Source organism: Thunnus maccoyii, chromosome 18, assembly GCF_910596095.1.
Source record: "Thunnus maccoyii chromosome 18, fThuMac1.1, whole genome shotgun sequence".
NCBI classification, from domain to species: domain Eukaryota; kingdom Metazoa; phylum Chordata; class Actinopteri; order Scombriformes; family Scombridae; genus Thunnus; species Thunnus maccoyii.
In genome coordinates, this window is record NC_056550.1 from 25,736,278 (window position 1) to 25,808,366 (window position 72,089).

The following is a 72,089-nucleotide window of genomic DNA, read 5'->3' on the forward strand; positions in this document are numbered from 1 at the left end:
TATATAATATTTTTAAAAATTCTCAATCTCTGTTTCTAATCTTATATTGTTCAAAATGTGAGTTTTATTTATTTGTAATTTATTTTGCAGGTTTATTGTGTCCTTTTTGGTCCTCCATACTTTCTAACCTGACTGCGAGAAAAACAAAAATCTAGCTGTTTTCAAGATCCATACATCGATAAGAGTAATTTGAATATTTCCGTTCTGATTTTAATTTGGAGTGGGTCACAGAAGATTTTGCTATCTACATTTAAATATATTTAAATATCCCACTGACTTGTTGCTAAAATACAACAAGAGGGGTTTTTGTACAGAAACAGAAGCAGTTTCCCTTTAAAATTCTGGATTAGACATCATCTATCACCACGATGTTGCCAAAATAAAAATAGAAATGTACAGAAGCCTTGTCACAGGCTGTACTGTGTCTACTGGATGGATGTTCTGATGGTGGTGGTGGGAAAAAAGTAGAAAGTAGAATGTGGTTATTTTGACCAAGTTTTAGACACAACATGCTAACGTGTAGCATAAAACAGTCACATTTTGAACTGACAGGCTTATTGCATTCAAAACTTTAAAGGAGACACATGTTATCATCAATCAATAAGTTTAAAAAGAGCTACAGCACAAACTAAAAATCACTGGCTTCACATTTTACCCAGTTTGGGTTAATATAGCAACAACAACACAACACTGGGTTAACTTTAGCTTTAGCTAAAAGCTGTCACACATTTATTGTTTCTTGTAACAAAACATATGACATTCAAAAGATACACAAGATATTAACAATCAATAACAAACTTTGACATGTAAGTTTATAAAGAGTAGAGTAGTTTATAACAAGCTTTAGTTTGGGTAAATAACCCAACAGTAAAATAAAAAATAACACTAAAACTGGGTCAAAGCAAACCTCTCGTCTTGAGTGGCTTTCTGGGTAACATTAGCAGTATTGTGTTGGTGCTATATTGATCCAAACTGGGTAAAATTTTGACCCAATGCCATATTTTAGTTTGATTAAATAACCAAACAATAAACGCTGGCAGGCTTTGGTTGTTTTAACATTAGCAGTATTATGTTGGTGCTACATTGACCCCGGTTGGGTAGATTCTGACCTGGTGATTTTTAGAGTGTAACCATGTTTCTCTACACATTTATTCATGTTTATCCTTTAATTTATCCCTTGTCTTTATAAAAAAAATCTATATAATATGATAGATTAGAATGTCTGTATGGTGTTTATGAGAAATGAGGTCCACTTAACCCACCAGATCTGTTGTTTGAGAGGCAAAAAAAATTCAGTCATCATGAACAAAACATACAAAATCCACTGAGCATTTCTCCAGGGCCAGATCCAACTCAGTCATGTACATAATAGGTGCTTTTATTGAATATTTGTTTCCTTTATAATGCACACACTTAAATTAATGATGCCAACATTGCATTTACTGTAAGATTAGCGACCCGCCTCTGCTGCGGCGGTTGCTAACGGAGAGCCAAACAAACAACAAGTAACACAGCTGGCATTCAAGTTGTTTTCCCTCCGCTCTCAGCATTAATTTCCAAAAAGGTAAATTTTAGCCAAAGTCCCATTTCCACAAAGTACTTCCTGAAATTGAATTTCAAAAACACAGCGTGTGACTCGCTCTCGCCAGACTTGTCAAATCATTCATTCGAGTGTCCCTCTGCTCCAACAAAAATTACAACATTCTCACAAACAGAATAATCACTTTAATGGAAGAGAATTCTGCTCGTATCGTTTTGTCCATACTTGGTTCGGACAATCTGTGCTTGTTTTTAGCAGCAGAGTGCTCTTGAAGTGGACGGACCTCAAGAGAAAAAGTGCTGGAAACAAAATATTCCTTCAATATCCAACCTTCTTTAATCTTATGAGACTATATTTGACCTTTTGATTAATTCATCTTTCTGCAGTCCCAACATTAAAGAGCATCCATGCATCCCCTCCTCCCTCCCTCTATAAATGGATTTGCAGCACATTACAGTCTCCAGAAATATACACTATCTGTCAGCTACTTGTTTCACCTGCAGCCCTCTCTATGTGTGTGTGTGTGTGTGTGTGTGTGTGTGTGTGTGTGTGTGTGTGTGTGGGCATCTGAGTGTATGTGGCAGGGAAGCGGGAGGGATGTGTGAGTGTTTAATGCAGTGTGTGGGATGTAGAGATGAACAACCCCTACACCTCAACATCTCTGACCTGACTGCCGGCAAGTGGAGATGATGATGATGATGATGAGCAGGTAGGTGGAGAGTCAGCAGGAAATTTAGAGTCATGACTGTTGATTCTGTTTCTGCAGAAAGCGCCGAAGCAGAGCAGAGCAGGAAAATACAAGATTGTTTCCCTTTCTCATTCAGAGAAAGCAGAATCGATGTAATTATCTGTCTGTATCGTAAAACACGTATTACTTTGTAGTTTGGTGGAATATTTTTGTCTTTCACGATGGTCACCAGGTCAGATAAGGGTAGATTAGATTACTAGATCATCCTGTGGAGGAGGTAGAGGTGAGCTGCTGCTCTCTCCGCTATCATAGACGGTAAATGCAGCTCAGCTCGGCCGAACATCCGCCAGATGTTGACATACGTGCGCCAGAGAGCGCTCTGTCGTCCTATTGGTCGACGTCAAGGAACATGTCGTAGGAGATGGCAAATTAGGCGGGAAAATACAAAAAAATTCGGACATGCTAGACTTTTTGTCACATCGCTAATCTTCGATTACATCACGCTACACACCTGTTTGTAATAATCGGGTCTGGCGCTGGATATTTGTCGGCGATGACGACATCGAGCCTCTCTCCTCCTCCTCCTCCTCCTCTCCATCTGTATTCATGTGACATCAATGCATGTCACTAACTTTGCTTCTTCCCGGAAGTTTTTTTTGTGCTTTCTCATCTCACAGGAAACCCTGGGTTGCAGGCCGAGCCTTCGCATTCCTTCGCAGTCCTGTTGGCGTCCTTCCCTGGCTGTTGCTACTTATTGTTATGATTGTTGTTATTCTGCCCCCCCATCCCTCCTCCCCCTTTCCCTCTTTCTTTCTCTCTCTCAACCCAACTGGTCAAGGCAGATGGCCGCCCACCAAGAGCCGAGTTCTTCTTGAGGTTTCTACCCGTTAAAGGGGAGTTTTTCCTTACCGCTGTCGCCAAGTGCTGCTCATGGGGGGAATTGTTGGGTCTCTGTAAATTAAAGAGTACGGTCTAGACCTGCTCTATGTGCCCTCAGATGACTTTTGTTGTGATTTGGCGCCATATAAATAAAAATTGATTGATTGAATTGATTGATTGAATTTGTGTAGTCTGATTCCGGCTAAAGTTACACGTTTGTAGTCCTACTTTAGAGCAACTTTATTCATTAATTGACACATCAAGTAGATGGTAAAGGTTTTGTTGACTTCCCAATGAAATCAGATCTTGTCATGGCCCAATTCTGTCTCCTATGAAGTGTTGTTACCACACGCAGGCAACCAACAATGCAACAGTGTGAAGTTCACCGACTGTAGAAAGTATTTTCAAATCAATACAAACTGTAAAAGTTGAAAAATGGGGGGGGAATTTTTAACCAGGAAGCGATGCAGTGAAACTGATAAAGATATTTGGTGGTGTACCAGGAAGTTATGTGAAAATGTCGATGGAGGAGAAAATAACTAGCTGTCGTTTTGAGATTTCCACTTTTAATGATAATTACATTTTAATGACCCTTCCCAACCAGATTATAAGGACGAGGACAAAAGAAAATGTGTCTTGGAACAGAGTAGTCATGAGCCGTGAGTTGTGCTAAAACACAACTCAAATATTGCCTAGAAACACAAAGTGGCCCTTTCCTTGTTGACATTGTGACCTAAATTGTCCGTGTCCTTGTCAGCCGGTGTCGACACGCCCGTAGTGCTGAGCGAGTGGCGGAGGAGGCGGCGACGTTGCACGATTTGTTTGCTTTCAGTGGGGAATTCACTGTTAAGACTGTAGGCGAACATTAGCGGCTCCGGCAACCTCAGCCAAACCCATTATCTGAGATTTGCCAGACACTTTGGTTTGGTCGTCATTCTTAAAAAGCCTTTCCTCTTGTTAAAAGTGGAACATGCTATTTGAATATTTTTGAACAATAAAGCCTAAATCTAACCTGCCTCGCCTTGCTTGTTCAATTGTGTGAGCTAAGCATACTTTTTTTTCTTGGATAACGCCTTGGACCTTTAGCTTTAGCCTCAGTCTTTAAGCACAATATCAAGTATGTCGCCTTCAAATATATATAAGACCCTATTACAGGGGTTATCCTTTTAAAAGCAAGAGCATCTAATTCCCAAACCATGTGCATTAATCTACTGCTTGTGAGGAGACTTTCTACAATATTTTGGCACCTGGCTGCAGGGATTTGCTCCCATTCAGTCGGCCACTGATGGTTGGGTGATAAGGTCTGGCTCTGAGTCATTATTCCAGTTAATCCCAGAGATGCTTGGATGAGGTTGAGGTCATGGTTCTTGCCAATCGAGTTCTTCCGCACCGACTTGGATAAAAAACCGTTTCTTGATGGAACTGATTAAGATGTCATTGTGGTCTACTTTTAAACATTTCTCATGGTATAAATATCTGAGTTTACTTGTTATCCGTCACATGATAACATTGTTTTTAATGTATCCTGTCATTTCTAACCTCTACAAAGAATACATTGTTGTGAATGTGGTAAGAAAATAGGCCGAATTCCCTCTCTTCTGTCTGGCTTTAGGCCTGATTCTTGCACAGGGTACAACTTGTGCAGCACTCAAGACATATATGGTGTTTATATGGAATTGCTATGAGTGTTCTTCTAAGGAAAACAACCTCTGATCGAGGCGTCATTAAGGCCAAAGTGAAGGTTTCCTCCTGTCCTGAGTGAATAGCGTCCACTGGGATGGTTGTGTTGTTTCAGACTCGGGACACGGGGCTGTTATGAGTGAGGGATAACCGCCTGAGTCCGTGTAATTGCTTCGCTAAGTGTTATGTAACAGGAATCGTTTTGTTGCAGATTCAGGATCATTTTAGTAGCAGCAGCAGCAGCAGCAGCAGGCTTAAAGCCTCAGTGCTGCTGGATTATTCCAGTATATTTCATCAGGCTTATTCATTTCCCCCTCCTTTTTTCTCTTATCCTTTTTCTGAGAAAGCAGAAAACTTAGTGCCTGACCTCACTTGACCCATTTATGGCATCGGGTCAGGTTCACTTTGGGTGTTATATTTTCCTACACACAGTTGTTGTTGGTTTCTCTAATTTTCATATGATCGAGACCGTCTCGTAAATGCACCGAGCATGTTCTTTCTTCTGTTAGATTTGCTTTTTTTTTTTTGTCCAAATATGTGTGCTATGATAATTGGTGTGACACACCTGTCCACATATTTTAGCGTACTCTGGTTTGGGACTGTTTTTCCTGGTTTGCTCCAAGCCCCCTTTTGGTTCCAGTGAAGGGAAATCTTCTTAAAACAGCACAGAGGAATATTTCAGACAATAGTGACGTTTGCTGCAACAGTTTGGGGGAAGGCCCATTGCTGTTTCAGCATGACGGTGTCCTCATGCACAAAAAAACACGGACAAAACCAGCAATATACAATCATTCAACTAACAACCAATACCAGATTATAGTCATACAGGCATTTTAGCATCATCATATTACATAAAGCCCTGCGATGAATGAATGAAAGCGTAGCTACGTGTGCTAGTTCTCTATATATTGTGACCCAGAGCGGGATAAGTGGTTTAAAAATGGGTCGAAAAGGTTGATAGAAATGTACTATCCAGCCAAAGGAAATAAGAAGAGGAGCGTATTTGTCATCTGAAAACAGTGTGATGTCATGTAATATTGGCTGTTTGGTTAGATGGAGACATGCTGGGAACTCACCTGCTGCTGTTTGACAGCAAACATGATCACACACTGCGGGGACTCTTATCTCCAATGTGAGGGACAAACATTTGGTTTCAGAAAAAAAAACCACACACACATGACTGCTCAGACACAAAGCTGATGGCCACAATTTAAACCTATATGACTGTAACGTTATGCAGGAGAGTAATATTGAGTGTGTCGACATCAATTTAGAAGAATCTGGCCATGTAAAAAAAAAGGTTTCGGCAAACATCATAATAAAAAATTGTATCTTTAGGAAATATGAATGTCTAACCCTGACACAGAGGAGACTGCGTAATCCGCTTCTGCCTCCACACACAGGTCTTTGTAGTCCGCTGTCACACTTTAAAATCACATTTTCAAAGGGCGGAAGGTCTTTGAATCTGTCTTTTTTTATGTGTCCTTGACTAACTCTGCCACACTGATTCTGGGGGGCATGTTCCTGCCTTCAGCTGACACGTTTTGTTCCGTTTTGCTCCGTTTTTTTTTACGGTCAACAGCACATATTTTTACGCTTACTAGATGAAACACCTCCAATGAATGAACAGAGTACAAGAGGAGCGCTCTGACATTTTTAGCTATTTACCTGCAGCAGCTGACTGGACTCATGTGACTCATCACGATAAAGAAACTCCTGACCTTTGACCTTTGCCCTCGCAGCGACTCTCAGTCACTCATCTGTCTTTTAGAAAAGGTATTTAAGTTCCTGTTGTTGTAATATCTGGTTTGCCTCAAGTGAACTGCTCAGTCTGTCGACCTATTTATTATCTTTTAAGGACTGTGAAGACAATAAATGTTGTTAATGATGTTTGCAGATGAGGTTATATTGATTCTGCAGGTGATCGAGATAGAAAAAAACTTAAAATCTATTAAGTAAGTAAGTAAGTAAAGTTTATTTGTACAGCACCTTTCACAAACACCAGTCACAAAGTGCTTCACAGTCAAAGTAAAATCAAATGCATCAAAATAAATAAAACAAAGACACCAGATAGAAATATACAAGGAGAGAGCAGATAAAATAGACAAATTAAGAGATAGAATAGCACAAACTTATCCAAATGCCTGTCTGAACAGATGCTGCTTTTTTAAAAGAGTCAACAGTTTCCAAGGCTCTTAAGCTAGTTGGAAGACTGCCGACTGGAAGGCATCATCACCCCAGGTCTTAAAATGTGTACGAGGCACTTAGAAAGCCCCGAGTGGAGGATCTAAGAGCTCGGCTGGTGGTGTAGGGGTGGAGTTTGGCCATGTAGGGCACCAAAATTTTAAAATGAATTCTAAAATTTACTGGAAGCCAGTGCAGTGAAGTTAAAATAGGTGTAATATCTGTTGGATCGTGTTAAAAGCTGAGCAGCAGCAGCGTTTTGGACACTTTGTAAGCGGTGCATGGAAGATTTATTAAGACAGGTAAAAAGAGAGTTACAATAGTCTGATCGTGATGAAATAAAGGCATGTATTAACATCTCCATTTCATTCCTTGATACCACAGACCGGAGTTTCTCAGGCTTACATAGGAGCCTGCTCTACTAAAAGACAGGACCAACACCTGCACATTTACTCCAAAACTGCAAATTTAATTCAAATGGACACGTTTTAGATTGACTTGGATTGTGGTTTATGGTTTTAAAGCGAATCATCTGACATGCATTATTTGGCCAAAGCTCAGGGTTTTAGAAATCTTTATACACGTAAATCAGTGCATAAAAGTGCTACTAGATGTTTTTGGGTGTGCACAATTACGCACCAAAGTTGGCTGTAGTGCAGGACACAGAATGGGAACCATGTGAGGTGTGAAGCACAGTTATGGAGTCAGTTACTTTATTCTGGATAAACAAACCAGACGGAGGTATCTTTTTAATAATGAAAAGATCAACATTCAATAGTCCTTCCAATGACATATCGACAAACCCAAAACTGCACATAATGAGGATAATTAAATATGAATGAGGTACTGAGAGTTATGTTGTATAATCGATCCAAAAAGCAAAGATCTGTTGCTGTTTGCAGACGTCTGAATCGCTCCACAAACACCTCAGATTTGCTCCGATTCACATTTGTTTGTTCCATTTTGTTTCCTCTTGTTGTTTTGAACTGGGAACCACAAAATGTAATCTCATAGGATAATATTTTGAACATGTTTTATCGTCTCATATCGTCATGAAAACTGGGTTCTGGATCCTTAAAGTAGTTAACGATGAAAAAGAAAGACGAGGGCAGAACTCCAAATCGACTTTTTTTAATTGCCACACGGACGTTCAGCTGTGTGTGTGTGTGCTGGCAATTTCACAGTCAATAGACACAGGTGGGGTTAATTACAGATTTGCACAACTATGATTAATCTATAATTAACCCCACCTGTGTCTATTGATTGTGAAATTGCCAGTACACACGCTAAAGGAGGGCGTCTCGCTCATAATGTCCGTGTGGCGATTTAAAAAAGTCGATTTGGAGTTCTGGCCTCGTCTTTCTTCATCATCTCACTCTTAACATTTTATGTTTTTAAGTAACTTTATTTTATTCCCTGGTGTTTTATGATCTTTGTTTGTTTTTATTTGCTATTATTTGTTAATTCTTTCCTCTTTTTCTGTAAGGCACTTTGTTAAGAAAAGTGCAACATAAATAAAGTTTCTTACTATATTATTTCATAAAGTTTGTTCAAATATGAAACATTTAAATTAGACAGTTAATTGGAGAAAGCATGTGATAGAAAATATGCCTGATGCTATTTTCTTATGCTATTTGGAGCATAATTTGTTTGAAATTTATAGAGTTATTGATATAATGTTATGAGTGATCTTTCTTTTTTAGTTTTATATATATGTTTTGCTGTATTTTAGATGTTTTTATATACAGAGATGTGCTGTAACACCATCTGGGGCCAAATGTGAGTCTGACTAACTAACTGACTGACTGACTCAAAGCAGAGACACTTAAAATGATAAATATGAAACGTCCTTGGTCAATAAGACATCTTCTGACAGCACGAAGCCCCTGAAGAGTCTCATCGAGACACACGCACACAATTCAAACTGCAAATTGAAAATCCAGCAGCAGAATCTGACCTGGTCGAGTTTCAGGGACATTTTTATTCAATGTTTTTTAAACTTCTTGTGAAGTAATAAGAGAAAAAAAAAAAAAAAATTCTTTTGATGGCATGAAAAATAAGATCTGTGGTTTGATACGGTGTGACATTTTCATAGGCATGAAGACAGTTACAGATAAAAGGATTTTCTCCAGTCTGGTGCTAATCCATCGTCTACACAATCAGCTCTATTCATAAGACCTTTGTCATATATCTCTTCATACAATTAGTTTTTCTACAGCTTGTCATTCTATGTCAGGTCTGTTTTAGGGGATTTTTTTTTTTTCCTTTTGGGGTGGAAAACAAGTGGTGCTGATGATACAGACTCTAACAAACCATTAAAAAAAACCCAACAAATGAGCAGAGAGGAGGGAGGATTTTAAAGTATGACTCAGCTGCTACTACAGTAGAAGGCATGAGTTTCCATGTGCCACGACCTGTGCGGATAGAATTGCAGTCTGACAACACCCATTGGCTGAAAGTAGGTCAAGTTTAGCTTCACGTCATTCTTTACTGTAATTGTGGATCTACAGTTGAATACAGGAGCTCCGAGAGGATTATTTTATCATGTTGTAACAGAGACCTAAGAGGCATGAAAAGTACAATTCACATACTTTGACATTTGTGAAGAGCTTATGCACATTTATAAACATATAAATGTGTGAGTGAAAAAAAAAAAACTGTCAAGTGATCTAATCTGTGTCACTGGCACAAAATGCAGCTGCCTTTTTCACATGGAGCAGGATGCTAGTCTGACTTTAAGAGCATATTCTACATCCATATGAGTTTTATTAAAAAGCAAAAATGTACTTTTACGCCTAGAAAATGTAAGAAACATCCGGTAGAATCTGTGGATTTATATTTGTTGGAGATGTTTAGCTCCTGTTACTACATGTACATATTCAGACAGGTTTTGACCTGACGGTGGGATTAAAACTTGATGGAAAATACACATTTAATTTGGAAACAATGACAATGACCCGAGGCACAAGCTGAGAAAGTTACCCTTCACTCAGTTTTCACTGGTAGTATCAAGACAAATGAGTCTTTCCAGAGCGAATCACCCACAGTCATAATTTTGGAGAAATATTTTTTGACTGTGTTTGACAATTCTCTTAACAACATAAAAAAAACTCACTTTCACACTTTATCCATAAATGCAACAAAACTGAGGAGTCGTAGTCCGTTAATGGGCCTGTTCATCACAGATTTTTTGACATACCTTGAGGCGATGCAGTCGCAACAAAAATACATGGGAGCAATTTAAAACATTAAAAGAGTTTGGGAAATATGCTACAACTGTAGTTCACGACTGGCAATACATACACACACACACATATATATATATATATATATATATATATATATATATATATATATATATATATATATATATATATATATATATATACGATTGATGTGTATTGAGGAGAAGCAAGCGTAAAGTCTTCTGTAAATGTTTCTATATGCAACATTTTGACTCTAATTTGCTTTATATTTGTCTTTTCATACGGAAGTAAGCAGAAGTAATCATTTATTCTTTCCCTTTTTCTTTATTTATCTATTTTAATAATTTATTTTTATTTTTTGTTACAACTTATTTCACATGTGGTCAGTGGATTAATGTTATTGATGGTTGTTATCAATTCCATATTTATGCATAGCCCACCCAAATACAATTCCTGTCCTGATCTAAACATCAATAACTCAAACATGTGACAGTCCTAAGTTTTGTTGAACAGCATTTTGGGTTTGGGCTTCTTTAAAGTGGGGGGATAATAAGAGTGAATAAAGGATTTTTTTCTTTATGGAACTTATTTTTGTATTGAACTCTATTCAATAAAAAAATAAAATAAAATAAAATAAATTATATGCAAAATTCCAAATGTCCGACAGTCCTTGAAGGCAGCACGTTCCAAACGTCTCCGTGCTGTGAGATTCTTTTTTTCCCACATCGCCTGAACGCAGCGCGATAAAGAGTCCCCGCCTCCCCGGTGCTTTGACGTCACCTGCGTCCGTCTCCGCACATGGACGGAGAAGTGTAGCAGCTCCGCTCCCTCTCCGCCCTCCTCCTCCTCCTCCTCCTCCTCCCTCCCTCCTCCAAGCTATTAGCCAGCCAGCCTCGACGACAGACAGCCAGCCGCTCACCGTCCTGCTGCTGCGCGGAGTTCCCGTCTTCTCCCTCCGAGCCCCCGGCGTCGTTTTTCCCCGTTTTGCGAGGATAATATCCACGGGCCGGCTTGCGAGTTCGGTCGCGTCTTTTTCGGGGGGAAATATTCTGTCTTTTGCGAGCTTTGTTCTCCAATTGCCCTTGAAGACATATGGAGAAAATGGCCAGACCTCTTCCTATTAACCCAACTTTCCTGCCGCCGACTCACGGCGTACTGAAATCCCTGCTGGAAAATCCTCTGAAGCTGCCTTTCCATCACGATGAAGGTACGTTTTTAAAACTTTTTTTCATGCACGTAGACCAGAAGCGGGTTTCGCCTCCTCTCGGTGGTGTTTCTCTCTCTCTCTCTCTCTGCTGGTTGTTATTATCATTCTGAAGACATCTATGGTTTGACAGCTGAAACGCAGCAGAGGACGCGGTTTACTAAACCCACCGAGAGTGACGCCTCTTAATATTTCAAGATCTTTATCGAAAAATAAACAATGTAACGTTACTAGTTAAGGAGCTGCAGAGATAAATAAAACAGAATGATGTTTGTCTCGGCTTCATATTAGCTGACTGACAGTCTGCGTTAACTTCAGATAAAGCTAGCAGGCTGTTTTATTTTATATTTATTATGTAAATTAGCAAAATGCAAACCTATTCGCATGTGTTGTTATTGTGACTGCGCTGTTTTTAGCCTGGAGGTCCGCTTATAACCTTTAAAGCCTTTTGCTCTTCAATGGGATTTATATTAGTGATTCATCAGGTTGTCCGTAGAGGGCGCCTTTTCTGTTCTGAAGCTGTTGTTGATGCTGTTTTATTGAATGTATTGACTGTCTGTTTTATCATCTGAGCATGAATAAAGTCCTAGTTTCTATATCTTAAAGGGATAATTCACTCAAATGACAAAAAAAACCAACATATTTTTTCAATTAGCCAGCTGGAATGAGGTAGGAGTTTTTGTTTTTACTCACAGCAAACATGCATTGAGAAACAATGGCCCTGCTGTGGACAGATCAGTGTTTTTTCACCTTTGGTAGATAATAGTTTCCTGTGAAAAGTGAAAAAATCCCAATTGTTTTTTCTCCCTTGTTAATTTGTTTGAACTGACCCTTTAAGATGAAACCCCAGGCATACTTTCTATTTATACTCATGCAATGACCCGTGATCCTCCTCCACTGTTAGACAATGAAATGACTGTGTGCACACATTTGCAGGATTTGGGAAAGACAAGGAGAAAGAGAAGAAGCTGGACGATGAGAGCGGCGTGGCCAACCACCCACAGTCGGCCTTCCTCGGCCCGACCCTGTGGGACAAGACCCTGCCCTACGATGGGTTAGGACAGGTCCTGGACAACTTTCAGCTGGAGTACATGGACCTGGAGGAGTTCCTATCAGAGAACGGCATCCCCGCCAACACAGCGCAGGCTGCCGAGCAGGCCCCTCAGGCAGCGCAGCCGCCGCAGACCCCTCTGCAGCAGGCGCCGCCCCCAGCCCCGCCCACGCCCTCTGTGGTGGACCTCAGCAGCCGCGCCACCACCTCGGTTCACACGGCCATGGCGCCTCAGACCTGCCTCCGCAGCCCCAGCACAGCAGGTAGGAAGCGCATGCAGCGGAGCCTCATGTATCACCTGAAAGCACACCTGCACACACGCTTGTTCACGCCTCGTCAGTGCCGCTGTTTGCTCACCTGCTACACACACACACACCCCCTCTCCACCCATCCCAGTGTCAACCCTGACATGCTTAAGGAGAACAAGTTCTTGCTATTTGTGTCTTTCCCGTAGTTTGTGTGCCTGAGGGCATCACCTCAGAGCTCAGAGCTTTTGACCACAAGTTAGACACACACTCTGACACACTTCAGCTGGCTCTGATTTACAGCCCTGAACTGGACTTTGGACTCACAGAGTACAGGTTAAACTGGCTCCCAAGTCCAAGGATGCAGCACGGTCTCATTCATGAAGCTCTGATTGGCAGAAAAAGTCTTCTTGCGTTCACTTTATCTGAGTCATGAGTTAGTTTTAGTGGGTTTTTTGTGTGTGATGGTTATAAAGGTGTGTTGCAGGTTTTTCAGTAATCCCTGCAGGCTTTGGAGATGCATTAGTCAGAAATATTCTTCTTTGTCTTGCAGTCTAGACTAAATGAACTGTTGCTCTCTTACTAATCAGTGACTTGATGAATATTAAGACGTTTTTTTTTTTCAGATGGAATTAAATTACATTGTGATTTTGCTCTCGAGATCTGTTTAAACATTTCCAGAAAAGGCTGAGTTATGTATCTAAATATTTACACACATTCATTTATTTCAAGCTTTTTATTCTTGGATTCGGTTTGTGGAGAATATTTGAGTTTGACTGCAGTGATCAGATGGAAAATCTTATTATTGTAACGAGCTGACGTTAAGTAGGCAGTTTGTATTTAGACTGAAGCATTAAACTGTGTAACTGAGTTTGTTAAGTTGCTGCCAGACAGTATTTAGGTTTTCAATTCACCAGACACCAGAAGGGGGTTTTTAATCATTTAAAGGGCCGACTTTCACTGTAAACACAAACAGAGTCCGTTCTCCTCGTGGTTAAAACCACGAACCGCTGCGCCGAGGACGGTTTGTGTTTCAATTCCAAACTCAACATAACGAGAAAAAACAAACAGCTCCTGGCAGAAGATCAGAAGATATGTGACAGATAAACAGATCGAGTGTTTGCAGGGTGTTAGTGTGTGTGTGTGTGTGTGTGTGTGTGTGTGTGTGTGTGTGTGTGTGTGTGTGTGTGTGTGTGTGTGTTTCACCTGTAAACGCTGAAGAAGAGGGTCCTGATGAAGAGCCAAGTGGATCTTTTCCCACTGACGCGTCAACGAGAGCCCAACAGTGTGTTTTTTGGGGTTTTTTTTAGGCCAATAAGTCGAATATTCATCAATCAGTTAGATGCAGTTTAACCTCTGTGCAGCTGTGAATTGATCCTGCTGATGATTAAAGACTCGACAGTTTGGATGATAACGGAGGAAGAGTGATGATTGATCACCGTCCTGTCAGCTGTTGATTGACTGATTGGAGTAACTCAGCTGCTCATTTGTTCCGTTACGTTACCGGTTCAGTTTGTCTTGTTTGTTTTCTTTTTACTGTCATGAATGACAAAGAAAAGGATGAAATTAATCACATGTTTGCTTCATAAATGACTGATAAACGATATTTAGGGCTGCAGCTAACGATTATTTTCATTATCCATCAATCTGATGATTATTTTTGTGAACTTCTTAGAACTTAATGCTCAAAAATCCAAAATATATTCAGTTTACTGTCGTCTGAGACAGATCAAATTTGAACATTTGAGAAGCTGAAACCAGCAAATGTGCTTTATTTTAATTGTTAAATTATGGAAACGGTTTCCACACACATCCCATAATAACTGTAATGTTGGGACAGATGTTTGTACATCACTTCCTCTCAGATTAGGGAGGAAACCTCGATGAGTTATTGTAAACATGCTGTTACAGCTGCTGTAACATATAAATTATGATATTTAAGTTTTTTACAGACTGTAAGATTGATCTCTGATCAACCTGAATGTCTTCATATCAACGTCTTGTAGAGCTGCAACAGAAAATAATCAGCAGCTATTTTGATAATTGATAATTGATTAAAGAGAAAATATTAAAATGATCTGCTTCCATCTTCTTTAATATGAATATTTTCTGTTTTTTTAGTCCTCTATGATTGTAAACTGAATATCTTTTGGTTTGTGAACCTTTTTCAACATTTTAAAGAGCAAATGTCTAATTGGCTGATTAATCGATAATATAAATAATCGTTAGCGCAGCCGTAAAATAAATGATCTGAATCCCAACTGATTGATCTGAGAAACAACAACCAATGAAATCTAACTGACGTTTCAACCGACCAATCAGGCTTCAGTCCAAGAAACCAGAATATTTAACTGTTCATACTGTAATTAATCATAATTAGTACATTTATTCATTAAAAACATTTAAGAACAACACATGGAGGCTTTAACATTAATGTTTATGTTATTAGAATGAAATATAATAAATAACTGTTTGTTTATTTATAATGTACAGAAAACAGAATTAAAGGATAAACAAATCAGAAGTGAGTCAACATGTGAACATTAGTGATGAATGTAGATTGTTGTGATAATAATTTGAGGTTCATGTCCTTCAGGTTTAGTTTATAACGAGGAAAACAACCACGAAAGGCTGTTAAATTTTCTGAAAATGAATAATTAATTCATATCTGTATCATCTCATAAATATTCAGACGGGGAAAAACGTGAAAACTTACATCCTTGTTTTACTTCCTCCTCGCCAGCTCTGTGCAACCTGGAGCATCTAACGACTTGTATTATTTCAGTTAATTGAATAATTGTGAAGTTAATAAAAATGTCAGAAAATAGCAAAACAAACAAATATGCCCATAACAAGTTTTATCTCCAACCTCCAAAATATTAAATTTGAAATAATATAAACCAGAGAAATCAGCAAATTTCTCACATTTAAGATGAAAGTTTTGCATTTTTTTGCTCGATAAAAGACTCAAAAGATGAATCAGTTGTAATATTAGTTAAACTAATTAATCAACACGTCTTTTGAGCACCAAGCAGTTTATCAAATATTGGAGGGAATCTCTTTCCGATTCTTGGTGTCTCGATTCAAAACGATCAATCAATTAATCGATTAGTCAAGTGAAAGAACAATAATCTGCAACAATTTTAATAATCAGTTTATTGTGTCAGTGATTTTTCAAGAAAAAAACAACAAAAATTCAAATTTCAAATTTTCAGCTTTTCTGTTTTAAATGTTTATAAACTGAATATCTTTCAGACTGTTGGTTTCTGGGAAATTAACGGACAGTTTTTCATCACTTTTTATAGACTAAACTAATTGAAAAAAAAAAAAAATCAGTAGGTTAATTGATTAATGAGTCTTAATTGAGTCCAACTGCTATATGAAATAATATATACTGGCAGTTAAACCGTCAAAATAAAAGCAGAGAAAAGTCTGTTTCTAATTTTAAAAAATAAAATTAACTTTATTAATTTGGAAGCGCGTTTTGTCTTCCGTAGTTTTGAGGGTATTTACTGCCCAACATCACTGGTTAAATGTTCTCTGTAAAAACAGAAGTTGGGGTGTGTGTGTGTGTGTGTGTGTGTGTGTGTGTGTGTGTGTGTGTGTGTGTGTGTGTGTGTGTGTGTGTGTGTGTGTGTTCTGGAGTAAAAGGGGGTAAAGAGACAAAAAAAAAAAAATCAATTTGCATGTTTGCTTGTACTTCAGTTCAGTTCTGCTGACATTAGTCTCTGAGGTAATGAAGTGATAACAAAATACTTTCAAAGCTAATTATGAAGTTAAAAATGCAGCCAAATGTTCATAGAAGAGAAGAATCACATCTGTTATTTGAAAATCAACTTTTTTATTTAATCAAGACATAAGTAGATGTGATGTAGCTTCATTTTTCTGACAGTGAATCATTAATTTGTGTCAGACGGAGCTGCAGAGTTTCAGTCACAGATAAATGATGCTCCAGCGAAGGTGCATCTGTACAGTACAGTTTATTCCAGCCTGTGACTGCGTGCACATGTGCGTACATGCTGTGTGTGTGTGTGTGTGTGTGTGTGTGTGTGTGTGTGTGTATGAGTGTGTGTGTTCTGTTTTGGTCTGTCTCTGTCTGTGTCTTCACATTTACCTCTCACGTGAACGCGGCTGGGGTTTCCTGCAGCGTGCCGGGCCATGTGACGGACACATGCAGGCGCCGTGTGCAGCGCTGAGCTGCAAACAGGAGCTTGTCACGGCATGAAGCTTGCCTTCCTCACCCACCCTCCCCCTCCCCCTAACTCACTCACTCTCCCTTTCACCCTCCCCTCTCTCTCTCTCTCTCTCCCTTTAACACTCTCCACTTCCCATCCAGTCTTCCTCTCCCTCCCTCTCGCCGGGGCTCGGCTCCGACACAGAGCCGGGACTCAGAGCCAAGGCACAGGCTGTACCCTGCAGAGATCACATGGACTCGGGTGTGCTCTCGTCACGTGCACGCAATATTGTTCCAGCTCACTTAGTCTCGTCTCGCCTAACCAGCCAGCAGCCACCAGCAGCAGCCGCCAGCAGCAGAAGCCGCCGCCGCCACCGACACCACCGCCCACAATAACAACCACAACGCCTCTGTGCTTGCAAGCAGTGCAGCAGGTGGCTGATAACATTGTTATCGCAAACCAAACCAATGAAGTAAAAAAAGGGGGGCGTTTCACTGTTTTTTCTCAGTCTGCAGACTCTGAGGGTCTCAGGGTCGGTCCCGGGGTGTGCTGTTGGCAAGGGGTCAAAGGTCGTGGTGCATTCCAGCGTGTTAGTCAAGGGAAGGTGGCTCAGTGAGAAACATAAATCAACACATTTCAAGAGCCAAACAAGGAGTTTTTACATTTATTAACATGTAAAAAAAACAATCGGAGAAGGCTGTAATCAGTCAATACCTGAAGTTAAATCCCTTTAATTTGATCTTTCCCAGCGTTGCAGTCTCTCTCTCTCTCTGGACTCCAAGCTCCCTCGAACGTCTCGTCATGTGGCCTGTTGGCAGGATCAGGATGTCCTGCATGAGGGACTCGGAGGAATGAAGTCCTTTTTGACTCGTATATCATGGAAACAAATGATTTCTGCAGGATTTGGTTGATAAATATACTTTCATACTTTTTTTCCTTTAATGTCAACAGATCAGTTTAAAGGACATAAAACCAACAACGTGACGAGTCCGTCGATACTGAAGACGTAAATCTTGAACCTCGCGAGTTGACATTAAAAACAGATCAGTAGTTTGGTAGTAGTAGTTTTTATTAAACGTCACTCAAACAGGAGAAAATAGTGTTTTGTTTGTTCGGGAACTATTTTCAGTGGCGGATTAACACACAACCTTAAGTCTAGAGGGTATTTACGGCAGCAGGACAAAATAAACAGTCGATCAGTCGCCAACTATTGACTTAATTGCCAATTTTGAGTCCAGAATCTCTTATTTCACCTTCTCAAATGTGAATATTTTCTGTTTTTTTAAAGTCTTTTATGGCAGAAAACGGAATAATTTTGGGTTGAAGCCATTTGAGGACATTATCTCAGGCTTTTTGGGAACAGTGATCGACATTTTTCAACCATCTCCCCCTAACCAAATAATTGAGAAAACATTCAACATATTGATCGATAATGAAAGTAGTGATTAGTTGCAGCCCTGCCTGAGTTCACTGATGTGTTTTTAATAGTTTTTCGGGACAACAACGGAGCTCTCTGGCACAGAGGAATAAGATACAGACAGTCCTCGTTGGATCAATTTATTGTTGGTCTTTCATTTGTTGACAAGAAGAAAATGTCAAATATTGAATTTTTTCAGTCATGGGAACCAGTCTCGTTAAAATTCTGAAGCTATTTTAAAACCAATTAGAAAAAAAGAAAAGTTTCTGCCCGTTAAGTCCCTGAATGCAGCCCTCCTCCCTCTCTTTCTTTCTTTCTTTCTTTCTTTCATTGAGAGGAGGAACTGGCTGTCGTCGTGCCCGAGTTACACCCAGGTCAAAGTTCACACGGATCAGCTCAGCATATCAATAAGTGTAGTATTATCACCAGCACAGCTCAGCGATAACACACACACACACAGTAACACAGTAACGGTGATGCGATCACCTGCGTGTAAATAGATAAATAACTCTCATGTCAAATAAAACCAGTAGAACAGGTTTTACTGGTATTAAGTAATCCTGTTTATTTCAGCCTTCACGCAGCTCTTTGTAGGTCAGATCTGGACTACCTTTCCTGGCTCGTTAATTTTAGATTTCCTGTTTCGGGAGGCGGGGTGGCGGAGGAGGAGGTGGAGGTACTATTTTGTGAATCCACATTCAACTACTTCCTCCCCGCCCCCCCCCGCCCCTCCCGCTGGAATGTTTCATACATTAGTCGAGGACATTACAGGTCAACGAAAGGGCCTCTACTGTACTTATAGGCCGTGACAATACGCTACTGTGTTTCAACCCTTAACGCTAATTAGCAGATCAGAACGGACTCGTAAAAAGGTGATTAGGGCGAGGTCGGCTATTTTCAGGTCCGTGTAGCGGGCTGATTCAGGGCCTGACAGATTGTCTAAGACCTGTGTGTGTAGTTTTAGTTAGTAAGAAGCTTTCTGTCTGGTGGCGCCTGGTTTGTGAATGGTGGGGAGGTTAAGTTGGGCTATATGTGTCTCAGCTTATGGATGGATTACTCTCATAATGGAAAAAAATGTGCATACAAGAGGAGTCATGTGATTCGTTAAAATAGCGTTGTGTGTGTTCGGCTGCGTATCAAAACTCATTACGGTCTCGGTTCAGATTCATAAACAGCTGATTGATCAGTTGATTACAATTAATGTGCAACTATTTAAGTCGTTTAAGTACTTTTGTTAGAAAAATTACCCCAAATTCTCTGTTTCCAGCCTCTCAAAAGTGATTATTTGCAGGTTTTCTTTGCTTTCTGTGATATGAATTAAATGTATGTTTTAGTTATTGACAGCTGATCTTAAAGACGTCACCTGAGACGCTGGAAAAGTTTATTTCTGACATTTAAAAGACAGAACAAATCATTAGCGATTAAGCGAGAAAATAACCGGCAGATGAGTCGATAATAAAGATAAAACAGTTGCACACAGACGGTAACATTAACACGTCGTCTTGTTACTTCAGCGCTGAAACAATTAATCGATTTAGTCCGTCAACAGAAAATCAATCAAGAACAATCGTGAAAACTTTTTGATATCTTTGGGTTTTTGGTGGGAAAAACGAGCAATTTAAAGACGTCACACTGGGTTTAATGGGTTTAACACAGTTTTCTGGCGTGTTGTAGGTAAAACTATTAATCAATGAATTGAAGGTATAATTATAAAAATATTCAACACTTAAAATAATTAATAGCTGAAGCCTGTTCTGACTTATTTATGCAACAGATGCAAAACTTTTAGACAATCACGTCTTTTATTGATGTTTTTCATTTGTGCTGACTTTTTTTTTTTTTTCTTGAATTGAAAAAGTGTTTTTTTAATAAAAACAAGTTGTAAGTAAATAGTTCCAAAAAAAATAATAGTTTCTACTCATATCCAGCGTTTTTATATCTGAAACATGTGTCCGTGAAAAGAAGTAGTTGTTGTGTCTTCGCCGGGGTATTTTTTCCATATTTCAGTTTGTTTTTACGAGGTGATAATTAGCAGCTTTAATAGTTGTGCATAGTTGGCAGAGAAGAGGAACTCTTTGTCTTCCTCGTGTTTGAGCATTATCTGAGGAGTTGTGGTATTCTTTTGAGGTTTTTTTTTTTTTTTTTTTTTTAAGAGATGAAGACGCTCATCACTTCCTCTGGGTAGGACAGTGTCTCCTGATGTTAAGACAGCACACACACTTCCTGTTTGTGTCTGATTTTTTTGTACACAGAAGAGCAGTCAAGGCTGAAACTGACTTCTTTTAAATCTACACAAGCAGGACGCAGTTTGACCCTCGTATGACAACGCCGAGGACGCGAGGTGTTGGTTTGTATCACCAAACAAAATCAGCGCGAATGTCATGAATCATGCGGTGATTGCTCCGTTTAGGAACTGAACCACCCTCCGCCGGTGCACAACAGACAGATAGATGTGAAGGCATGCAGAGACGCTCGACCGTGTTTGTAAGACAAAATCTGGTGGTTTGAGATCAGCTGACAGGAGCTGCTGATAACTGCACAGCTCAGAGATAAAACAGTTGAAATGATGTGTGTGTGTGTGTCTACCTGTGTTCATAAAGCTTGTAGACAGCACCACCTGCTGGTCAGATGAAGCTAATACTTCTCCATCCTAAAAGTATGTAACCCAACAGCGAGGCTTCTACCTTTTAAGCCTGACATTTCTTTAAGGATCAGCTGTCAGACACATAAACATGTGAGCTCAGAGAGGAAGAAAGGCAGCATTCAGCCCCCCCCAACACCACCCCCAACCCCCCACCACGCTCGCTACGAGAGGCCCTGTTCCTCTTGTATCTTCTGTCCAGCTTTAAGAGCCGTAGAGAAAAGATCTGCTGACGGGGGGGCTCAGTCATGACGTCACACAAGCAATTATCCCAAATGGAAGCATCACCTTGACCTTTAATGGGGGGGGTGGGGGGGGTGGGGGGGGGGGGGGGGGGGGGGGGGGGGGGGCATTTCTGCCATTAGAGTCAAAAACCAGAGGCGCTAATAGTTAGCTTCCTGCTGATTCCTCTCTTCTCACTCTGCCAAATAATTGCAGCTATTCAACAGATTTCATATAACATGTTTTCCTTTTTTTCTTTTCGCAGCTGTGCCCTCATCCCGAGACACCCCCAGCCCCATCGATCCAGAGTCCATTCAGGTGCCGATGGCCTATGAACCCGACCCGGCGGACCTGGCTCTGTCCAGCGTGCCCGGCCAGGAAATGTTCGACCCCAGGAAACGTAAATTCTCAGCCGAGGAGCTGAAGCCGCAGCCCATGATCAAAAAAGCCCGCAAGGTCTTCATCCCCGAGGACCTGAAGGTGACCTCTGCCGCTCCCGTCTGCCGTTGTTTGTGTCGATGCAAAGATTAGATCTCCTTGTTTTTGGCCCAGATGTTTGGGGGCCTGTTGTTATGTAAGCAGGGTCTGAGACCACTTAGACCCAGAGCAGCGGAAGAACAGGGACTGAGAGCCAAACAGGCTGCTTTCACAAACACGACAATAGACAATAGATGTTAAAGAAAGAAACAGAGAGAGAAAAACATACTGTAATCATATGTGTTTAAGGTGCAGATGTTTATCTCAGCTTAAAACTTTAAATAACTGACATCAACATAAATATTAAAACATGGATTTTTTGCATTTTACAGCTGAGTATTGCTTCATTTTTTTTGATACAAAATATTCTTTTCATAAAAGAAACTAAAATTTTCAAATGTTATTAAAACACAAGCATCTGTACAGGAACTAGCTAATCATCTGTTGAAATCTGCGTTACCATGACGACCTGACTTTAACTTTTTTTTCTTGTATTTTTCAAACATCAAAGCTTTCTGCTGACTCGTCTGTTGTTATTTTTGTAGTTCTGCTTTGACAGAATACTGTTCCTCAGGAACGCACATTCTTTTCAAGTCGTTATCATCAGGCCAAGAAGTAAAGATAATAAACATAAGTAGAAAAGCTTCGTTAACTGCAGCTTCAGTCCAAAAAAAATGTCTTTTTTAGAACAACTCCTGGTAAATTGGATCCAACAGAAAATGTGTTTGGTTTCTTTGGAATCTTACAGCATTAAAAAACACAACTTTTAACCAGGATTTAATGTGAATTTTCTCTATTTTCTGTCATAATTAGTCTTGTTTTGGATACTTGAGCTCCAGGTTCTTCAACACAGGGTCCGGGGCCTTAAAGGGGGTCTGTGGAGGAGTCTGGGTGTCAATCATTCAATCAGAATTAATTAAATTAAATTTACACCAGTAATTTGAACAGGAAACTGTATATACCGGATCTAATATTTTAAACTGCAAGTGTTGGGTCAGTAGGAGCTTAACGTCATCTGACCTTTTGACCCCGTCATCAGCTGGTCGGAGGTCTGATCATGAGACTTCTTACTAGACCAGCGTGTCTCCTCCTGTAGAAGTGATGAGGATCTTCAGATTCAGGATCAACGAGTTGTATTAACTCCTCTGTTCTGCTCCTCAGGACGACAGGTACTGGGCGCGGCGCAGAAAGAACAACGTGGCAGCCAAGAGGTCACGAGACGCCCGGCGGCTGAAGGAGAACCAGATCGCCATCCGGGCCGGCTTCCTGGAGAAGGAGAACGCCGCTCTCCGCATGGAGGTAGCGGACTTGAGGAAGGAGCTGGGTCGCTGCAAGAACATTGTGGCTAAATACGAGGCCCGACACGGGCCCCTGTGAGCCCCAAACCCGCCCCACCGGCCCCCCCCCCCCCCCCCCCCCCCCCCAGACCTCCATCAACACCCCAATCCACACCCACTTTACTCCTCTGACCCACTTTCCCCTCAAGTTTGAAGGACAATGTGTCTCTTTTGGTGGCACTGCCCCCTCCTCCACCACCACCTCCCATCTCCTCTTCCTCCTCCCATAAACCCCCCCCCTCCCCCCTGCCCATCTCACCCTCCTCCCTCCTCCCCCCCCTCCCACCAACACACACCTGTATGATTCTGGTATTATAACTGTCATTTTGACTTTCTATCATAAGCTTCTATTTGTCTGTTTCCTTCTTTTATTTCTGTACACATCGTTCAACTAAATATATATACATATACATAGATGAATATATATATATTTACACATGCATACTTCCCACTTTGATGTCCTGTGAGGAGTTATGAGCCAACCCACCAGCTGAGTCCCCCCCTCCCCCCCACCCCCAACGCTACCTTCCACGTTTGAGAAACGATGCCATGCTGTTTGTTGTTCACTTTCATACCAATTTTATACGTGAGATCAGGACTGAAAACTGTTTCCTGTTTCCCTTCTGTGCTACAGCCATGTGACGTGTCCGAGAGCCTGCTTTACCCCCCCCCCACCACCACCACCACCAAACCCCCTCCCCTCAAAATCTTGTATTTTTTAAGCCTTGTAAAAGATTTGTCAACAACATCCTCTTTTTGAACTCTTTCCTCAATATTCATGTTTTATTTTGGTAGTCTAACCCCCCCTCCTGCCCCCTCCCACCTCCTCCCAGCGCTCTAACACAACTCAAGCTTCTCTAACAGCATCTTCGGTATTCTAACGTTCAGATAGCACTTAAAAAAACATATTTTTTCTTGTGCAATCGTGACGTAGATTTGTGTTTTGTTTTGTTTTTTTTAAAAAAAATAACGTTTTGTTTTTGTTTTTCATCATCCGGACACTGAGCAATAAATCCTGTCCACAACTAAACCGACATGTTCCTCACCCCCCTTCCTGCAGACCCCCCCTGCCCCCTTTTCCACCTCACATCTTAGCTCAACCTCCGTTAACTAAGCTAACCTTAGTTGACCCTCTGCACTAATGCGTGTCTCACAATCTGATCCGGTGCAATGTTTCCACTCGCTCAAATTTCCTCCGCCTCATATTTATCTACCTTTTATTTCTCAGATGGAAGATTGTTGTTTTTTTTTTATATATATACATATATATATATATATTCTGTTGATATAATTGTTAGTATTAATACTACTCTTGACATTGTTGTCGTTTAGCCTCCTCCTTGTTTTCAGATTTAAGCATGATTTCTTTCACAGAACGAAAAAGCTATTTGCAAACCTTGATTTTTTTTTTTTTTTGATTTTTTTTTTTTTTTTTTTGCAAAGTTGTTGATAATTCTTTTTGCTTCTGTTTAACTTAGCATGATTAATATGAGTGTTTTTATTTTAGAAATCAATACAGATGTCTGTAGTCTCTCTTTGTAGCTCTATGTTTGCCTTCTTTTTAAGATGGCTGTATGAATGTAAAAGATGTTGACAAAAAAAAAAAAGTTGGATGGTGTTGTCCAATACTGTGGTTAACCCAATCAATTTGTTTACTGCAGACCAAACGATTCACAAACAGAGATGATATATTGGTTACAAGAGATATGTTTATATAAACCTATTCTATAAGTTGTTCTTTTTGTACAGTATTTTTCCTATACATTACTGAACTATGTATTTTAAAGGCACAACAGATCCAGAATATTATTAAAGAATACAAGTATATAACTCAAAGACAAATGCATATAGTTGTATTTTGATATTCTATATTAGTTAGGACGTGGTAGTTTACAGAGATTTGTGAATATTCAGCAGCACCCAAAACCTCCTGGGCATTATAATTATAATTATTATTATTATTATTATTTTTATTATTATTATTATGACAACACTCCTGCTTATGTTAGTGCCACCTTTAGGCTTCCATACCATGTTAATCCAATTTAATAAGGAAGCAGAAAATGCAGTCCAGAGGAGAGAATGTACAGTTCGCCCCCTTTTTTTAAAAAATCAGTCGACTCACATATGACAAGAAAACACACTTCATGTTTAGAGTCGTAACCCCCCCCCCGACATGTCCCGACATTTAATGTCCAGCAGCACGCTTTTCTTTCTTGCATATTCTGACTTGTTGAGGCTTTTTTTTGTAACTGTGCGGCTTGTGAGTTTTGTTTCTTTCTGATCTGATTTGATTTGAATGAAGTTACTATGAAGGAAGGGAAATCTATAGCTGGTCACTAATGCTGCTCTGTGTGTTAGATTGGTTCCTTTGGCCAGTGCAGTCGCAGCGTGTTCCTGAACCTGAGTGATGGACACTGGGAGGTTTTTTTATTTTATTTTTATTCAATGAAGGCATACAGTGGAGTCCCCCCGAATGTTAGTTGTGCTGTAGTGTTGCAAAGCCTTTTTTTTTTGCCAATCCGTCTGAACTAGGATGCGACCGATTTGTATTTTTGAAGGCTGATACTGACATTTCTAATCATTATATGGAAGTCCAAGGCTGCCAGTATTAAAATAAAATCATTTAAAGGAATAGTTTGATATTTTGGTAAATAGACTCACTTTGATGAAAAGATGCCAGCTACTATACAAACAAGCTATAACATGTTAATTAGTGAGCTTTAGTGACAAGAAAGTAAATAATCTTTCTTGCCAAAATGGCAGACTATTCTGGAAACTTTTTAAGTAAATTAAAATTTCATCTTCCATTTGTGTGTGCGAAGAAAAACATATTTCACCCAGTGGTTTTGATGGTTGACAGAGGACACAAAGCATCCTGTCGTTATGAAAGTGTTTCATCATAAACTAGCCAAAATTAGGATAATTTTAAATGTAAAAGCCCAGTTTATTTTCAAGTTTAGGCTGTCTGCCAGTTTGAAGATGAAAAGTTTATTTCACATCAATTTTTTGATGAAAAAAAAATTACTGAAAAGTGGAGTTTTCATTTTGGCAGTAATTAAATATGAAAATGAAAGTTAGGCTTTACAAGATGATAAATGAATTTATGTAAATATCGTCAGCCTTGAACTTCCATACTTTGTTCTTTTCAGGATTTTTAAAAACGTAAAAGTCATTATCAGCCCCCCCCCAAAAAAATAAATCAGTTTCATCTTAGTCTTGACTTGGTTAAGCATTATCGATCCGATCCAAAGGTGTGTGCGATGTCAAATGATTCTTTTATAAACAACAAACTGTCGTCTTCATATTTTTGCGTTTTTTGAGGGTTTTTGTTCCCCTCAGCTTATCTGCACAGATGAGCGTGAACAGGGTTCGTAGAGAAGAGTGAAGACTGGAACGATGCCTCCCAGACCTGCGGAGCATCTTTTTATGAAATTATACACATATATATACATATAGATATATATATATATATATATATATAGGAAAAAGCCAATAATTAATCCATGTGTATCCCAAAATTACCTCACTGTCGTGTGATTTCACTACCTCACCCGGAAACGTTAACCATAATTCTGAGTCTATTCCAGTGCCTTGAATACACTGACTGTTCCCCAGTCTCTCAGCAATGTAAAGATCTCATCACAGCACCACTCGGATAGGTTCAGATCTGCACTGAAGGGCTTCTTAGTGCATCAAAAAAAAAAAAGAAAAAATCAATATATTATATATACGCTGACAACTACTTTCATTTCTTACTTTGGACATTGCAACAGACTTGTAACCATTGTATTCATGGCAACACCAACGGACTGTTTTAGAGTGTAAAAAAAAACAAAAAACATTCAACATAAAGGAGTATTCGGTCTTGTTTGTCATGGAATGGATGCATAACATTTATTTTTGTGCTGTTCAGCCCTCAGCCTCTCCATCTCTGTAATTTGTAGTGTCTAATAAAATCCCAATTCTTTCTGACATGTCTTATGGTATTACTGCTTGTCTACAGTATTCAGAAATTATCACAAATTCTGGAAAAAAAAAAAAAATCAAGCATTTTCTGAGTATTCAATAAAAATGTGTCAATAAAATCAAGTATCATAAAAAAGTGTCTCATCAAAATTTGGCACTAGATGCTTGGACAGATTCTAGTTTAATTAATGTTTCAGATATTTTTTGGTTTAAATCAGGACTTTATTTTATTCAGGCAAAGATGTTCTACAACATCTTTGTGTTAAAACATTATATACCGATTTATTTGATAAGTTTTTGTCAGATTCTGGTAAATAAAAGAGAGATTCTGTATTAAAAAGTTAATTATTGAAGGTAATAAGTACTGAAAAAGGGTATTGTGTTGATATCGGTATATCTTATTAGCAGTAATATCAAAACATTATTGATATTTACTGATTTAAATAATAATTTTGCCAATTATTATTCATTAGTCATTGCAGCCTTTAGAAAGAAAAGAAACCTTCAAGACACATAACTCAAATAAAACCTTTGCACACATCCCGACTGACACGTCAATCAAAAAAAAATCACTCAAACATGTAGCTGAGTTGTTGTTGAGCCACAAGTCGCTGCGAGAGGCGGATGATCAATATTTTCAGCCATTAAATGTGAGCAAGAAATTAAATGAAACATTGATAAAATCCTGAAAATTAACATTTAAATTCTTATATGGCTGCTTAACTGATGCGTTTGAAAAATATGGCTTATTCTGATTTTTTTTTTTAAATGTAATCAAGCTAAAATATAAAAGAAATGTTATTGTTGTGATATGTGTACAGAATCTTAAATATTGCATCGGCAATAAGTATCAAACTTATCGGGTACCAACAGCATCTCTAGCGCAGCGTACTGAAAAGTCACATTTCGTCTTCCATACCTATCTCATATTAATCCAGTGTTACCTGATTTAAATAACAATTTAGCTCATTTCAGACTGTATTGTAGAAGTTCTCGTACAGCTGCTTTGTGTATCAAGACAATTTAATACTGATGTGTTCAGGAAGTTTGACTTATTTTGGTTAATAGTAAAATATTTCTATGTAAAGCAAAGATTTTCCAGCTTTACGCAGCCAATACTGCAGCCTGTCTGAAAAGCTAGTTTTATATGGTATTTTATATTGAATACAGGTAGAAAATGTACTCAAAGGAGGGTTTCTATTTCTTCTTTTTCTCTTGTGTCTGTGCAGGAAGTGCGTTTGTGTAACGAGAGCGATTGAGACAATCAATGCAAACAGAATTAAAAAAGGGAAACCTGAGAGTTCTCATTATGAATGATGATGATGCGGATCCGGAGGCGCAGACGTGGTGCATTTTTCCATCTTTTATTATTGTCACATTAGAAAGGTGATACTCAGTATAGTGGAGGAGCATTCATGTATATGCAGCACCATTAACAGCCAATGGAACAGACAAGAAGCAGTTTGTTTTTTTTTCCCTGCAAAGGCCAGGATTCATGTAATCAACATAATATACAAACGTTACAAAACAGAGTGGTTAAGGAAAAAAAAAAAATCGATCATTTCATATTTAAAAAATATGCAATCATTCAGCTCCACGCGTCACTAAAGGAGGAAAAGGATTTTATGAATCGGAGAGAGTCGTATTAAGAGGAATTTACAAAACCAACAGCAAAAAAACATGACGTGAGGTTTCTTCACTGGTTCGACACACTTCAGGAAACCAAAACAGGAAACACTGGTCGTCCTAGTGGTGCAAAATCAAAAAAACTGAGAGAGAGAGAGAGAAATCAGAGGAAATGTAATACTGGTCTACAGTAAAACGTTGGTGCATAAACACACTCTACTGCACTCTGTTCACATTAATTATACAGTGGAAAAAAAATGATCTCCTCGTACTGCCTGAGCTGATTTTCTCTCGTCATTTGGCTCATTAACTAAATCCCACCTCACCCGTCTCACCTCCACACACGCTGAAACGCTGTCGATTAGAGCTGCAACTGACGATTACTTTCATTATCGATTAATCTGTCTGTTATTATTGATTATTTTGGTCTTTAAAATGTTTCCCAGAAGCCGAGGTGACGTCCCCGAAATGTCTCGTTTTGTCCACAACCCAAAGATATTCAGTTTAACTGTCGTAGAAGATTAAAGAAAGCAGAAAATATTCACATCTGAGAAGCTGGAATCAATTTATTTCCTCTAAAACAACAAAAAAAAAGACTCAAAACGATTAATCGATTATCAAAATAGTTGGCGATTAACTTAATAGTTGGCAACAAACCGATTAATCGTTGCAGCTCTACTGTCAAATCATCCTCGTACAACATCCCTCCAGCAGGGGGCGCTGAATAAATACTAACAGGAGAAACTCTGGTTCCCTGGAAACTGCATTTGGTTATCAATAAAAAAAAACAACACAAACTAGAAGAATCTGATAAGATGGGTATGTGTAAAAACAAATCAAAAGAGAAACAAGTGGAAATAAATGATCAAACGTCCATTTAGGAGCATTTTCTTGTCATTTCCTTCTTTTTTTTTTTTACCTGACTTGAAAAACACCAGCAGAGCAAAACCAAGCACTGACTGACTGACTTCACACAGTCTGTATTCACTATTGATTAGGGCTGGGTATCAAACATCTTATTGATACAGAGCAACATCAAACATGCGGTCAAATTCATACTCTATCTTTCTATCAGTTAGTTTTTGGGATTTTACTTTGGCAAAGTTGCTTTTGTTTTTCAGACCTTTGGTTTCTTTTGTTGAAATAAGAATATTTCTATCAGAATTTCTGCTATCAGAAGTGAAAATCAGATGTTTGGGGTGTTTTCAATCAATACCCAGCCCTACTACCGAGAAGAACTGACTTTTTTAGCACCTCGTTCGATATCTCCAGTGTTCAAATCCCCTGCTGATAACGAGAAATCTCCAGGTTTTGACACTCGACTGTGGAATGTGACTCACTTCAAGTGATACAAAAAGACCGCTATAAAATTTCTCAAATACTCATCGATGTGCCGAGGTTAGTACGAAGTGTAAAAAGTCAAAATTCCCTCCCTCCCTCCCTCCCTCCCTGTCGTTTTTTTATTTTTTTATTTTTTGAAATATTGAAGTCGTACAAAACAACTCTGAAAGTAGTTTTTGTTCGTTGGGAGACGCTGAGAAAAAAAAAAACTGTTCTCCTCCACGTTAGAAAACAGTAAACAATTCATGGTCAGAAATTTTCGTAAACTTTTCGGCTGTCGCTGCAGCTTTAGCGGGCAGTTGAGGGAGTTGAGTGTGCGGGCGCCTCTGCTCAGGAGCACAGTTGCTTAGAGGGGGATGGGGGGGGGGGGGGTGAGAGGGGGAGCACCGGCATCCAGCCCCCCGCCATGGTCACGAGTCGAGGAGGGTTTCGGCGCTGGGAGCCTTGTAGAGGTATTTCCAGATGGCGTAGTAGTGCACGGCCGCAGCCAGCGCCACGAACACGTGCCAGATGGCGTGGGCGAAGGGGATGACGCCGTCACTCTTGAAGAAGAACACGCCAAGGCAGTAGATGAGTCCTCCGCAGGCCAGCTCGTGAAGCCCCTCCGTGTTGCTCTGCAGAACAAACAACATGACACAAAAGGAAAAACACACTCAGGGTCCAGTTTTTGTTGTTGATTCAACTTCATGGTCATTTTGAAAGATGTAGTTTGTGGTTCAGTTAAACTTTATTGTGTTAAAGGTTATCCCTCTTATGTGTTAAAGCTCTTAAATGAGCTGCTACTTATGAAGAATGAATTCTGCAGCTTTAGCTATTTGCATTAAGTGTAGAACTTAAAGGTAAAAGGACAAAAAAATCATATTTCATTTAAAAATAACAGCATGCAGACAAAAAAAACTGCTCAACTTTTGAGTGTGGTGTTGAAACACACTGTTGTCCCACAAAGCATCACAGAACACAACTGAAAAAATCTGATAAAAACTTAAAAATGTGGCGGTGATGAGGGTTATAAAACATTTTTGTGAGAAAGATTAAAAATTTTCAAATTGTTTAATTTTATTCTACAGTTAGACATCAATAGTCCAGCTGAGATTCATAATTTTGGTGGAAAATCACCTCGGTAACACAGTGTAGTGTTACCATTAGAGCACACTATCATTTACACTATACAGTATTTTTTTTATAAAGCTGCCATATTCACCAAAACCACAAGAGGGCAGCAGACAACACAGATAAACAGATTGAAAATGGCTTGTAGTTACAACAACATGTTGTCAAGCAGGACGAGTCCTGCAAAACCTCAGAGGAACTTCTTTCTTTAATACAACACATTTAGCAGAAACCAGTAAATCCTCTTGCTGGGAACCATCTCAGTGTTTCCCCTCGGCTGAGTGCTTTGGCCTGACAGGGCGGGAGTTAAAACTCAGCAGCAACACATTTCTCCGTTCTCTATTTCTCTGTTTAGCGTCTTCAGGTTCGGCTAACCTGTTGTTGCTAACTTTGGAGCTAACCCCCTTCACTTGTCCAGCAGTTGGGGAAACAACAGACGTGAATTTTTAGCATTTATTAACTGACACACTGTTGTCTGTACTGTACATTTACTGCCAGACCGACAACTTACTGCTGAACTTTTCCTCTGCTCCACTCACATTCAGCTCACTTTTCTGCCACTCACACTCGCTCAACCCCTCGCTCATTATGCACACACATTATGCACCGCCCTATTCCTTAAAAGGAGCAACATCTGGCGGGGGTTCTCGTTAGACCTGTACAATTATAGGGGACACACTGCATCTGAAACACCAACAAGACCTCCAAAGGGTCCGTATGCCTCACTTTGTGAACCACTGCTCTCAAGAAGAAGACACCTCCACCCTGCTGCAGCAGCCTGTTGGCCTGTTGGGTGAATGAAGTGATGCAAATAATCTGAATGTGACTGTAAATACATTAAATGCACAATATGTCATTTTCTGCACTGGGGGGTCTCTCAATCAAAACAACAAAAGATGGAGTTTGATGACAGTATGAATCAGTGTTCATCGTTCAGGATGTTTTTACCGGGAGCTGAATTATCCACAGAGGTCTCCTCCCCTCCAAAACAATGGACCCACTGATTAAAACCAGTAAAAACACTGACTAAGGCAGTTTCATGTTAAAAATCAGTGTTTTTCCGAGGCTGTTCGGCGGACACAGGAGGGACTGTGTTTCTCTGATAACTTAAGATCCAGACGTCCGATGACTAAAATCCTTCATGTGCTTAAAATATGAACTTAACAACAACCAAGATCTAAAAAGTTCATTGTAACAATTGTGTCTTAAAACTGAATAAAAGTCAATTATGAGACTGTCAGACAACCACAACGCTGACGCATGTGCACAAGATAACCATCTAGTACGCATGTACTCTGTGGTGGAGGAGGTATGACGCCATTGACAGGTGATCAAACGGACCATAACTTTCATTAAATTACAGATTTCTCTGGTTTTGAAAACTGTTGGAAACATTTGGGATAATGTAAGCACACAACTGAACAACGTATATAACATAGGTCTGGTTGTTTTTAGACATTTTAATGCAGAACAGTTACATACTATAGCTTTAAAAGATAATACATTACCATTGACGTCACCACTGATGCGGGGAAAAAACCCATCGTCAAATAGAAGGCCAGCTCAACAAGTTTATATCTGTGAAGACAAACAAACAAGTTCACCGACGAGGTCGACGTGATGAAAATAAAAGCAAATTTCAAGCACCAGAGAGAGAAGAAACAAATCTTCAGAGAGTTTTTACAGAAAAAAATATTATTTTATTGCAATAAAAACACCATTTCAGCGAATGTTGAGCAGTTTCCAAAGAGCCAAAAGACCCTTTTACTGTTCGCTGGAATTTATCTAGTTAAAAATAACTAACAAATCTGGCAAAAGCAACCTATTTGTGGTTTGATAAAGCTTATAAATTTAGAAAAAATAACATAGAATTAGAATAACAAAAGGATTTTTTCTTGGAGGAACACTGAATGCATAAAAAGGTCTGAACAGTCAGTAAGTGACTCAGCACAAACAATGAAATGAAGCACAGACAGAACTCGTCTAACCTGCCTTAAAAACTCTACAGATCAACTGATAACACATCTGATATACACAAAACAGACGGGCAGGAGGAGGAGGAAGCTGCAGACTCAAAACACGTATTTAACTGACTTTCAAACAGAACTGCACTTGAGTAGATTATACAAATTTTATGGTAAAATTTTTTAAATTTACCTTTTGAAATTTGAATGAATCCAGCACTTCTCTGTGAGTATGAAAGTATTAAAAGTATGAACTTTGTTTCTGCTTTGTTTTTATTCTCCTTTTGTGATTTTTTTTCGTTTGTGTGTCTTGTTGGAATATTCAAATTGGGTTTTTTTGCCCAACCAACACTCCAAAACCCAAAGACATTCAGTTTGGAGCTAAATCCTGATTTTTTTTTCCTTGAAAAGTGACTTTTACAGCACATTTAACAAATTGGTGCTGCAGGTTATAAAAGGTAGTAAAGTGGTGCAGGTTAACTGTGTGATCAGACTCACTTTTCATGATAGTTGAAGACATAAATGGTTCCAGCAGCAGCCATCAACCACACAAACCAGCGCATGTGTGCTGCTAGAGGGCCTAGTTCACGCAGGTTCAACCTGAGAGGAGGAGGAAACAAAAAACAGTATATATACCTGTGTTAGTTCTCCATGTCTGAAGATACATGTGAGTGTATGCGGTCGTCTGTCTGACACTCACCAGGGTGTGTACGAGGCAGCGATGAAGAAATAGATGACGACTCTGTCACACATGTGGAAGCAATGTTCCATTGACCTGAAACAAACAACAAACAGGTGAACACGTTATTTCTTGTTAACTCACTGACGTGCGAAGAAGAAGGATTATTTGGATTTTCTTTCTGGCAGTGATGTCACGTTCCCACAAAAGAACTGAGTGGTTCAAAGAGTGGAAGAAACAGAAACTCAAACCTCAACAGTCAAAACTTCAAGATGTAGAAAAGGAAAAAGAATCTACAGTTGAATTAGTACGAAGTTGCTTCACGTTGTTGTTTTTGTTCTGTATGATGATGAATGTAAATACAGTGTGTATTTACTTAAAGGGGACTTATTATGCTCATTTCCAGCTCTATATTTTTTATTCTGGGACTCCATCAGAGTAGCTTTGCATGATTCACAGTTCAAAAAACTCCGTTCAGCGTCCGTCTTTTAACAGGCTGTTTTAGCTCCTGTCTCTTTAAGGCCCAAGGAGCAGCTGTATCAGAGTCGTGTTAAGTTACTGCTGATGAAAACCCAACATTTCCTGCCTTTGCCACTTTATATAAAAATATGTAACATATATAACATAAAAATATAAATAAATATAAAAACTTTTAAATGACTAAATAACAGGAGACACAACCGGGCAACACAATAACATATGATATTTGTAGCTGTTTGTTCAGATCAGTTAGAAATAACGCAGGGAGGAATAGTCCTGGTGCGCTGTGCATGGAGCAGATAACCATATCAAGAAATCTGTCACGAGCTGACAGCTCGAGTTGAAAGTAGAAAAAAACGACATTGTAACATCATATATATATATATATATATATATATATATATATATATATATATATATATATATATATATATATATGACTGAAAATAAGGAAAAGTATAAAAGGTCCCCTTTAAGTGATTATCTCAGACTGCACAGGAACCTGACACACCTGATCACCATTTTTCAGTGGCAACATGTGAAGAGCATCTCACCACAGTGAATGCAGCGTTAATTAAAATACTTACAGATTTCAGTTTTAAAGAAAAAACACCACGGCAGAATGCACATTCACAAGACAAAAACCAAACCTTCCTCGTGCTGGTTTTGTATCATTAATTGTACTTAAATGTTTATTTCAACTGTGAGCTCAGAAAAACACTCCCTTCCTTTGCATTTTAAAATAAGTCATCACATCCAGCGCACAAGGGAAATACATACAGTAAATTTACCAAAAAGTTTATATAATATCAGTTGTCAGTAAGGCTGGATATTGCACCTTTAAAAAAACATTTTAGGTACTGACTGAAATGTGTTTTCTAATTATTGGGTGAAAGCTGGACTCAAATGTCTGGTCAGATTCATCATCTTGTTTATTCGTTCTTTGATTGGATAGTTCCTGATTGAAATGAAAATGCTGCCAGTTTTAGATAGTAGTTTATTTAGTTTGTGTATAGCTGCCTGTGTTTAGATGACACTTAACATTTGAGAGCTTTGGCTTCTCTTTTTAAAACGAAAAAGAAGATTTTGTCTAAATTTCTAAAAGTGTTTTTTCATATCAGTAACAAAACTCAGGTATTGTATGGGCAAAGATGTAGAAATATGCCATAAAATACGTCACCATTGTTGTCAGATATCAATAAAAAGTCCAATATAGTATTTGTAATCATGGCGATGCCTCCGATGCAACTTAAACAACGCAAAACACACAGAACAACCAAAAAGGAAACCAGCAGAAAAAGAAAGACGTCTTCAAAGCAAATGCGATGGTGACGATAATTCTCTTGAACAAATAAAAAGTCTTTTAAGTCTTTGAGTCTCTGCTCCACAAAAGGAGATAAAAGACTTTAGCAATTCAACTGTTGAACACAGTTCTCAGTAAGAGGAACAGAAAAGATTTCACATGAAACTTGATACTAATATGGAAAATAGCAGTGAGCCAGAAAGACGAAGCAAAGCCAAAAAAGGAAGTTAAAGAATGAAAGAAAGATGAACACATCCTTGTCAACAGTCGGGTATCAGTGTGGTTTTATTCCTTGAGGGGAAACTGATATTAAACACTAATACTAACAGCTGTCATACACTCAACTGCTTGATTGTATCATGTTATCTTCTCTGTGCATACATGTTTTTATGACAGCTGTCAGTATCGGTTCCCTGCAGATTGTTTGTTCTCCTCACCTCATGTGGCTCTTCTTCCAGGTGATGATATGAAACACGGTGGAGACCAGGAAGAGGGCGCACAGGCCCATGCCGTACACCCAGGCGGTGATCCTCTCCCAGCGGTTGTCGGACAGACGGTGCAGCAACGCCATGCCCACGAAGGCTGGCACAATGAGGAACTACGAGAGAGGACGATGAAACCACTCAAAGACATTCACAACAAAATCTCACTACTACTGACTTTGAGCAACTTCCAATGTGAGATTGTGTCATCTACGTTACAAAACCACTCACTGCATGAGTGTAGCAGTTTGCAGCATGCTCATAGCAGGTGGGCTGGTAGCGGCAGTTAGCAGAGGCCCGTCTGTTCATGAACCTGAAACACACAAAAACAAAAAAATAAACAACTATGGAAGAATGATTAAACTCTCTGTAGCTTCTCTCCAACGAGCCATTTGTCTTGAATCTGTCTCGACCAAGAGAGGACTGCTGAAAATGCTGATTTAAGGACGTAAAGTAGATTCTAGTGTTCAAAACAATAAAGAAAATGAACCATCAACAGTGCATGTATTCCTGTATCTACTATAGAGCTGCAAACTTTATGCAACTTGATTCAAAATGTAAATGTGCTTTTAAAAGAACAAGTTCACAGTTTTTGAAGTGTGTCTTAAAACAGCAGTCAGGTGTCTATATGAGCAGTGAAAGAGGGTTTTCCTCGCTGTAATCATTCCTCCTGTTCATACCGGCTATTAAAAGATCCTTCAAATGTGCTTTCAGTGTAAGTGACGGAGGACGAAATGCACAGTGTGTCCACACAGTCATGTAAAAGTTCTTGTGAAGCTTATATGAGGCTTCAGCAGTCTGAGTTAGTCATATCAAGTGGATATCTGACACATTTACAGTCTTTTTAGCATCAAATTCCCTCTTTGTGTTTCTTCGGACAGTGTTTCCCTGTTGAGCTGCGGTGCAAAGAGGGATTCTGGCACTAAAAAGACTGTAACGTTGAAAGAGATCTACTTGATGCTGAAGCTTCATATTCGCTTCAGATAAACTTTTAAATACATTTTAGCACAGAAGGAGGACTGTGGATTTTACATTGTAAATGCATTATGAGGAGATCATTTAATAGCCGGTATGAACAGGAGGAATAATTACAGCAAGAAAAACCTGTTTCACTTTTCATTTGGGCTCCTGACTGTTGTCTATTCCTTTCATTTAAAGTTCATATGTCATAAAGTAATTAACTGTTGTGTTACTGCACCTGAAAGGAAAACAGGTTTTCATTATGTTAAAAGAACATGAAGAATGAGGTAACAAACAACAACCGACGAGCTTTTCCTCTGATTATCTGACACATGAGAGTTACATTATCAATATAACCAAAAACAAATTCAAATCAGAAATCTTTGCCTGATGCATCATTTTAACAACAGGCATATTTTCAGATTTCACCCACCTCTGTAAGCTGTTCACTCTCTTCATTTCAGTGTCTTATTTACCAAGAAGAGATAGGAAAAAGGAGGAAGAAAAAAATCTGCAAACGCCAGCAAACAAAAGATTTGGCTGCCTTTGGCTGCGTTACAAAGGGAGGAATAAAACAATAAACTGTCCTGACAAAGCAAAGAAAACGGAAGGCCTAGCATTAGCCAGCTAGCTAACGTTATATGCTACTCATAAGCTAACTTTCTCTACAGCTACAAGGCACCGGCAGCTTTAATACTCCTACTACAAAGGCACCATTTTAGTCTTTTTCTTAAGACCATCCTGTAATAAATACTGGTTCACTCCCTCTTCTTGGAGCTACAAATATCCATAGCGGCATCCAGGACCAACAGGAGGGAGGAGAAAAAAAAGACCCCAGCAAGCAAGCAGCCCCACCGTTCAATGACAGGCAGCTCCCCGCTGAGCCGCTAAACACTCAAGTATGATTTCAGTTTGTGCCCCACCGCCCTAACGGTGGTGAGATGTTGAGTGGCAGCGCTTCGAGCCAATGAACAGCGAGACGACCGGCTCACCGGCCAATCAGATGTCAGGTAGGCGTTGTCTTAGAGGAGAGCGTGACAGTCACATTCTGGATATGCATGTGTTGATTGAAAGACAGAAAGAAACACGCAAATAAATAAACAAATGTCAAAATACCGGGAAATGGTTTAGGTCTACGGCTTTTTTTCATGTTTTTCTTTAACTCCTCTTTTCTGGAAGTGGTTTCTGTTTGTTATGATATTCAGTGACTGTGACAGTGACAGTTTGTGATTGTATTTGCATGTTTCAAGACTGTATCATGCTTATTTTAACTGTTATTTGCAAGGCATGGCCGAATATAAGAAAACAGATGCAATATAGAATAACATAGTACTTTCTAAGGCCACTTAAATAGTAGCTAATGGCTTAATGGTTAATTAATGGGTGATAAATAATTTTACTTATGCTTTATAAATCATTTATAATTCAGTATAAGACCTTAAAGAACAGGTTCTCAATTTTTCAAGTGTCTTTCAAGTGTTAAAACAATACTGTAGTCAGTCCCAAATGACTGAAACATGTTTTTCTTGCTGTAATCATTCCTCCTGTTCATACTGACCATTAGAAGATCCCTTCATAATGCACTTACAATGGAAGTGATGGGAGACAAAATCCACAGTCCTCCTTCTGTGCAAAAAATGTATTTAAAAGTTTATCTGAAGCTAATATGAAACTTCAGCGTCCAAATGAGTCAAATCAAGTAGATATCTTTCAACGTTACAGTCTTTTTAGTGCTAAAGTTCCTCTTTTTGTTACTATACTTCCACCGCAGCTCAATAGGGAAATACTGTCTGAGGAAACACAAAGAGGGAATTTGATGCTAAAAAGACTGTAAATGTGTCAGATATCCACTTGATATGACTAACTCAGACTGCTGAAGCCTCATATAAGATTCACAAGAACTTTTAAATGCATTTTTGCATAAAATGACTGAATGTGGATTATGGCCTCCATCACTTACATTGAAAGCACATTTGAAGGATCTTTTAATAGCCGGTATGAACAGGAGGAATGATTACAGCAAGGAAAACCTCTGTCACTGCTCATATGGACACCTGGCTGTTGTTTTAAAAACTGTGAACTTGTCTTTTAAAAGCACATTTACATTTTGAATCAAGTTGCATAAAGTTTGAAAAACTGTGAACTTGTCCTTTAAAGTGAAAAATCCTCCTCCGTCTTTAGGAAGACTGCTCTGGTAACTGTTTGACCTCTGACCTTCTGGAAAAGAGCTACAGGGCAACTGGACCAAAATGAATTTATTAATTTATTATCATGTAAGACTGCAGACTGTTATAAATACACATTTTTAAAATTAAATATTTAACATTTTAAACAACAGAATTGATGGTTTACAATGTTTACAACTCCAGAAGTGATGACTTGATTTTCACAACCTGGCAACCCAGTAGTTGTTCTTATATTTATTAAGGCTTATAATTAATCTATAAAGCATTAGTCTATCCTTCATTAACCATTAATTAATTAGAAAGTGGTGGGCTTTTGTGATTAAAAATACAATACTGATATATTTTCTGTTGTATCATGCATTTAGATTTGAATAGAGGTAGAAAGATCAGTTTAGAAAAAAGTGTCGCAGCGAGCGTTTGTTGAATTTATGAGTTCAAATTGGAAAAATATCAACTCACATGAAAACATAAATTACAGACAGACTGTTTGTAACTTCAAGGCTTGCAAAACCAAAGTTTGCCAAAGATATAAATGTGTGGGAGATGAGTAGCACATTTTGTTTGAATGTAATACAAGAGTGAAAAAAATAGGAATAAGTATTATTTAAACTGACCATCTACTGCGTGTTCAAGTTAAATTTGTTGTATAAACCAAGAGTTTTTACCTTTGTTAAAGTGCTTATGAAGTACTTCTGTATTCCAAACAATAATAACACGGCCTCAAGTCCATAAAATCTGAATTTCAGTCTAATTTAGTTTATTTTTTGTCATATTTTCTACATAGCTTTCGGCATGTTCTGTTAAACAAAAGATGTTCTTGTCAAGCACGCATGTTACATAAGCAGTTCCTCTCAGATGGAAGATGCAACACTGAACACAGTGGTTTGTGTCAACAACATAAACACAACATGAGATTAACTGTAGACTAAAAGACAACCAGAAACAGCATCCAGCATGTATTAATATACACAAAGAAATGAATAACTTTCGTTTTCCCAACATCTAAGTAGAGTTGTTGCAAAAAAATCCGAGGAGCCTGATGTTGCAGCAGACAAGTGAACTGCACACACAGTGTCACGCTATAACAGCCCCCGTTACATAATAGAGCTGCAACTTGATCAGTGACTCTTAGATTTAACAGTGTTTATGTAAGACCAAAGTTCAATCCTCAGGCTTAATGAAGTTCAAGCTGTACACTCTGGTGTTAAACGCTGCTGCGCACAACAAAGACAAAAAAATACAGTTGAAGCAAGAGTTATATGACAAATCCAAACTGCTCAGTTCTCTATTTTTACTTTTATCCAAAGAGAAAGCACAACATTATAAAACCTCTTACTCTGGAGAGGTCAGGTAGTGCGCTATAACCTAATAAATATATAAGTATGTCTATGCGGTACATGTAGCAGTTACCGTACCAGTGAGAGCAGATAATGGGATTGATCTAGACCAAGAGAAAGAGCTCATTGTCCGTGTTTTAAAAAAGGACATTAGCACAGACAACGGGAGAATGCCAGAGGCCATATGTCAGCGGACAGTGTCTCCTTGTTTCTGGCTTCAGTCTGGTTTTTTTCCCCTCTCCCCGTGCTGCTTCGCTAACACCTCTAATGTGACCTGAGAGCCAAACGCAGGTTTTGGCGTTGTGTCACAGAAGCTCAGGATGACTTCCTGTTCCTGGCTGTAAACAATCCCACCTGTAGTTTGACAGACTTGTCGCACTGATCGCTTGTTTTCTCTGCTGTTTAACCTGCACGCTTACATCACACAAAACAGCTGTATCAGCTTACAGCCCACCTGTGTGCTTTTATAACTGTGTTGAACAGTTGAGAGCGATTATTGGATTTAAAGTTCACTGTAAAAATAAAAACATTTTGATCATTTTTTTATAAACTTGAAGTCTTTTGATTTGAATGAATGTGCTGCCTTCACTTAACTCATTAAATTAAGTTTCTGAAGAAACATATCAGCATATGAACAGCAAATTGTATCATTTTTGCAACTTTTTTTTACTTATTCTTATTATTTATTTTCATTTTACTGGAGTTTTTGCCCTAATTTTGACTTCCCAACATGCATTGTTTAAGAGTTCAAACTCTCCAGAGACCCTTTTTTTTTTAAAACATAAAACATACATGATGGAAACTTGCTGTGTGTCTTTAATACATGTTGAGATATCTGGTATCAGATTCGGCCCCGACCTCCGTACACTCATAATTTAACGAGGTCACTGAGAGCAGCCGTCTTTGTTGTCTTTGTACAAAGCGTCTCCAGCAGCTGCAGCTTGTGACGAAGGAAGAAGTGACTCTTCAAATTGAGAAAATATAAATGAAACGTTTATTGAGCTCGTTATCTCTGGCAGAGTTCAGACTTAATTCAGTTTTACTCACGAGACAACTTTGAACTAATTACTCGACTTTAATTCAGTTAACTCACATTTTTAAGGCAGTTTATGTTTCTACACTGTTTTACATTGCTGCAGTTTATGACATCATTGGCTCCAATAGAGAGAATATTAAATCTCATCTGAAAACATACTTTTATCAAAGAGCCTTTTCCTGATTTTACTTTCAATTGTTTTTTTATTTCTGTTTTATTCGTTTTAAATGTTTTATCTTACATTGGAATTGGTTTTATTTGTCTTTAAAATCCAATGATTTTTAGATTTGTCTGTTTTAAATTGCTGCCCTATTACTGCACTTTTATTTTATAGTAAAAAACAGAAACCAAAAGCAGCCAGACCTTTAATAACTTGATTTATTTAAGAAGTAAGCCACTGTTTTGGAGGTTTTAGGTTATGGTTAATTAGTCTGATTGAGGTCTGGGTACATTATTTAGTTTAGAGTTAGGATGAATTACATCTACGGTCCAACCACACAGGTGTTTTCACTTATGCTGGCATGTACAGACTGAGCTGAACCGACATCTCCATCACTTCTGTCCTGCCAGTTTTCTTGCACGTTTGCATTTTGCAGTTTGCAGCGCAGTCGCAGGTCAGTCGACTTTTATTCAGCTTTGATCCGCAAACTCACAAATCGGTCAACAGATGATGCGATGAAATGGAGAAGTTATTATTCTTGCAGTGTCCCGTTAACCCTGTTGACACAATATTACACCACAAGACTACAAACTCCAACCTCAGCTTGACCATCAAAGGTCTAATCAGTCAGAATAACTGGTGTCTATTGTTTTAAACATGGTTTTACTCTGAAAATCTGCCTTGTCTGAGTCCACAAAATCTACTCTTTTATGTCAGGACATGATATTACATTGAGATGAGATGATTTTTACCATTTTTTATTAAATTATTTTGAGGATAATTAACTGTGGGACATGTTCAGGTCAACTGTACTTTACTTAGAAATCAACTACGTATTTCTATGAATGTTAAGAGCAATATTAAAGAGTTTGGGTTATAATATGTTTTGAAAAATGAGGTTGAAATAAATTAACTTGCTTTTACACATCGGTGGTTTAAGATTGAATGATTTATTTTGTACAAATATCTAAATATATATGTATTGAAGAGATGGTTGTCTTGTATGTTTTGTACTGTAATAATTCTGCTGACTAATAAACCTTTTTTACAGCATAAATTTTGACTTGTCATAGTAGGAAAAGCACAGCTGTTACATGGTTTTGTAAGCCGTGACAGTGTGACAGGACGCTGAAGCGAAACAGAATCTACCCATTTTATTATGTAGACCTGTGCTTTTCCTACTGTGACATGTCAAAATGTCCTCTGTGAAAAAGGTCTGTTGATGGATAACGTCATGGTCACCTCTGCTCTCCCCCCCCCCCCCTGTCTTCTTCCTCTCTAGCTTTAGATCTTCCCTAATGACACAGTCAGGCCGCATTTCACTTCTCATTCATTCCTGTGGAACGAAGAGAGAGAGACGCATTCAATCCCAGTCATGAAACGACCCACCAGTTTCACTTCACGCTGAGTTCAATCTGGTTTAACTTTAACGCATGAAATTGCGAGGCTCTCCGGTGTCCAGCCAGTATGAGAGAGAGGGGTGGGACTGACCTCTTATTTAAGAAATATTGATTGTTGGCTGTAGTGAGTGCAGAGAGAGTGACAGTACAGTTTTTGCTAATATGCAGTAAGCCTATACTATATAGACTTCTCTTATTAGCTCCCATAGTTTATGTTTACAACCCTACCCACGCTGTTTCCTATCCTGCTCCTGCTTTTGGCCACACCACAATGCAGATTTTGTTCTGACGGCAGCTTAATGCCCCGCTTCATGTCACGGGATTTACCCTAATTACCAGCTTCTGGCTTGTAAATAGAGTTGACGTCAGCATCTGACTCGTAATTGCTACTCTGATTTTTCTGACTTAAATAACACAGACGTGCCCGGAAAAAGCAAACAAACACTGATCTCTCACATCAATCAGGTCTGTTGATTAAAGATTAAATGATAAATCAATTGACATAGTGTTTATTAATCCTCACACAACCAACTCAGCAACCATACGGCCACCAGAATTTCAATTTGGCATGATGTCTCAGCCAATGAGAGAGCTCTTCTCCATCCATGACTCACAGTTTGACCCTCCGACAGACGTCTGCAAATATATTTAATAAGATAAAGCTTTTTACATCCTAAAATGTCTGTATTGTATTGTAGGTTGCAGTGGGTGAAATTTCATCACAGAGCTACTGTACGGATAGTTTCTAAATGTCCTGTTATCTCACCTGCCTGATAAGTCAAAGCAGTCAAAGTTTTGACACAATTTCAATGTCTCATGAGGGTCAGACGCTCGCTGACCTAGTTTCAGTGTCCTACGCTTTTCCTCTCAGCTGATAGAAAACATGAAAATCCTCCACAATCACAAACTAGTGGAGACTCTTGTTCAGCAGACGATCAACACAACAACTTCTCTTTGACCTTATGGGGCAGATATAGTGCACTGTGTAGGTGGGAGTGCCCTCAGAATAAAAGAGGCTTTATGTACACACGTGACCCGGGGGTTAAACAGCTTTGTAATTGGTTTACTGTTTCACGCTAGAATGCAGAGGCCATAGTTTTACCTTGTATAGGGACAGGGAAGGTGAGGAAATCAATATGGAGGAAGGTTATCTGACTGTAATTTAGAGACTATAAGTGTTAAAACTGTCTGAGAAAGTAATCGTCAGCACAGAAAACCAGAGCTGCACTTTTAAAACTTTTGACAGATGCAGAAAATTTGTTAACACAACAAAGATTTTAAGAAAAACATCAATGATTGGCTGCAAAATATGTCAACTGGAAGTTTAATTGATCAGTTGTTTGGTCTATAAAATGTCAGAAAGTTGTGAAGAATGTTTCCCAGAGACCAAGGTGACGTCCTCAAATGTCTCCACAACCCAAAGATATTTAGTTTATTATCACAGAAGATTAAAGAAACCAGAAAATATTCACTTTTGAGAAGCTGGAATCAGAGAATTTGGTCATTTTCTCCTTAAAAAAATTACTCAAAACGATAATTGATTATCAAAGTAGTTGGTGACTAATTGAATAGTTTCTATTTCCATAAATGTGCCTGTGCCAGTTGAAGGTGCAGTATGTAGAATTTAGCGGCATCTAGTGGAACAGACTTGACAGAAATGGAACATAATATTCATAAGTATGTTTTAATTAGTGTATAATCACCTGAAACTATGAATTGTTGTGTTTTTGTTAGGTTAGAATGAGCCCTTTATTTCTACATCATGGATGTATAAGGAGAACTGGATGCAGTGTCGGAGGCGAGACCCCGTTCATTCCTATGAAAGTTGCTCAGTGGCGCATGAAGCTAAAAAAGTTCAACAACTTCCGCATTGCTTCTGCATCTGTGCGGCCCATAGAGCATGCGCAGTAGTGACTTTCGCTGGCCAAGTCGGCTACTTCCGGTTTAGCCCTCCAGCTAACTTGAAAGGTGAATGAAACAATTCAATTGTGCGGCACTTCGAGGCTTTTGAAATGTGATCGGACCAAATGGATCAAATTCTGATAGTGAGACATTTTGTTGGGGTTGTGATGCTCAAAAAAATGTATCCGCTGATTTACAGACGTCTCTTTCACAATGTAAGTCTATGGAAAACAGTCTTTTTGGGCCAGTGTGCATCACGTGACGTTGTAATTACACAATTTGGCCACTATGTCAAATTTGCTTCAAAGCCCGGCGCTCTTCCTGTATCCAGTTCTCTTTATACATCCATGATCTACATAGGGAGTGCCCAGAACGGACAAACCAAAGACTGACTCTAGAAAGCGCTTCATGGCCACCGTATGTTCTCCTGCACGCTTGGAAAATGAGGGTGAGGGTTCAGCTGGCTGCAATCTGCAACCCCACCATTAGATGCCACTAAATCTTACACACTGGTCCTTTAAATTTAGATCAGGTTAGTTATATATAGTATATTTCTGCAGTATACAAATATCTTTATTCACCTGAATGCAAAACTAAACAGTGTATTTAGGTCAGGAGCTTTGCTGCTGCAGTGTTTTGCTGCACCTGTGTTAATTAATCTTGCAGCTAACAAGCTGAGCCTAGCGTGCTCTATAGTGGAAAACTCACCAGCGCTTCTGGTTGAGGATTACAGAGTGCATCAATGCATGGCTGCTTTCCTGTACTCACTTTACACCTCAGTGTCATGAGGACAAAAATCTAATCCTCACATCTGAGAGGCTGGAAGCAAAGAATTTGCAGAAAAATGACGAATAATCAATTCTCAAAATTGTCAATTCACTGTCTTTAAATCGACTAATGAATTAATCGACTAATCGTTGCAGCTCTATACTGTAAGAAATGTTTAGAAATACAAATATGTCTTTACTACCAACACAGTTCAGTAAAAATATTCAATATAATCAAATTTGATCACAAAATATTCCCCAAACTACAGGTAAAAATGCCTCTTTAACAGCATTTAGACCATTATAGGACTATACTGTATATATCTACTGAAATCAAGCAGGATAATGACAATGATGATGATGATGATGATGAACAGTTATACTAATTACAGAAATAATTTCATGATGGTACATTGCTACAATTGATCAAACTGTTTTGTAGAGTTATCTAGTTTTTAACTAATTTATACGCTGGTGAAACTATATTGAGAGATCAGGTTGTAATACTGATCAGAGCCAAAACTTTGACTCCAAATGATTGTTTTACTTTTTGTGTTTGTTTGCGAATACGGAGACTAAAATAATGTTATGTTGTATTTGTGTGCAAGACATAATGAAAGATGTGATTTTGGGATTTGGTGTACGCAATTATACAAAGCAACTTACAAAAGCGAGACAAGACAATCAAGTGTTAGTGACTCAAAAAGAGCCGTGCAATGAGAAGGAGCACTAGACAGATGTTTATTTATTTGTTTGTTGTTGTTTTCTTAATAATTATCAAAGTAAGAAACAACTAGAAGTAGACAAGTGCATAAGAAAAATACCATAAACAAGAAAGTAGTGCAACAATCAACAAAAGTGCTGAAAGATTAAAGAGGCTCAAGTGTTGCAGAAAGCAAGACATGCAACTAACAATTATTTTCATTATCAATTAATCTGTTGATTATTTTCTTGATTAATTGATTAGTCATTTTGTCTTTAAATGGAAGATAATGGTGAAAAATTTTGATCACTGTTTCCCAAATGCTTTGTTTTAACCTAAAGATATTCCATTTACCATCACTGAGGGCTAAAGAAACCAGAAAATATTCATATTTAAGAGGCAGGAACCAGATAATGTAAGAATTAATCAATTAATCAATTTTCTGTTGATCAACTAAACAATTAATCAACTAATCATTGCAGCTCTAATACTAAGTTAGTGAAAGTAGGTGTAGTTTGTGGTTAAGCTGATCATCTACTGTATCTACTGGTTTCACTGGAATAGAAAACTAATGAGAAACTATCAAAAATATTGCCACAAAGATTGATCGGTGCATCTTATGAGGATATTCCTTCGTCTCCTGGTTTGTACGATGATACTTAAAGACTTTTCCTGAAACCTTTGCCACAAAGTTTTATTATATAATGGACGTGGAAACAATGTCATTTGTTTCAATTGCATAACGTATTTAGCATCTTTTTGGCTAATCCTAACAATACCTTACAGAGAATGCTGTCAACTTATTTTATGAATGAGTTCCATTTACTGCCCATTTCTCAGAAGTAGCAGGATTACATGAGGCTCCGTTCGGGTTCCTGAGATCTATTCCTGGTTGTTGTTGGCAGCACAAACTGGAAGCTGTAATCACAGTCTCTTGAGTAATCAGGCACTAGGGTAGATAGTTTATTTATTAGCCAACAAGGGTTAAAAATACTTTACATGGACATTATAGCACTATATATCCTTATAATGTGTGTTTCATTACCTCAGACAATAAACTCTGGCTAACATGAGGAGTCTGTGTATGTTTGGTTTTCAGGCAAGATCATATTTATGGCTGTGTTTATGATCAAACCACCTCCCTGTCAGCAAAACGATTACTTGATTAATCATTTAGTCCATTGACAGAAAATTAATCAACAAGTATTTTAATATTTGATTAAATGTTTTGAGTCATTTTTTAAGAAAAAATGTCCTGAGTCTCTGATTTTTGCTTCTCAAATGTGAATATTTTCTGGTTTCTTTAGTCTTCTGTGACAATAAACTAAATATCTTTGGGTTGTGGACTGCTGGTTGGGACAAAAGAATAAATTTGAGGACGTCATCTTGGTGATCAACATTTTTTACTGTTTTCTGACATTTGATAGACAAACGACTGATTCATTAATCAAGAAAATACTAATCAGTTGCAGCCTTAATCAGTAACTCTCTAGAAGTATGATTGAATGACACTTATTAACACTATATTGCATTTAATAGCAATATTGAACAAGAAAACATTAGTGAAAAGGTTTTAAACTCAGGGCTAACATTAGCTGGTTAGCTAGCAGCGCTGTTGATTAATTAGCGTAAAGAAGGCTCACAAACATGTAAGCTAGCTGCTGTTTTTATTGACACTATTTAGCTCTTGACTCTGTAAAAAATAAATCTCCTTATGTCCATCTCCTGTTTCACAGCTGATTTGTTTGGACAAAAACAATAATTTAGCTACAGCAAAGGACAACAAGCTAACGCTAATGTTAATTACTTGTGGGTTATAGTTAAAACCTCTGATGCTAAAGTCTCTTCAAATTCTGAAGCTCAAAGTCATTTACAAATTCATTTAAGTCAAACTGTTTTATGGTGTGAGCTAGTGATTGGTTATTCATACCTCACACTGCGGTTAACGACATTTCTACACGACTTCCAGAGCGATACAACGAAGAGTTTTCTAGCTGGAAGGAGCCAAGTAGCCTAAACAGAGAGGTGGGTCTGTGCGCAGCAGGCAGAGTTAAATGTGAATAAAAACATAAAGAAAAGTGACTTTTGTTTACATATATTTATATATATATATATATTATTAAGGCTAATTAAAAACACTTATTGAGAAAATAGAATTTAACAGTTTCTAAAACCATCCAATCTTGAACACTTGAGGGAACATAAGCCTCCTCAAGTTGAACAGGCACAGTGCCTCTTACTTACAAGTCAGAGACTGTTAATTATGCACTTCTGACATGATACACAATGTGAATTAGGATATTTATTTCAGTTATTAGCAAGCTAACTATACTATAATACATATAAAGTACAGTCTGGCATTCTAAGTTTCATTTAAACTCAACCAATAGGATTATTTCTGTCAGTGTATATCTCCAGGAAACATTTGTCTGACCAAAACTCCAATCAGGAGCCTTTTCCAAGGTGTAGTGTAAAAAAACCCTGAAAATGTTCTCTTTAATCCACGTTTCAGATTTGACAGGCCTCTGGCTTTTCCTCTGCACAGTTATCCTGACTACTCAGTAAACCTGCCTCTTGAACAAGCCCCTGCATTGGTTTCAGGCCCTTTGACTGCTCTGACAGGGCCCAGTACTCCAGGTTCAGGTTCAGGTTTCTTTGTTTGTACCTGTTGGTTCACAGTAGACAAGGCATCCATCTTGATACACATTTTACAAACAACACAGACAACAGACAGACATGATAAAAGTGATCAAGGCTCCAATGATCAGGATTTAAAAATAAAAAAATAACAATAAAAACCACTAAGCTAAACAACCACTAGAATAAATAAAGTAAAATGTAGATAAAATAAATATAGCATCTGTGCAATGTTGCTACCATGCTTGCATGTTTCCAGCTAATCAATCTGCCTCACCACAGATTACAGCATGACTCTGCACGCAAGATCATTTACAAGGAACGCCAGAAGAAGCATGAAAGCAAATGCCAGATATAATGGAAGTTAAGGCGTGGCAGATGCTATTAAACTAATAGATACTGAGTGCATCAGAAGAGAAAATAAGTTCTCCCAGAGACTCTATGTTCGGACCTGGACACCAGCACTGCAGCTTTCTGTCAAACTGTGCTCCGTTTACTTATTAAACATGGCTATCGTGTGCTACATTCTCGTTTACACAAAACTTTGTTTGCATGTGTCTACAATCTCGATAACACCGTATCTGCACTTGAGTGATATGAGCGATATGAGCTAAAGCCTTTCTTTGTGCTGGTTATCTGTTCATCGTGCTTATCAAAACGTTTTTAAGACGAACAACAGGTGAACTTCCAGTCACGGTTGTGCTCGCACAGTGGCAGGTATACAGCAGGTGATTAGAATAAAGGGTTAACATCTTCCTCTTGTGTGGGTGGGGTGATTAAAGACACACGTCTCAAAATAAGAATCCAGACCTTGCGGGTCAGGACCTTGATCGCAGTGCTTTCACCTTTCTGTCTGCCTGCTTTGACAACCACATTCATGCACATCACACTTCCTCCAGTTATGTAACAGGTTACCATCTATCCAGACTTAACCAAATGTTGAACACTAATCCCTGAATGGCAGCTGATCAAGAGCAATTGATTTCAAAAGAGTAGTTAAAGCAGAGATAATAAGGAATAAAGTCCATTGACATCAAGTATCTTTAAAGGCACATGTGTGTGTCATAAAGGCTCTACGACACTTCTCTTAATGTTTTCTTCACCCTACCCTTAACTCTAAACCACTCTGCTACTCATTCTGTCAACACAGAACAACAGAAATGCTCTCTTTATTCCTTGTGCTTTATCAGTTGTGACATCTCCTCTCCAGAGCAGACTGCAGGCTTTGGCTTGAGATCCTTGAGAGGGATTTCACGTGCATACACACAGCACTTAAAGACATTAAACACATGTCACTCTCCCTTACCGTCCGAGTCTGGTCCTGTGTAGGTCAAATCCTAGCATTGTCCGAAGCAGCAAGCAGCAATAAAACAAGGAAATATAAAAAAAAGAAATGTATGTACAAAAAAAAAGAGTCAGTTATGTACAAGAGTCTCGCTCAGACCATCGTGCTCTTCTTCTCCCTGAAGTCCGAGTGCGTCGGCTCGTGGTAGGTTGTGATCATGTTGGCCGTGTCCCACCGTCCCACAGGGGCTGGAGAGCTCTGCATCACCACCAGCCTGATGGGAGACTGAGTCGGTTGTGGGTCGGGGGCGTACTCCTTGGTTGGATCTTTGCCCCGGCAGTCGTACATGATACACGATATCAGGAAGACCAGGAGCAAGATAACATAGCTGGCGATGAGGATGCAAAGGTTCAAAGTGACGGGATCGATCTCCTGGTAGTTTTCCAGAAAGCCCATGGTGCCTGCTTCATGCTGGGTGGCCCTGAGGCCTCCAAAAACAATCAGAGGCCTCAGAGGAAGGGAAGGTAGAAGGTACCGACGGCCGCTACAGACTGAGAAACAAGCTGGTGACAGCAGGGCTTTCTCTCAATCTATCCTCTTCAATCTGTCTCTCGCTCCTGTCCTCCCCCCTTCCCCTCCCTCCCAACCTCCATCCTCTCTGCCTCGCTTCTGTCTCCCACCTCTCGGTTTCAGATGAGTGCTGTGGATACGTGGCTTTGTGGTAAAAATACTTTAATCCGCGCCACTCCTCAGTGGTAACTCAGCAACTGTGACAGATTCTGTTATATCATCTGCTTGCAAGTGCACATTAATTACTCTGTATGTGGCGTATTTGAGTGCATGTTTCAGTGTGTGTGTGTGTGTGTGTGTGTGTGTGTGTGTGTGTGTGTGTGGTGTAATCTTAATCTTGATTGTGAGTGGGGATTGACGGAGGAAGCCATCTGGCTAAATAGAGGCCAGAGAGCACAACTAAAAAGCCACTCAGAAAATGCTGGCATGATACCAAAAGTTTTAATTTAACCACACAAGGTGAAATCTTTTTTTTCCAAAATCTGTGACCTCATATAATTTTTTTTTTTTAACATGTAATCCCAGCAGATTACCAGCTGCCTTTGTACTCTGTGTGTCAGACTCCTGGTTGTGCTCCACTGAAGCAACGAAGACGGGATTATCACAGCGGACAGCAATATAATCTCCGTCGATACATGACAATACAGGGCATGTGTGAAGGTGCATGCTGGTGTGCAGGCAGGTGGGGTGAGGTGAGCACACACCTTCTTATAAAAATGACACTTTCAGTTTCAGTTGCATGTGTTTGTCTCAACAAGTCATTTCTACTTGTTTGAGATTATTGTGAGACTGATGGACAGCAGAGGGCAGCAGTTAGCAACAGTTGGAGGAGAATCATCTGCAGAGCTAGAGGTTGAACTTTGACCAGACAAAACTAATACATTCAAGTCCTAAGCAGGTTTTAAGAATGCAATATGTTGGTACTGGAAATTAAGTATCCTCAAAGAGTCAGTATGGATATAAAATGTTTGATTTTTGAGTGTGCTTTTGATGGAGGCTTGTCCCAAAATGCAATGCACAAAGGAAGCTGAGACACTATTCCAGCTGCAAAAAAATGACTGTAGATGGTGATTAAAAGGTTTTAAATAAGTAAAGAGTGAGTGGCAGTGTCTGTCAGCAGATGTCTTGTGTCGTTTCCAGTTTGTATAAAACAGTAAAGTACATTTCTTGACGTTATACTAACTGTGGAAATGAAAATGTCTGTATAAGTTTCATTCAGTTCTTCCCAAAAACAGTGTTTACTGCTTAAACCAAACCATTCGAGTTGAAATACTCTTGAGTGTCATCTCTATAATCTTTTACACATTCAGACTGACATGTTTGCTATTATTTTGGAAACTTTCAAGTCATGATTACGGTTTAAAATTCCTCCATTACAAGCAGACAAATGAATGCCTATCTGATTTTGTGAGCGTAATGTTTTACAAAAATTCATATTTTGATCCAATATATCAAGTCTTGACGTCTTGAGTTCTCACTTGAGACAGTTTTGGTGCTCTAGCTCAGCACTTAAGGCACTTAAAGTGAGAATAAAACATCCTCTACAATATGTTGCTAAGAACAATATCTTCCTTCAGGGGTTTTGGATCTTTTACATCTTAAATTCTTATAATAATGATAATTGGCGATTTAACTGAATATTTAAAAAGCCTCAAACACCGCAGTTGATCCTGAACTCTAAAACCTACAGAGGAGAACAGCACCAACGAGGATTATTCCTGCAGCACAAAAAGTATTCATAACATAAACAAGGAGAGCATGAAATCAACCACTAATCTGCTCCAGGTCCCCTGCAGAACAAACTCTGTCAGTCGTGATGTTTCCTGTCTCCTGGTGTGTAACACTCAGAGTAGGCAGCAGATGGACATCTGCACATACAGCGCAGAATGACCTCAGTCCTCCTCGCTTGAGTTTTACGCCTGTAATCCCTCTATATGTTCAGGAAACCGATGCCAGAAGCAAAAAAGGCTTGACCCCGATCCTGCCTGGCCTCCTCTGAGCTCCTGAGGGGGGGTCGGGAGGGTTGTGTCGGGCTAACATGCGGCGACCTGCGCTGTCACTGACGAATCATCCGTCAAAGAGAGATGATGACCTCTGTGCGTCACTGAGCCTGGTCCCACTCCAGAAGTCGACATCTGGACGAGTCAAAGTGCACTCTACATACTGCAGTTAGCGATGACTGCATCATTTCCACTTAGTGTATTTCATAACACATGTCAGTATTTTCTCATGATTTATTGTCTTTCATGTAACAATGGATTTATATTACATAAATCTGGATTAAATGTCAAATAATCTCTCTCATTCGCATTAAAAAATCGAGACGGACATGACTAGATATATTTCTGTCTCAAGGTTCGTAAACGTTTGTATAATTTATGACTTAAGTTCATTTTTAAGAGGCTGCTTAGGATGAATCACACCCCAGAGAAGATGAATGATGAGATATCATTTTTATATTGGTGTTGTAAGAAGTCAATAAGAAGCTTTTTGCATGTCTTTCTCTTTTTGTTTCAGAAATTGTTTATATTTTATCTTTGCATACACACAGTATATCTTTAACAAATGAGTTTATTAGGCACTACAAGACAGAAAAGTTTATATACTGTAGATTCAGAACTATAAGAATATATCACCACTCAATGAAAATTTACTGTTTTGGCAACTGTGTCATAACTCTCTGAGCTCTTCAGCTATTTGCCTCTTGACAAGACTTGCTGCAATACTGAAGAGAAAGCAAGAAATTCATAGAATTTGTGCAGGAACGCAGTGCTTAGCTAGCTTGTTGTGCAACATATCACAACCTCATGATTTTATACTACTTTATAAAGAACTTCAGTACAAATGCTAAGTGGTGCTCAATGATGTCTGCCTTACACAGAACTACTCTCCGGAGACTGAAAACGTCATCGCTGTTATCAGTCTTTGGAGCCGTTTCTAAACAAACTAACGTGACCAAACTCGTCATAATGAAGGAACATGTCAGCCAGTGCAGCGCTGTGACTCACTGATGTGTTTTTAATAGTTTTTGGACAATAATGGAGGTCTACGGCACACAGAGGAATAAGATATATCAGGCTTTGGATGCGCACGCGATACTTGCAAGTAGATCAGTTCATTGTTGGTTTGGCTCTGTGCATGAGATTTGTTCATAATAGGAAAAATACAGAAAATTGCCTTATTGTTAAAGGTTCTTTTTGTTCTTTTTAGATCCTACAAGAAAACTCGACTGAGCGACTTTAAGGTACTAATCATGTCAGCATATTCCAAAACAAACTACGATCCAGCGACACTCTTTTTCCCATCTGAGCATTTTATGAACTTTGAGTTTCACAAAGAGACTATTATAATAGAAATTATGTTTTGTTTTATTTGATTTTGTGTGTGTATCTTTGTGTAGTATGTTTGTCATTGTGTGTATCTATTTGTCCCTTTTTCAGCTATTGTTGTGGTGCATTGCATTTCACTTGAGAGTTTAAAGATGAGAAGGGATACGGTATGATTTGTCAATAAAAAACAGTAAAAAAAAAAAATCAAGACAAGAACAAGAAAGAGTAGAACTTGTAAAGGATTGATTTTCAGTTTTAAAGATAAAGAGCTCTAAAAACAGCAGCGAGTTGAAGAGGAAGAGTGGACTTTCTGTCTTGGGGATGTTTGTGTTGTGGTCTCGGGGCATGATTAGCTCAGAGGATGTAATAGGTTTGTCTGTGTGTATACCAGGCCTCTTGGGTGGAGTTTCTCCTGCTCATATCTGGGAGCTAGATCTTCCCCAGCGCCAGACTCTGGTGCCAGCGAGTCCAGCAGCCTCGGTGGGACGTAGAGACTGACAGCGGGGAGAGATGGGAAAGGATGTGTTGACAAATCCTGCAGGAGCCTTCAGCTGTTTGACTGTATGAGCTGAGGATTTGTCTCCGCTTTACATTCATCCTCGGTCTCTCAGGCCTGTAGCTCCAACAGGTTGTTTGTTTGCTTTCACAGCGTGGCGTCTCCCCCCTGCGGTGATCCCTCCCCCTCGATCACACACATCCTGACCTTGCCTCTGCTCTCCCACCATCAACCGGCCGAAAAACAAATGGGGAGCAAGAAACATGCTGAGTTCCTTCTACTTTGACCTTTTGATGTGAACTTAGAGAAAACACTTTGGTTTTTAAAGCTTGTAGCTTTATCTCACAGACAGAGCGACAGTGTTTTGAATGATAAAACTACGACAGATTAGGCTTTTTTTTTGCATTGTTGTTCCCAATCTTTCCATCCCCTCATCTAAGGTGTGTCCAAGTCTAAGAGCAGGCTTAAAACCCTGCTGCCTTCTAATGTTGTGTTTATTTATTTATCGTCCCCAATGATTGGCTCTAATTTTGTACATATGACTACATTTTCATTTTCTCTTTTAGATTTCAGCAGATTTCTCTTTCTCTCAGCCTTATTAAGCTTTATAGTGACTTTCAGCTCATTGTTTAAAGGCGCAGTGCGTGGAACTTGCAGTCTGCAACCTCACCGCTACATGCTAAATAAATCCTACACACTGCAGCTGCAGCGTCCAGCTGTAACTTTACTTTTTTTACTTTTGGTTCACTCTCAGAGCTCTTATAGCATCGTTTTGGGCCGCAGCACGCAGCTGTTTTCAGAGAAAAAGGTCTAAAAAGCCACTTTACGCTACCTCCTCAGCACCAAACTGCAAACAGACACAGTTAGCTGTAGACTAGCTGGTGAACATAGTGGAGCGTTTAGCAGCTAAAGTGCCAGATATTTCCCTCAGGAGTTGGTAGAGAGCAGAAGCAGCTAAAAGGGAGTGAATATTAGACTTACATTCACCAGGTGGACAGAAACACATTTTTGTGATTATATCTCTTGAAACGTCTAAACTGGTATTCGCTTGTACTGGTAATGTAGTGAGTTTATCAGAGCTTTTTATCTGAACACAACTTCTTGCTGATGCTGGAATGAAGCAGAGGAGAGACTGCCAAAAGCCAAATCAGCGAACTAAAGGATGATAAAACGCTCCATGGTGTAGAGGAAAACTAGAGCCTGGTGATAGTTCTTTGGCTGATGAAACAGATGCAGTTTAAATGTATTCTTTAAAAGTACACAGAGGGGTTTAGGTGCAAAATGTTGTCGGTGAGGCGATAACAGGCTTTTTAAGGACTTTGTACTTGTCTATAGCACCTCCCTGAGGGTAAAAGCTTAAAGTTTAAATACAAAGTGTACTTTGGGAAGAACTTTGTCCTCTGTATTTATTTCATAAAAGTGTATTTACTATTTTTGCTTTATTACTATTACATTAATAATATATAAAGCTATATTTTTAACAGAACTCTGCAGGGATTTCTGTAGTAAGTGACCCCAGATATTTAAAATAAAGACAATTTCCAAAGGAGATCATTTGGTTAATTTGTTTTTAGCTACAGTAAATGTTAACTAAGCTACTTAATTTGCAGTACAGATACATTCTGTGGTCTTCGCAGGTCTCCTCTGTCATGGATGGGAAAGAAAATGTTAAGTCACGCTGAAAAGAAAGCTAATATTACTAGCTTCAGAGAATAACACTGAAAAAGAAAAGTTCAAAAAGCTTCTCAGTTACAGTTACACAACTACACAATAGTTCTGGTTACAGCCACTGTCCATGCTCTTTAAATGGGAGTAGTTCCAGTCTCCTTTACTGGGTAAAAGGGGGAATATTTGTCAGTCTGAAGTGGCCTGTAGGGCAGAGGGCACTGAGGAGAGGAGAGGGGGGGGGGCGGGAGCGGTTTGTGGTGAACGTGATCCTCCGTCTCCTTTGTGTCTTCGGGCTGTTTGAGATACTGCAGAGACGTTCCATGAGGTCAGCAAGGAGGTGCTGTTACACAACCAGGAGACAGCTGAGGACTGTGAGCTGAGACTCCGTCACAGACTCTGAGGTGCAGGCAGGCGAGGAATGGTCACAATATATAAAAGCAAGAATGGTTATAATTTTTCAAATGTGAGACTATATTTGGTGAATATGAACATATATGGTTTGATATTGTTTGGAGCCTTTTGTAAAAAGGTGTATGAAGTTTGGATGATTGAGCGTTTAGGAACTATGTCAGGGCCCCCAGACTCTGAAAACAGCCTCCCTGTTGAAATTTACACTTTACTTTAAGTTTGTGGTATAAAGACATTTAATAAATGGTTTGTAACACAACATTATATAGTTAGAAGCAGATTTAAGTGTTTGCAGCTTATGGTCGGCGCCATATTTTCTGTTTGGAGCCATGGCCTTCCAAATAAGGAGCGCAGGGTGTTGCCTTTCACGCTCTGGAAACACGCCCCGCTACTTTTGACCCAAGCTAACGCTAGCTTACTGGGAACACTGTGCGCTGCAAGCCTGGGCTAACATTAGCTACTTTAGCTAAATTGTGTTAACAGGGCAGGTATTGTAATCAAGTAACATAAAACTTATCAAGATATTGCAACAATAGTCTGACTCAGTCCTGTTGCCTTTCACGCTCTGGAAACACGCCCTGCTACCTCGGACCCAAGCTAACGCTAGCTTACTGGGAACACCAAGCGCTGCACACTTGGGCTAACGTTAGCTAAATTGTGCTAACAGGGCAGGTATCATAATCAAGGAACATTAAACTTAGTGAATTAGTGCGACGATAGTCGGACTCAGTGTGAGTCCAGGAGCCAGCTGTCAATCACAATCAACACCCACATAGAACACATCAAAGCTACTGTAAGTCTTCACATCTTATTAACGGAGCAATAATTTACAAAAATGACCACCAGCACACTTATTAGAGAGCCTGAATTTAGATTTTGAGACCATAATGACTCGTTGGGAAAAAATTTTTAAAAATATGGGATGGAATATGATTTCTGGAGAGAAGTTGACTCTTTTTGAATGGGAGTCAGTTGGATGACATGGTCCCTGCAAAAACAATAAAAACCATGCATTACCGACAGCCATGGATTAACAGTAATGTCCGTGCAGCTCTCCATGCACGGACCTTCACCTCCGGCTCACCGGAGGAATACAAACAGACTTAGAACAACAATCAAACAGGCAAAGAGGGAATACAGTCAACAGATGGAGTCCAACAACCCGCGGCACTTGTGGCAAGAACTCAAAGCTATTACAGATTTCAGGGGAAAATAAACGAACTCAATTGCTTTTATGCCTATTTTCCAATGTCCTGCCCCTCTCCCACTCCTGCTGATGACCACCTGATGACCACCGCTGCCTTCCCGTAATGCCCCTCCCTCCACTGAAAACCTGAGCTGACCCCCCCATCCCCTCACCCCTCCTCCGCCATCGCCGCAGACCAGGACTCTCCCCTCTCCATCACTGAGGCTGTTGGACGAGGCGGCCTTCAGGGACGAGGTGACCATCTCCAAAACCAAAGAGGTCATTGTGGATTACAGGAGGTGGGGAGCAGCGGGGGGGGGGGTTCTTGAACCCTGACATAGGCTAGCCACACCACTACTGTCGTTAAAAAGGCCCAACAGCGTCTGTACGGCCTCAGGCGCCTAAAGAAATTTGGCCTGAGGCCCCAAATCCTCAGGGACTTCTACTTTACTGTTTCTGTAATGGCGTATCCAAGCCAAAGAATTTCACACAAGTATACTTGTACAACCGGAGTGACAATAAACATCTTGAGTCTTGAATCTATTTAATGAGTCTACAGTCTCTGAGGTACAAATCATTTCAGGGGTAGAAAAAGAAGAAGAAGCAACAAGGCTCCAGATGATAATAAAAATACATGTGTCAAACCATGGTGACATACCACAAATCTCACTTCAACTATCCTCCTCTATCAGCGGCCCCTGAGTCTGATGATGACGTACGCTGAATTATCTCATCTCATACCTAAAGTAGAAGACTGGAGGCGGGTGGGGTCGCACCTCTCGGACAGTGGCGGGTGACGGACGGGCCGAGGATCTCGCAGATCTGATAAAGGCCCGAAGAGAGCCCTTTCCTTCCTGAGTGGTGGACTGTTTGTGTTAGAGCGTTCTGCGTCTCTTCTTCTGGGTGTGGGAACCTGCTCCTCCCAGACTTCATGGTTTCCTCTCGTCAAGGACCCACAACCAGCATGTATGTCATTCAGCGTCCAACTGAACCAGAAGGATTATACAGACCATTAAAAACCTGCTGAAATCTGTTTATGTTAAAGGGGTATTGCATGTTAGATAAATATTCAATGGACATAATTTCTTCTTTGTTGTTGTTGTATGGGCACAATAGGCACAATGCATCTGTAAATTATGGAGAGAAATACATATTTATGTATTTATCGCTCTATCTTGAGCTGTTAATACAAGTATGAAACATATCTATTTATATATGTGTTTGTCTCATGAATGTTTCTTGTTCTCTTGAAAAAGAAATCTCAATCTCAATAAGACTAACTGATTAAATAAAGTTTAAATAAAAAAACAAACAAAAATACTATATAATTTCTTTTTTGTTCTTTTGGATTTTGGACATCTTGTCTATTGTTTGTAACGAAGTAGAATATAAATAAAGTATTTTAAAAACAATCAGCTTGGTCCAAAGTACACTTATTGCACATTTTCCTTTTCAGAATAATAAAGAGGCTTAATCAAAAAATTTACATTTAATATTAATTTTTGCATTGAAGATTTATGATGGAGGTTTGCCTGAAAAAATACACACAAATGCATTTATATGATGAAGTTTCTCTTCCCAGTAGAATAAACAAACTAATCAGTGAACTCTGTAATGTTTTCAGTGTAGCTCAAACCAACTATTGGTTTATAACAGCTTTATAACTACAGTTAAAATTAACAAAAGTTAAAAAGTGATAAAGTGCAACAACAAACATTTAATAATAAGTAAGTTTTACTCAACTTTTACTCCAGTCAAACTTTGCACAAACCTTTCTGACTTCACTGAGGTCAAAGGTCAACACATAGGCCTAGAATGTAAAATTATTTGCAAAAAGCACCAAAACCACAAAAATAACATTTAGATTTAAATATCTTTATAAATAGTAATACTGACCTCTTTACAGCCTCTTCCTCTACTGCAGGGAGACACAACTAAACTTGCACACAAACTTCAACTCAGGATACCTGAAATACCCAAATTTTATATCTGTATATGTCATGGCATAAAGTGAAGACGAGGACCGCTGTGGCTAAAAGCTGAGTCGACTGAATGGTTTCAAGAGATAGAAGAAACCCAGAATGTTAGAACAACGTTTGCGTAGAAACTGTGTTAAAATACCGACCTATCGGATCGTGTGTCCCTTTCTGGGAATGTGGGGAGTTTTAATCACCTTAGACGGAGTTTATATTCTACAATTACACAGAAAATACACACACTGGGTTTTGAAAGCTAGAAAATACAAATACTTTTTACTCTCAACTAAAATGAATGAATCCGTTAATTTAATTAAAACAAAATAGATGGAATTTCACCAGATTTATATTCCTAGCAGTGGGATGAAGGTTTAAACAGCTTCTAAACCATCATGTTACATTTACAGAAAACATAACTGATCAATTGAAAGAATAAAACTGGTGATTCCTGATACAGTACTATCACATTCTCAGCAAGAAAACATGGAAAAGTTTTCCAACATAAAGAAATTCTTATTTATTTCAGTTTAGATTTGTCTATTCAGTGGAAATGATTCTGTATTTTCTCTGATAAACAACATGTCTCACTAATTAATGACATAAGTTGGGGCTTTGAGTGTTTTTTTTCTTCCAGCTTTGTCTTTGGTTTAAATGCTTCAGTGGTTTCTGTGCAGCAGCCACATTCACGCCCAGTTTAAATCAGCAGGTAGCTGTAAAAACTGACTCCTCGCCATTGTCTCATGTACGTCATCACAGCAGCTGGTACGCTCTTCCCCAGGCAGCACTCACAAGAATGTCCACAGCGTATAAAAGCCAAAGAACCCCGAGATCTCATCAAAACACACACCTCCCCCACCGGGACCCGCAGTGACGCTGTTAACACTCACTCAGGAGGATAAAGGTTTGCTGAAGTCGCCTCTGGTTCCCTTGTTGACCAGGATTTAGGTTTTTAAGTTTATTAGCTTTACGACTTTGGGATTTTCACATGAATTATGTTTACACTCACTGAAAATGCCCCATAAATCAGATTTTTGTACTTATGTGAGTCAGATACGATGTTTTCTAAACACAGTGAAGAGTGCATTCTTGAAAAAAGTCAAGTTGTTTTTATTTCAGATCTGTATAACAAATACAAAGGCAAGACGAATCTAAAATGAAATGCTTTAAAGAAGACAGAGAAATGTTTACATCCACACTAAGTTGATAAAACTTAAATGCAATGTTTTCTCTCTGTTTCAACTCTCCATCCAGATTAAAACAGCAATTTTTCTCCCAAAAATAAAGTTTTTTCCAAAAAGTTTGTACACTGTATGTTTGAGTTTGTACGGAGCTTTTGCAAAATGATCTGAATGATTTCTGTTATTTTTAAGTTTCTGTGTGATCACTCATTTGCTATATTGTCGACATAGTTGATCATAATGTCATTAACTTGTATTTATGTTTTGTCGAGACGACATCACAACCATAAAACAATAATTCGGTCCGCTTGTCCAGAGGTTTGATGTGATGAGCTGTTTTGGTTGTTTGCAAACTGAAGAGAGGACAACGAAGAAGAGATTCATGCTGTGTACTCATCGCGTACTTCTGTACTTACACTTAACATTTTGAGTGCATAAGTGCGTTCACACTGAGAAGTATGGAGAAATGCAGTGAACTGTGAGTACCCGGATGGTGCACTCAAAACGGTCAAAAAGTTGAGTGTGGAACTATGGACACTTCTCGCCCTCAATGGTCACCATCTTGGCTATGTAGCGGAAGGGGAGGGACCACTTCTCAAACTGCAAATGGCGGCCGAGTACGTTGTAACTACGGTGAACATCGCCGCATTATACAAATGTAAGTTATACATGTGTTTTTTAGCACTAAGCACCACTATACTGTTGTCATATTTAAGCCATCAGTATGTTTTTTGGGTTAATTTAGCAGTCTGTAATGATTTGGTAGTGCAAATGATAACACGAATGCTAACACTAGCTAATGCTAATTTGCGATCGTCATTTCCGGTAAGTGCATAACGGCTGTGTTTGATTTGAGACAACGCTACCCTGTCAAAATTTGTGCGCTACGCCAGTAAGTACATAGTGTACACAGTTTACTACATGAAAGTGCACTAACAGTGTGATTTGAGACACTGCTTCAGTCATTTTTTTATTGTTCAGATGTTTCACTGTTGGCAAATCGACCTGGAAATGCTAGCAAATAGTCTTTACAAGAAAGCAGAGTTTTAAAATGAGACAGCCATGCTAGCAGCTCTGCTAGGTTGCACATTGCTAATTCTAACATGCTCACAATGATGATGATGCTAACATGCTCATGTTTAGCAGGTGTTCATGGCACACAATATACCTGCTAAACATCAGTTGTTGGTTGTTAAATTGTAAATTAGCACTAAACACAAAGTACAGGCTGAGGCTGGTGGGAATGTTATTAGTTTTGAAGGTATTTGGTCATAAAATTGGAAGAAAAGTCATGAAAATCAGTACAACTCATCTCGAGGGGGACCTGAACATCTGTGCCAAACTTTATGGAAATCCATCCAATAGTTCAATCAAAATCAATCGTCATAGTGAATCACTAACATAATTAGGATTCATCCATGAATGCCTATACAGGATTTCAAGGCAATCCATCCAATAGTTGTAGAGATGGCTGAAAATTGTAATTTTGATGTAAAAGTGGTAAAATGATGGTGGTAAAAAGATCATCAGGATGTTGGTTCCATGTTTTTGCTGCATAGTTGCTGATTCTGAGTTTTACTACAAGCTGGCTGCTTCACGTACATCTACATACAATCTACATTTAAATGATACTTTTCACAGCTGCAATGAAAACCTGGACGTCAGAAGTCAAAAAACAATATCCAACACATGAATAAAGCAAAAGCTGAATTGATTTGTGTGCAGGGAGAGGCCTAAATTCAATAAAAAAAAAGCAAAGATTCATGCTGTAACTTAAACTTGTTGGAAACAGATGTGGGAGTGATTTGCATGTTTTATCAGATAAATATGAACAATTGAAAAAAAATAGGATACGAGCAACATTTTTCACTCAGCCTCAACAATACATATTTTGCTGCAGATCTTGGTACATGAACTGTGCGTGAGGAGGTGAAGCGGGCTGTGGAAACAGTTTGGGAGTGAGCTCGAGGTTTATGAGGCTCAGGCAGGAAAGTTTCAGCTCCACAACATAGCTCAGCTGTTCAGATGAAAAGGAAACCGAGCGCTGTGAAGAAGCTACTTCCCATGACATCATTGTGTTATGTTAAATGACCTCTGAGGGCCTGTCAGACACACCTTCTTATTTCCTCCCCGAGCCATTCAAGTTATTTAGTTAATATACAGAGCAGAGGAAAGACGGCTTACGGTTGCCAGGATTGTCCTTGAAACACTTAATATAAAGATACTGACAGGAGATAAGACATTTTAATCAGGAGAATGAGCTGCAGGTGTGTGATAGAAGAGTTTTGAGAAGGTTTACAGAAGCTCATTTTTGTTTTATCTCATTCCTTTTAAACCTTTTCTCTATTATTCTGCACTTAGTCTGAAGTCTCTCTTGTCTTTAACTCGAACAAACTACCAAAAATACCAAAGCTTCAGCCTAGTGAGAGATTATCTGCCTGTTTTTATGTTAAAGATCCTCTCCAGACCATAAACTGTATGTAAAGATGGACATCCTGCAAGGCATTATGACACCTGTTGATCTACACTGGAGCTGGTTTGGTAAAAACAAGGTATTTTTTCTCATTTAATAATGAAAATATGTATTTCTTTGTTACAAAACTTGTTATAAATACAAAGTTTTCTTATAATAGTACTCTACTGTGACATCAGACCAAAGCAACAGCAGGATTTTAAACTACTATTAAATCCTCCTTCTGGACATTAGCTAATAATATCATAACAAATCATTTATTCATGAAGCTCTTTCTCAACACCAGAGAAGAAAAATCACCACATACAGAGCAGCAATGTGCTGCATAACTTGCATAATATAACAAGTTTTTCTCGTTATAATCTACAGTATATGTATTGTTGAGTTTTGTACTGTTACATATGTGTTTTACTTATTTTAAAGTAAAGTATTTTAAACTATTAAGGCTATAAATGCTGTGGTATGTGGCATTAGCTCTTTTCTCAATACAAATAAAAATGATCTTGTTTTAACAAGAAACTGAGCAAATGGTGTTTTTTTTGTCATGATGGCAACAATATGCTGCCGAAGACACATTAATGGCACGCTGTCATTATCCTCTGGAGCTTAAAATAACCCATTTTAAACAGCTGTGTCTAAAATGCATCATATGTGACCAGTGAGACAGTTTCCAGTTGCTTAATGTGCTCTCGTCAGACGTTTATGCAACAGACAAGTTAAATCAGCAAAGTAGGGGCAAATCTTTGATTAACAAACACTTCTCTGACTCAGGGGCCCTTTTTCGCCAAAGTTGCAACATGCAAGACGTGATCTGGAACTAGAGATATTTTCCACTCTTATTGATTTTGACATATTTAACTAGTCGAATTTAGCACCGCGCTCGCTGCTTATGCGGGAAAGACGTGAGAGAGGATTTGTAGGATTCAGGAACGTATCTGCAATTTGCAATTGACAATCATTTTGTGAAATGGGCCTTTGCCATCACTTGTAATCTGTGTGTGTAAACAATGCTCACAAAGCACTTTCGTGAAACAGGCCCCTGGCTCTCGAGTCCGTGAAGTGAGCGCTGCAGATTAGAAACAGCTTTTCCAGAAATCACTCGGGAAAGTTTTATATTCTGTATAAAAACAGGCTCGTATTTGGTATTCATAAATGACTTGCACCAATGTTTTATCAGTTCTCTGCAGTGGGAGGATGAGCTGGAGGCTGACACATTGCCCATTCATACAGTTTTTCCCGTCTTTTGCATTGCATGTGCGTCAGAAGAAGTGATACCAATCGCTGTCCGGGGAAAAGCCAAACAAACTGCCTGTAAAAGAAAAAAAAAAAAAAGTCCCAGTTCGAGTAAAACAACTGGTCATGATTTTCCCTCACACACATGGATCTAATCATTCTTGATGCATGATGGAATTGACAACAGGGTGTTACTTTTCTTTTATTCTGTCCTTTTTTTAAAAAAAGTTCCTCTTCTGCTGTTGACCACAAACTTTAAATTGTAGAAACAAGATTCAGATGTGGTGTAGCGCTGAATAAAACAGTCGGATTACACTGACCTCCAACAGCTGTTCTTGTATACAGTATAAAAATCTACATACAAAGCATTCTTTTTGTGTTCTTACGAGCCCCAGTTGTCTTTAAATGAGTAAACTCACTTTTAAACTACTTAATGTGGTGTGTATAGTACATTTAAGTGGTAAAAAACCTATTTTCTGTAAATTAGAGATGTGTGAACCGTGTGTCCAGATGGGTTTCGCTCATTTAAATCACTGCTTAAGGAGGAAAAAAAGCAATATTATACTCCCAGGTTTAATTAGGAAGTGACGCGTCATCTTGGAAAATGAACATGCTGTCTCAGCAGTTTGTGAGCATGTAGATCATCTGCGAGCAACATTGCAACACTTTTGCTAATCCAACACAGATGAGAACCAACAGTAAATAATTCAAAGTCAGTTTTCCTCTTTCTTGATGTATCACACTGAAACATTTTAACAAAAGAAAAACTGACAGAAGTATAAACCAACAATAGCATTTTGTTTAATTGGCAAGTTATTTGTAAGTAAGTAAAACTTTATTTGTATAGCACCTTTTTTTAACACAGGTTACAAAGTGCTTTACAGTGACATTGGGACACAAAAACCATGAAAGACACATTCAAGAGCACATACAGCAAGCATGCAGTCATCTCCCAGAGCGCACACTTGAATTTATGAAATGTTATGAGAAAGCCATTCTAAAAAAGTAAGTTTTTAGGTGTTTTTTGAAACAGTCAATAGATTCAGCTGATCTGATGGAAGTGGGGAGATTGTTCCAACGTCTGGGTGCCAGGGCAACAAAAACACAGTCGCCTTTGGTTTTTAGGGTTTTGGTTGGAACAGGTCCTGGTTGGAAGACCTAAGTGACCACATGGTAGCATACGGGCTTAGTAGCTTGGATATATATGCAGGAGCTAAACCGTGTAAGGCCTTATAAGTGATTAAGAGAAGTATCTGTGGAAGTATCTTCACCTCATTTTGTATACAAGCATCTCTTTTATTTATTTTGTAGTTAGAAACTTAAACGCACAATATGTAATTTCAGCCGCTAGGGGTCTCAATCAAAACAATAACAAAAGACGGAGTGTGATGACGGTGTGAAGTAGCAAGGGATCATGGGAGTTGTTGTCTTCATTGTTAAATAACCAGCTTCACCGGGATAGGATTACTCCAGTGTTCATCATTCAGGATGTTTTTACCGGAAGCTGAATTATCCGCAGAGGTCTCCTCCTCTCCAAAAACAAATGTACATGCAGATTAAAATCGTTAAAATACTAATTAAAGCCGTTTCACCTAAAAAATCAATATTACTCCGACGATGTTTGGTGACCACCGGACTTCCTGGAGTGGCTGTTAGCCGAGCTGCTGCTAACGTTTGTCCAGTTTATTTCTCTGATAACTTAAGATCCAGACGTCCAATGACTAAAATCTTTCTTCCGGCTAAAAGATATAGTTAAAAACGACCTAAATTTATCATGAAAATATGGCTTAAAACTGAATAAAAGTCAATTTATAAAAGTTTGTGTGGAACAACCACAACGCTGATGTATTATCTTGTATGTGTGTAAGTTATTCTTTGGTAGACGCCATTGTAGCGGACAAACACAGCGCCGCCGTATGCATCTTGTGCGTGTTTACTCTTTGGTAGAGGAGGTATGACGCCATTGACATGCGACCAAATGAAACGGTCCGTTACTTTGATTAAATTACAGATTTCTTTGGGTTTGAAAATTGTTGGAAACATTTGGGATAATGTAAGTACACAACTCAACAACATATATAACATAGGTCTAGTTGTTTTTAGACATTTTAATGTGGAATAATAACATATTATACCTTTAAAAAAATGAATGAACTGAATGAAAAACATCAAAAATTCAAGGTTGTGTTGTGTTTCAGTGATAAAAATGAATTGCACATTAACATTTAAAGCTGTATTAATTCATTTTTATCTCCACACAATAAGTTAACAGACACACAGCACCAACATATCACTTTACAAGGTTGTTAAAGCTAGCATAAAAGTGTTAGCAGCAGCAGCAGCAGACACATAGAAACATGATCATCCCATTGCAGTTATATGTGTGTGTGTCCACCTGATGAATGTAAATCCAACATTCACTCCCTTCTTAACTCTGGTTTGGTGTCCGCTCCACCCACTCCTAAGAAAAAAAAAAAATCTGGCTCTTTAGTGGCTAAATGTTCCACTTTCCTCACCAGATAGTCGTTAACTGTGGCAGGTAGCGTACAGTGGGGTTTTATCAGCGCTTGTTGGCTGAAAACAGCTTCCTGCTGCGCCTGGAAAGGAGGTTCATGAGCTCACTACAAACAAAAGATACAGTCTATGTACAATAAAAACAAAACTTAAGTGCTACAAGAAGCTAGAAAGAGCAGCAGAGTGGTGATGATGTGTGGGTTTGTCACAATGAATCATCACATTACACTTAATCATTCTTATTACTGCGCATTGATTGATTAGTTACCAAGTATTGTGCCCTTAAAGAGTCTGTGAATTGCAGTCTTGTTGGATTTTGGCTTCAGTTAGAGTGATAAGTTCATATAAAGCTTTTAAAGAGGGTGTCATTTGTAGTCATGCATTGAAGATGACACTGTAATCCTGAAGTGGGATTTACTGTAAAAATAGGGAGGAACTGGCCAGGAAGAGCTTTCTCTTTATTATGTGGTGGAATGAGGGCGAACCGAGCCGGGCGGGACCACTGGGACTGTGGGCAGCCAACACTTCAGACACTCCAAGAACCACTGGCAGCACATGAAAGAATGAAAGAAAGAGCATGTCGTGCAGAGTTACTGACCGCCACTGTCACACTGTAAAAATCCTGTTGGCTCTTATTATGTTGAACGTAGAGGTTTTTCACTTTGGTTTTCAGCCATAAAATTTGCCCTTTTACATTGACTGATTGTGGGGAGGGGTTTTTGAGAAAAGTCACCATATAAAACCCAAAAGAAAGAAAGGATCCAGGGTACTAACCAAAGCTAGACAATACATTTAAACACATTTTTTCCTAAGTTGCACTATCTCAACCCATTTCTGCAACCCATTTCAACCAGCACAACTCCCACACTACTGACTAAGCTACATTTGAACTTACACATACTGGTAAGCCTGATGCAACAGTCTGCAGAGGAAGATCATTAGCCAAGTTCCCATTAAAATGTGGAGCAAAGTTAAACCAAATTTCCAGAAAATCGAGCAAAAGAAAATGCGATTTAATGTGTGTTTCCATCCACTGATGCAGTGGTAGGCAAATAGCAGTCTGTGGGCAAAAATATTTGGCCTCAACAAATTTTTTTTTGTTGATAGATACGGTTGAAACAGAACTTTCAATCAACCGTAAATGAAGTAGGTTGCTGTTTGTCATATGTAGATAACCAGTAAAGTACATCTCTTGTCTCCAAGTGCAACACAGAACATATTATTCACATATGAGTCAATAATGAGTATTAAAAGAGGCTGTTAGTCTTCACTGACTAATGGGAAAAATAGGGGGGGGTTCAAGGGGCCTGACTGGTTCAGGACAACTTGGTGTCTGAGAGTCTAATCCCTGTTTAACCCTCCATCAAATAGAAAGTTACTCCTCAAACCGCAATGAATGGACCCCTCCTGTGGGGGCGGGGGCTGCTCTAGAGCTGCAACAGACCAGCAACCTCCTACACGTCTGGGAGCAACCTAAAGCAGGAGAGAGCAATGTGAGCAAGGACGGGAGGTGGAGAAAAAAGGGGATTACATTAGCTTTCTTCTTCTTCTTCTTCTCTTTTGTCCCTTCTGCTCTCTTTCTCCTCTATATCCTTACACACAGCTGATGTCTTCAACTCTTCACATTTTCACATTTTAGCCATTCATGTAAATTAAAAAAGGCATAAAAATGAATTAGTGCGCACTTGTCTGTTAAATAAATATTCAAGTTCACTTGAAAATCAAACAGCCAGCACTGAAATGACTTCTCTGTTGATGGTGGTGCTCTATCCATTCATGGTGGCTAATGCATGTTATTAAAACAACTGAGATTCTGTGATTCTTTACAACGTTATTCCTACATTTCATTTGTGCAATAAAAACCTCCCTGTTTCAGTCAAAACAATCTAAGAGATCATGGAGCGGACACACCTCTGTGGGCAGGAAGGAGCTGAGCTGGTGCGTGAGACTGTGAAGCGTTTTGCTAGATACAGTTTGGCTCACCTTTATGCCCAGCTCGGACTCTGAAATTAACTTCCTTCCAGTGGGCGGTGTCCTCTCCTATGAAGGTTTAGTCCAGGGCGAAGGAGCGGAGACACCCACAGATCCCTGCTGCTGCACAGCTGTTGTTTATGTACAGACCTCGGAGCAGATCCACACCCCGACGAACTTCTTACAACACTGCTCATACATGTCTGACATTTTATGATACAACTAGTCAGTGCTAAGTTGTTGAAGCAGGTTATAAAAATTACAGTGTCAACACAGTTTTTTAGCTGCATGACTCAGAGGATGGCAATTCACCATTTTGGTCCAGACTGAAATATCTCAACAGCTATTGGATAGATTGCTGTGAAATTCTGTACAGACATTCATAGTCCCAATAGGATGAATCCTAATCACTTTGGTGAACCCTTAACTTTTCCTCTAATGCTACCATGAGGATGGCATTTTTGGTTTTAATGGGGACATATCATGCTTTTTGTAATTTTCTTCTGTCCACTTGCATATTTCGGATCTGATTCGGGCTCGAACATGTACAGATGTATTTAAGAAGTTTATATTTCTAGTAAACAACAAGAAAAAGAAGTGAAATCCAGATACTATAGTTTGTTTACGTAGCCCCCAGAGCCAGAGGAAACTCCCTAAAGCTGGCCAATCAGAACAGAGTGGGTTCATCGGGAGGCAGGCCTTAAAGAGACAAGAGCTAAAACAACCTGTTTCAGACAGAGGCTGAACTCAGTGTTTAACTGTAAATCATGCAAAGATATTCCAGTAGAGCCCCAGAATAAAAATATAGAACTGGAAATGATTTGTCTAAACAACTATTGGATGGATTATTAAATCTGGTACACACATTCATGTCACCCTCACGATGAGGGTGACATGAATGAATGGCAACTTTGGTGACACCTTAACTTTTCTACTAGCGCCACCATATAACCACATCATTGAGGTCAAAATGTCAAGTTGTCTATTACTTTGGTTTATGACTACATCCTTGCAAAAACTAATTCCATCAGCCTAAAGAGGTGTTCAGAAAAAACACTCCGTTTGCGTCATTCGCATGATTTTCAGTCAACCAACTGTGCTTTAGCTGTATACTAGCTAGTGACAGATGGACTGTCTATGTCTGTGCGAGAAACTCCAGTTCTTTCTGTTGTTTCCCTCCAGTCTCCCTCCTTTTTCTTTTTGTCTCTGTGCTATTTTTTCGCTCATGTTGAAACATTTTCAACTCGTTCCTTACCCGGCAAATTGCTTAATTGTGTCTTTCCGTTAGCTTTGTGTGTAATCACACCGCCTTTAAAATTTTTGCTTCACTTTCTGTCTGAACACACGGTAGGAGAAGTTGTACTTTGTGTTTAGCAAATTAGCTAATAATATTTGTTAATTTGCTAATATTAGCATGCTTACACACTAAACCAAGATGGTGAACATGGTAAACAGTAAACCTGTTGTCATGGTGAGCATGTTAGCTTGCTGGTGTTACCGTTTAGCTCTAAATGCAGCCTCACAGAGCCTCTAACAATTTAACTACAAAAAGGAAAAACTGAGAAACCAACCAACAAAAGAAAACTTCTTGTGGATTCTGAAGTAAGATGAAACTTTTCATATGAAAAAGCAACAATGCAATCTGATGAAAACAGTTGCTTAAAGTCTCCTGAGTTTAGTTTTCATCTGCCATCTCCATCTCCTGACGACCAAAAAGTTTATCTTTGCTCTCAAAATACAGTGCATGAACTTTTTCTTGGAAGAGATCCTTATCAGCGCAGTATTTGTTCCTCCTCCAGCAGCAGCAGCAGCAGCAGCAGCAGGGCACCACAGAATAACTTTTAACAATCAAGACGACCTGAACCACGTCAAGTAAAACAAGTCTCTGAAAACATTTGGCTTCTCCGTTGTTCCAAAAAAAAAAAAAATGACCGGATGTCACTTTAATCCAGTCAGCTGGTCAGAAAGCTGTCAGGTCGGGTCTGTTTCAACCTGTTCATGCTCCGTCTGCACAGCTGTTTTATGAGACTGAACTGACTCGACCTGGATCCCTGTAATGCTGAGCTCATTATGTTTAATTGTGTTGGATTTGAACAATGTGCAATCGGTTGTGTTGAATTCAGGAATTTGAGACTTCAGTTTGTTGTTCGAGGTACTTTAGTATATTAACATTCAGGGGAACTTTTACTATTTAACCCACAACAAAGTACTGTATGTTCGCGAACTTACAGTACTTTTATTTCCAACATAACATTGAAACAAAATCATCTTTCCATCTTTGCTTTTTTCCTAATTTCATCTCTTCTGCTCCCCTCTGTTCTTTCTTTCCTCATTTATTTTCTTCTTTTCCCTCCTTCCATGTTTCCTGATTTCATTTTTCTTTCTTTCCCTCTTGTCACTTTTTCCTTATTCCTTTCACTCTTTGCTTCCCTTCTTCATTGATTATTTTCTTTCCTTCATTCTTTCTTTCTTTCCTTCGTCTTTCTTGATCACTTCATTTGTTTCCTTCCTTTCTTGTGACACCCTTCTTTGCTTGTTTACTTTCTTCTTCCCTTCCCATTCGTCCTGATTTCTTTCTTAGCTTCTCTCCTTCTTTCCTTATTCCTTGATTTCTTTCTATCCTTCTTCGCTCTCCTCTTTCATTTTGAGCCTTTTTCTTATTTATCTATTTCTTCCCATCTTTCCAAATGACTTTCTTTCCTTCACATCCTTCCAGATTTCTTTCTTAACCTCATTCCTCCATTCTGGCCTTTTCCCCCTTCCTCTTTTCCTTCCCTTGTTCCTTTGTTTATTTCTTTCCTTGTTTGCTCCCTT

At 39.0% G+C, this 72,089-nt stretch overlaps 3 protein-coding genes across 3 annotated transcripts; 1 reads left to right on the forward strand and 2 right to left on the reverse strand.

The window, feature by feature from the left end:
- Positions 1 to 10,539: 10,539 nt before the first annotated feature.
- hlfa (HLF transcription factor, PAR bZIP family member a) lies at positions 10,540 to 23,028 on the forward strand. Its single transcript, XM_042393559.1, has 4 exons — positions 10,540 to 11,384; positions 12,318 to 12,695; positions 21,398 to 21,612; positions 22,771 to 23,028. The coding sequence occupies exons 1-4, from the start codon at positions 11,270 to 11,272 to the stop codon at positions 22,984 to 22,986; spliced, it is 924 nt and encodes a 307-aa protein (XP_042249493.1). The 5' UTR covers positions 10,540 to 11,269; the 3' UTR covers positions 22,987 to 23,028.
- Positions 23,029 to 29,146: 6,118 nt separating this feature from the next.
- Positions 29,147 to 37,767, reverse strand: mmd (monocyte to macrophage differentiation-associated). The gene is made up of 7 exons (XM_042394137.1): positions 37,294 to 37,767; positions 36,132 to 36,213; positions 35,856 to 36,016; positions 33,657 to 33,731; positions 33,455 to 33,556; positions 32,501 to 32,570; positions 29,147 to 30,496 (listed from the first exon to the last, which is right to left on the reverse strand). Exons 1-7 carry the CDS (start codon positions 37,317 to 37,319, stop codon positions 30,293 to 30,295), a joined length of 720 nt encoding a protein of 239 aa, XP_042250071.1. The 5' UTR covers positions 37,320 to 37,767; the 3' UTR covers positions 29,147 to 30,292.
- A 10,771-nt stretch (positions 37,768 to 48,538) lies between these two features.
- LOC121884987 (small integral membrane protein 36-like) lies at positions 48,539 to 50,811 on the reverse strand. The gene is made up of 2 exons (XM_042394138.1): positions 50,295 to 50,811; positions 48,539 to 49,016 (listed from the first exon to the last, which is right to left on the reverse strand). Exon 1 carries the CDS (start codon positions 50,727 to 50,729, stop codon positions 50,427 to 50,429), a length of 303 nt encoding a protein of 100 aa, XP_042250072.1. The 5' UTR covers positions 50,730 to 50,811; the 3' UTR covers positions 48,539 to 49,016; positions 50,295 to 50,426.
- Positions 50,812 to 72,089: the final 21,278 nt, after the last annotated feature.

Bases quoted from the DNA above. Each gene is read 5' to 3' on its own strand.
- hlfa (XM_042393559.1), top strand. From the start codon at position 11,270: ATGGAGAAAATGGCCAGACCTCTTCCTATTAACCCAACTTTCCTGCCG. The intron at 12,696-21,397 runs GTAGGAAGCGCA...TTCTTTTCGCAG, and splicing joins CCGCAGCCCCAGCACAGCAG to CTGTGCCCTCATCCCGAGAC. The intron at 21,613-22,770 runs GTGACCTCTGCC...TCTGCTCCTCAG, and splicing joins TCATCCCCGAGGACCTGAAG to GACGACAGGTACTGGGCGCG.
- mmd (XM_042394137.1), bottom strand. From the start codon at position 37,319: ATGAAGAGAGTGAACAGCTTACAGAG. The intron at 36,017-36,131 runs GTGAGTGGTTTT...CCTCTCTCGTAG, and splicing joins CAAACTGCTACACTCATGCA to TTCCTCATTGTGCCAGCCTT. The intron at 33,557-33,656 runs GTGAGTGTCAGA...TCCTCCTCTCAG, and splicing joins GCTGCCTCGTACACACCCTG to GTTGAACCTGCGTGAACTAG.
- LOC121884987 (XM_042394138.1), bottom strand. From the start codon at position 50,729: ATGGGCTTTCTGGAAAACTACCAGGAGATCGATCCCGTCACTTTGAAC.